The sequence below is a fragment of the Malania oleifera genome, chromosome 5 (assembly GCF_029873635.1).
Source record: "Malania oleifera isolate guangnan ecotype guangnan chromosome 5, ASM2987363v1, whole genome shotgun sequence".
Classification (NCBI taxonomy): Eukaryota; Viridiplantae; Streptophyta; class Magnoliopsida; order Santalales; family Ximeniaceae; genus Malania; species Malania oleifera.
In genome coordinates this window covers 38,760,501-38,832,589 of record NC_080421.1, presented here as the reverse complement: position 1 = coordinate 38,832,589, position 72,089 = coordinate 38,760,501, and the positions used below count along the sequence as shown (strand labels likewise).

At 36.8% G+C, this 72,089-nt stretch overlaps 2 protein-coding genes across 3 annotated transcripts; one reads left to right on the top strand and one right to left on the bottom strand.

Annotated features, from left to right (window-relative positions):
• The first annotated feature begins 13,625 nt into the window (after positions 1–13,625).
• Positions 13,626–25,837, top strand: LOC131156181 (uncharacterized). 2 transcript variants are annotated; one of them, XM_058109645.1, is made up of 3 exons: positions 13,626–14,060; positions 14,390–14,543; positions 22,997–23,313. In XM_058109645.1, exons 1-2 carry the CDS (start codon positions 13,899–13,901, stop codon positions 14,540–14,542), a joined length of 315 nt encoding a protein of 104 aa, XP_057965628.1. In that variant the 5' UTR covers positions 13,626–13,898; the 3' UTR covers position 14,543; positions 22,997–23,313. The 2 variants fall into 2 exon arrangements, with proteins under 2 accessions (XP_057965628.1, XP_057965629.1); XM_058109646.1 differs by lacking the exon at positions 22,997–23,313 and adding an exon at positions 25,516–25,837 and having other exon boundaries at positions 13,779–14,060.
• Positions 25,838–49,832: 23,995 nt separating this feature from the next.
• LOC131156180 (rho-N domain-containing protein 1, chloroplastic) lies at positions 49,833–68,185 on the bottom strand. Its single transcript, XM_058109644.1, has 2 exons — positions 67,948–68,185; positions 49,833–51,188 (listed from the first exon to the last, which is right to left on the bottom strand). The coding sequence occupies exons 1-2, from the start codon at positions 67,985–67,987 to the stop codon at positions 50,035–50,037; spliced, it is 1,194 nt and encodes a 397-aa protein (XP_057965627.1). The 5' UTR covers positions 67,988–68,185; the 3' UTR covers positions 49,833–50,034.
• Between the last annotated feature and the right edge of the window lie 3,904 nt (positions 68,186–72,089).

Sequence of the window (72,089 nt, the reverse complement as noted above, 5' to 3'; positions counted from 1 at the left end):
TAGGTAACATCAGCACCAAAAATAATAGTTGATCGATTAGTGACATGGTGAATTCTTCTTTAAACTGCATCAAACAACACTATGTTCTGCCCTCCAACCTAACCAAAGCATCATCCTCAACCATCAAATTCTAAATGAACGAAATAAATAAATAAATATTCAAATGAAATTTTTGTTGAATAGACCTTCACATTGATTTTCAGTGCCACATTTTCAAGATACTATGTACTAAGTTTCGTAGTTGTCTAGGTTGACAGCACTGAGAGACGATCCCCAACTTAGTTTCACATATTCGCTTAATTTTATCTGGTAACAATTTTAGCATCAAGGATTTCATCCAACAACAAAATCTAAAAAAAAAACTTGTTGACTTTAGTTCCCTGCTCAAATTGAATTCCAGTTCAACTAGAATTCTAGCTCTCGTTCCACTTGAACACATGTAGCAGAAGCACACAATTAATCACGAATGAACCAACAACCACTAATGCAAGCACTCGATAATGAAATATGCTTAAAAGCAATCAAATAATAATAAGAATAAGCAAAAACACAACTAGAACACACAAGATTTAAGTGGTTCGGCAATAACCTACGTCCACAGCAGCAACACTTGGGTTTTCACTATGATCAATGTCAAAGCTTACATCTTTGGGTTACAATAGTGTTTAAGTATGAACCCAATGCCTATAGAAGAGTTCTAGTAAACCTAAACTACATCTATAGTGATCCCTCGGAGGAAAATCCTCCAGATAGGCCCAATCTACAAGCCCACAAATTCAAAATACATTATCTGTGCCGATTGAAACAGTCGAATGTTTGGCGCTAAGAAAATAACCTCCTACGTACTGCCTAAAACCGTCAACGATTTGTCCCAATCAGTTGACGATTTTCCCTCAATGCTATAGACTCCTCTCATGCAATTGTCCTTTGCTTCTCCTAAATTTCTCCAGTACATGTGATCCACTCTGAATATGAGTCACATCCCCAACAATCTCCACCTTGGTGAATATTCACCACCTTAGAAATCTGAAAGCATAACCACTACTCCACTTGGGCCTATAGATTGGGACCCACCTCCCCTCTAACACCTAGAGACGTAAACCAAGTACAAACCATGCTTAAAATTGACTGTGGTAACATGAACTCCACCTATCTGAACACCCAACTCCTTAAACGATCTTCTAAACCACAATGCTGCCTTGGCAACCTTAGCCTCTACCAAGAACTCCGATCCAATTGTAACCAGCGCACCTTGAGACTCTACCTCAGACTTCCAGCAATTAGGCCTTCCCACAACATCCCCCGTTGCAAGCCTCCTGCCATCCAAGCCCCCTATGTAGTCTCCTTTTACAAACCTCACAACTGACAGAACCCTCTGGCCTGCCAAAGTACCCAACTACACTAGCGTAGGAAACCTTTGACACCATCCAAACATCATCGTTCGTCTTCGAGTACTAACCAGTAAGCTATTTGCTTAGATTCACTAATGGTGTCTTGGTGGTAGGTTTAACATCAACCATGTTAAACCACACCAACACTTAATCCCCAAAACCACCATAAGATAACCACAATCTCTATGTAGTTTTGTCCACATAGCCGCCTTGAGATAACATTAATCTCCTCTCAGCTAGAAAGTCACCCCGAGATAATCGCAATCTCGCTGTAACCTTACGAATCTCCAATTAAAAAACACTATTGGCAGCACTTAATGCCTTCATGTCAAGTTCCTTTATCAACAGAGTCCCCAATTGATTTACCTCAATTGAAACCTTTCCAACAATAGACATGTCACTCACATAAAACCATATAATACTAGCCAACTAGCAGCCTACCTCCCTTTCCCCCTCTAAGAGCACCACCAACCCTCACATCTGATTCTTATACAATACCTCCATCTCCTCCACCATAGCACCTGTCCACCTACCCTTTTCTTGGTCGTGCACTGCCTCCTAAAAGGTAGTAGGATCCTCCCTGGTAGTAATGGTTGCACAAGAAATTAGATCACACCTTGGTGGTGGCCTGATAGTGCCTCTCAACCCATTGTGATCCTGCTAGTCTCTCGAGCTCGAACTCCCTGCATCATTACTAACGTCATCTCTGCCTTAAGTTTGAAACTCCACCTGCATTACAATCTCCTTTCTGCTCCAGTTTATCCTGTGATACTACAAGTCTCCTGAGTTAGAAATCCTTACACTCTTGCCTTGAGTCTCCAACTCCACCTACACAACATGCTCATTACTACTACTACAGCTTTCTAGCACTTGTTTCTCTTCATCTACCCGAGTACGCTGTCCCATGACTTTAACACCTAAAGACATGTCTTCACCAATCGCCGCCCTATTTTTCTATTGGATTACCCAGCTTGAACCCATCTTTCTTATATACCAGAAAGATGCACCGTCTAGACATCACACCAAGGCTAGATCCCACCTCACTAGAAACATGCATTGTTGGACCTCTAAAGTCTACCACATAACTTGTCCAAGCCTCTCCTGCAACTCTCCCTTCTATTGATTCTTTTGGCGATTAATCAACTAAGAAACACGCCATACTCGTTGACTTCACCAAGAAGTCCCTTGCAAGCCCTGCATACACCATGCCTTGCTCACAAAACTCCGTGAACGCCAATATACTCAGCAACAATACCTGACCTGAGGAACTCCCTCTCAGTCTAGTACTCCACCTCTACCACAAGTTAGACCTAGCAAATGACTCCAATTTGTGCGGCATGAGATACCCCCAAACCTTACGTGATAACCTCATGAAATACTTATGTCCAATCTTTGATGCTACCCTAATTGGTCCCTAAACATCCACACCAATGTAGTTAAGAATACCCACCAATTTGTGTATAATTAGATTACACAAAACAATATTTCCTAACTCAAAACTCTCAACTGTAGCTCCACCTACAGCTATATTACCCTGCAATCCATAGAGATTCCCTGTTATCCTTTGTCCCTTCATCGCCATCAATACACCATCACACACCATCATTGTCTCGCCTTTGGACTTGTAACTATACCCATCACAATCCAAAGAACCTAATGATATCACATTCTTCTGTAGATCGGGAGCATGCCTTACCCCACATAACATCCTTACCACACCATCATACATCTTGATCCTGATATCCCCCATTCCGATAACTTTGCAAACCGCATCGTTTCCCATCAGAATGGAACTAGGACCCACCAATCTGTAAGTGGTGAACCAGGTTTTATGGGGCATCATGTGAAAAGAACATCCTGAGTCTAAGATCCAAGAACCCATTAGGTGTTTTGAACCTGATCAAACAATAAGCATCTTACCATCACTGCTCCCTAAGTCCCCTTCTTCAACTACATTCAAGGATTTTGATGAACCCTCTTGAACTTTTGCCTTTACCTTCTCCCACTTCGGACATACCTGTTGTGAAATCAAGTATAGGATGCACAGTGGAATAATTAAACTTGCAGCAAATGATAAAGCACCACAAAACACAATTCATAGACAACCAGAATTCTGAAAAAAAATAAAGAGATCAACATGACAATATATGTGACACCTCGATTTTTTCTTACCATTTTTTTTTCATATTAGCATACATAACATATCGACCACGTCACCACCCTGATACCATTTAAACATGACCCGACCCAAGGTGGGTACCGGATAAAATGGTCATACCAGTATCCCTATCAATGGAAGTCACAAAAAATATATATATACATACATCACATTGAATACACATACTAGAGTTTCAATCATCTAGAAGTTTATACATCAACATACATCCCAAAATAACCAAAACTATAGGGAATCATCCATCCCTAGTTTACACACTCACCCTGTATGTCAGGGTACCAACTCTACTTTATCTGGGAGCTCTATCAGTAGCTCGATCTCGGTTTCCTCAAATATTTAAATGTTTTGGGTGAAACACATCTCAGTAAGATGAAATAAATTATTTACAGTGTGTGGCAATATGAGATTCATTGTTTCATAACATATAATATATTATTGATAGTATGTTTTGAGAAAATATATCATTTCCATAATCATAATCAAATAAAAATACAACACAAGCTTTCATAAGCTTTTACTTCCATTTCTAAAATCATTCATTTGTAATTCAAGTTTACTCTCAAAGTTCTTGAGAATAGGGAAACTTACCCGCCCATACAAGCAGCTTCCCTCTGCCCTGAAATCGTTTGCAGCCTAACACAATTAACCCGAGTTCAGCTATAATTGATACTTATCAAAGCACTCACCTTACTTAGTAAGCCCTTAGGTGGTGTGTCTTACTTCACTTTAATTATTTATTTACTCACGCAATATCATTTCTCATTTTCATTTCATTTCCATATTCCCACTTCTTTTCCATTTTCCATTTCCATTTCCATATCTAGCACATGAGTATCCTCGATAACCCATACACCTATGTTTGTAACTTATGACTACCCTAAGGATTTTTCTCCACGCCATGCTTCCTCCCATGGTCAGGGTTGTATGGTCCGAAGGTTGGATCTAACCACGGTTGGCCGACTCAGTTTGATCAAATAATCCCATATGCCTGTCTATAGTAATGAATAGCCTGCCAAATACCTTGGTCCGGAATCTAAGGGCAATAAACAAACCTTCTCCGGTCCATTCGTACTGCCTTGCCACACGCTCCACGAGTCCGTATGATTGTACTTTTCATCCGCTAGCATTGGTACCGTGCTCAATATCATAACCCATCACTGGGGTTTACATATCCATTCCATCAAGGTTCTCTTTTCCACTATTTCACTTTTCTCATATCAGCATTTCCAAATTCAATATTCATTGCAGTTGTTAGTTGCAATGTTCACATTCCCCATATTCACAATCACCATTCACAATTCAGTATTTACCAATCAATATTCTCATTTCAATATTCCTAGTAAATTCATATTTGTCTACAGATAAATACTCAGTATTTCAATACTAGTTTCAATATATATATATATATATATATATATATATATATGAAAATATATAACATATCATATGTTCCATCATTTCCAATATGCACATTTCAATATTTCATATTTCCCTCATTTCATAAAACCCTTTCCATATTTCATATATTTCCACATTTCTCCATATACACAAATATCAGTATTTCATACTTTCATTGTTTTCATAAAAAAATCATTTCCATACATCCTTTTGTCCTATTTCATTATTATCTAGAAATCGCAATTAACATTTCATCACTTTCATATGATTATATGCCACACAAATTTTATTTATTAATCATATCATAATAATTTCAGGGAAAATACAATAATTCATTTCACATATAACTCACCCAGTATTTCATAAAAATACCTGCTATAATTTATTCCCCTCACCTGACTTACTGAGATGCTCACAATTTAATCTAACCCAATGCTTATGGTGTTCCCAGCTTAACACCCTGAAATTTTCATTTTCCCAATAAAATTGCAATATTATACCTTCTAATACTTTTCCCTCAATTCAGAAATAGCCAGTAACCAATAAAACTTAAAATAATCAACTTACCCAAATTTTGGGATGGTGCTCAAGTTGGCCTAACCAATAAACTACTCCAACAGACTTGAAAAGAATCTTCCCAGGAGTAGTGTGGCAGCTTCTGACCGAAGCTGAAAATCTAGAGAGAAGGTGAGGGAGTTGAAATTCTAGAGAGAGGGAATTTGCATGAAATATCTCGCTGAAAAACCTGAGCTCAACTTATTTATAAGGTGGGGATTCGTCGATGAGACACATCACCTCGTCGACGAATCCATGAAGGGAGTTCGTTGAAAAACTTGTAACCCTTGTCGACGAACTTCAAGCTCTGTTGAACCCCTCTTGGTAAGTTCTCATCAAGGAGACACGCGTCCACGTCAATGAGTCCAAGAGTCTGTTCGTCGATGAGCACTCTGCACTTGTCGACGAGACCCTATTGAATCCCCTTTCGAAAAATCTTTTTCTCTCCTTCCTTTTATTATTTATTTGCTATAATTCTCTAGGTCTCTACAATATACGTGGTTTGGAAAAGCCTACATCCACGGGAGCAATCGACACAAGAATTTCACTAAGAAATATGGAATTACACAATACACTTCACAAAATGATCTCTCTATATACAAAATATGCCCAAAAGGACTAATTAAACAACCCCTCCAAGGTTTCCCTCCAAATACCCAACCACCCCAATGTTCCAATTCAAAATTTAAATTCTTTCTTGCAGCCTAGTTACACTCGTTGACGAGAATAGGACACTCATCGACGATGCAAAGAAAGCCACTTGTCGACTAGTAGGATCACTCGTCGATGAGTCTAATTTCATGCTCTCAGTATCTCAAAGACTCTATAATTTCCAGCCTCTCAGTATCTACTCGTTGATGAGTCACTGCGAGCACTCGTCAATGAGAACATGACACTTGTCGACGAGTCACTGCCGCACTCTTCAAGAATTCAACCCATATGTTTTTCATATTCTGTTTATGAGCCCCAAGTATAAGAGCCACACATACAAATACAACAATCTCCACCTTGACAATTATACGCCCCTTAGGACAACCCGAAAAACATATATGACTGTTCCACCTTGAACTTAGACAACTCAATTGGGTTTGTCTCCCTACTATCACTTAAAGACATGAAGTAAGTTCAAGCAATGCTTAAACTTTTCACTAGTGATCCACTTTGTCAAAATAACTGCTGCGTTTTCAAACGTGTGAACCTTCTCCAATACAAGTTCACTTGAAGTAATCAAGTCTCGAACCCTGCGGAACCTCACATCATATGCTTGGTTCTAGCATGGTAAACTTGATTCTTTGCTAAGTAAATAGAACTTTGACTGTCACAACGCAGCACAACCCTGTCTTGCTATAAGCTCAGCTCTTTGACCAAACCGGTTAGCCATAAGGCTTCCTTTGCAGCTTCGACAACTGCCATATATTTAGCTTCAGTTGTGGATAATGCCACCAGAGATTGAACTATGGATCTCCAACATATAAGTCCTCCTACAAGGGTAAAAACATAACTCGTTGTAGACCTTTTGTCATCCATACCCCCTGCATAATCAACATCTACAAACCCTATAACTGAAGGATTGCCCCATTGCCTATCGAACATGACGTCATATCCCGATGTACCTCGTAAGTATCTAAAGATCCATTTAATGACTTCCAAATGTTGTCTTCCTGGACTAGAGAGAAACTTACTCACTATGCTTACAGCATGTGCCAAGTCTGGCCTCGTACACACCATGACATACATTAAACTCTCCACAGTGCTAACATAGGGGACTTTTGACATGTCCAGTGTATCCTCATCCGTACTTAGGCAATCTGCAATAGATAACTTAAAATGACTCGCTAGAGGTGTACATACCAGTTTTGCGTCAATCATTCTAAACCTCTTCAACACCTTCTGTACATAACCGCCCTGAGATAACCATAACCTTCCTGCAGTTCTGTCCTAGCGAATCTCCATCCCAAGTATCTTCTTGGCTGAACCAAGATCTTTCATGTCAAACCCTTTATGCAACAGCTCCTTTAACTGATTTACCTTAGTTAAATCTTTTGCGGCTTTCAACATGTCATCGACATACAATAACAAGAAAATAAGAGAATCATCATCAAGCTTGTTCACATACACACAACAGTTATACTCACATCTTTTGTAGTCAATCTTCATCATATGGGAACCAAATCTTTTATACCATTGCCTTGGAGATTGTTTCAACTCGTAAAGAGACTTCTTCAATTTGCAAAGTAAGTTTTTTTTCCCTAGTTCATTGAATCCATCTGGTTATACCATATAAATATGTTCCTTCAAGTTGCCGTGAAGAAACGTTGTCTTCACATCATTTTGTTCCAATTGAAGATCATAATGAACTACCAACCCCAATACTATCCTGATAGAAGTGTGTCGGACCACATGTGAAAAGATCTCATCATAATCTATTCCTTTCTTCTGTGAGTACCTTTTTGTCACTAACCGTGCCTTGAATTTTTCTTCTTCCTTTTCTGAAATTGCTTCATTCTTCCTATATATCCATTTGCAACCTATCAGTCTCTTCCCATCTAGAAGCTCCACCAAATTTGATTCTTATGTAGTGATTCAATCTATTCAATCATTGCACTCATCCACTTACCTTTCTCTTGATCATGCACTGCCTCTTGAAATGTAGTTGGATCATTGCAACTAGTAAGAAAAGCATAAGACACTAACTCTTCAAATCCATACTTTGGTGGAGGTCCAATAGTGCGTCTGGATCTCCGTATAGGAAGATTGTCGACTGATTGGTTTCCCGTGCTATAACTCCCTGCAACCAAAGGACCATGATCATTGTCGTTGCCCTAAGTTTCCAACTCCACATGCTCAACATGTTCATCACTACCGCAACTTTCTGGCTCCTATTTCTGTTCATCACAATCTTGAGCACTCTTCACCATAGCCTTCTCATAAAAAATAGCATCCCTACTAATCACCACCTTATTTGTCATTGGATCCCACAGCTTGTACCCCTTCACACCCTTTTGATATCCCAAAAAGATGTAATGTCGAGATTTTGGGTCAAAATTTGATCTCTCCTCACTAGACATGTGAACATAGGCTGGACACTCGAATACCTTCAATTCAGAGTAGTCTACTGCATTTCCCGTCCATACCTCTTCTGCCACATTACCCTCTAGTGATGCCCTTGGTGATAGATTTATCAGAACATAAGTCATACTAACTGCCTCGGCCTATAAGTTCTTCGATAGTCCTGCATTAAGTCTGAGACACCGAGCTCTTTCAGCCAGAGTTTGGTTCATTCTTTTAGCCACACCGTTTTGCTGAGGTGTCCGGCGAATGGTAAAGTGTCTCTTAATGCCCTGGTGCTCATAAAACTCCATAAACCAAGAATCAACGTACTCGGTCCCATTGTCTGACCTTAGATATTTGATTCTCCTCCCCGCCTGGTTTTCCACTTCAACCTTCCACATCTTGAACTTGGCAAACGTATCAGACTTATGCAACATGAAGTATACCCAAACTTTCCATGAGTAATCCTCAACAAAACTCACATAATACACATGTCCACCTTTTGATGCTACTTTATCCAGACCCCAAACATCGAAATGCATATAATCAAGAAAACTTTTCATCTTGTGAATAATTGACTTGAATTTTTCCCTGTTTTATTTTCCAAGAACACAAATATTGCAAAAGTCCAACTAACATGATTTCATACCTTTCAAGAGTTTCCTCTTATGTAGCTCCCTCATACCATGTATTCCTATATGTCCAAGACACATATGCCCAAGATGCATATGCCACAAGACAGTTTCATTAGATTCAACATCTACGGTTGCAACTCCACCTACAATAGTAGTTCCCTGTAATGTGTAGATATTCCCATCTAACTTTTGCCCTTTCATCACCGTCAGATTACCTTTCCATACTTTCATAACCTAACTTCGGACTTGTAATTGAAACCATTACAATCCAAGGTGCCAAGTGAAATCAAACTCTTCCTTAACTTCAGTATGTGTCTCACATTACTCAAGGTTCTCACAGCACCATCAAACATTTTTATCTTAATGTTTTCTATGCCATTGATCTTACAAGAAACATCATTACCCATAAGAACTGAACCTAAGTTTACCAACCTGTAGGTGCTGAACCACTCCTTGTTTGGAGTTATATGGTAAAAACATGTCCAGTCAAATATCCATGAGTTCGTAAGGTTATTCAACCTCGATGAAACTGAAAGAACATCACCATTACTGCAAAATAAATCTCTTTCTTGAACCACATTCGTGGATTTTGAAGTACCCTTATGCTTTTCAACATTTCCTTTCTTCCAATCTGGGCACTCTGGTTTAACATACCCCTTTTTACCACATTTATAACACCAATATTCTTTTTCTTCTTAGATTGAGTACAATATTTTTGACTCGATCCATATTTGGATATTTCTTTGCCACACTCATTATTACCTTCCACTACAAGTCCTTCTTCTTCATCACATATTTTTAGCTTTTGATGAAAATTCAGTAAGACATTTGTCACCTATTATAGATTAAGATACTTTTTTCCCCATGTAAGAGTGGTGACTAAATTCTAATAAGTATGAGTCACTGATAAGGATTTTAGTAACATCTGAGCCTTTTCATCTTCATCGAACTTAACATCAACACGCATCAAATCACTTATGATTTGATTAAATGCATTGATATGTTGATTTAAGTTCGAACCTTTAACCATCTTAAGCCAATAGACGCTGCTTAAGAAAAAGTTTATTAAAGAGTGATTTGGACATGTATTGACTTTCTAACTTTTGCCATACAGCCGTTGGAGAATCCTTCTCCATTATATGATAAAGAACTTCATCGGCCAAACACAAGCGTATTGTAGATACGACCTTTGCTTCCAATTCTCCCCAAGTTGCCTCATCCATATTATTCGGTTGAACACCATGTAGAGCCTTCACCATTCCTTGTTGTGCAAGTATATCCTTAACTCTCCTACCAAAATTTCCAGTTCCATCGAATTTTACGACATCAAATTTTGTAGAAGAAGTACCTGACGCCATGATAACAAATTCTTTGATACAAAATTTGCTGTGAAATTGAGTATAGGATGCATAACAGAATAATTAAACTTGTAAAAAATGATAAAGCACCACAAGACAATTTATACACAACTAGAATTTTGAAAGCAAATAAAGAGAACAACAAGACAATATATGTAGTTTGACAAAGCCTACATCCACGGGAGCAATCGACACAAGAATTTCACTAAGAAATATGGAAGTACACAATACACTTCACACAATGATCTCTCTATATACAAAATACCCCTAAAAGGACCTATTTAACAACCCCTATGAGGTTTCCCTCCAAATACCCAACCACCCCAACGTTCCAATTCAAAATTTAAATTCTTCCTTGCAGCCCAAATGTACTCGTCGACGAGAACAATACACTCGTCGATGAGACAAAGAAAGGCAATCGTCGACTAGTAAGATCACTCGTCGACGAGTCTGATTTCATGCTCTTGGTATCTCAGAGACTCTGCAATTTCCAGCCTCTCAGTATCTACTCATTGACGAGAACATGAAACTTGTCACTGCAAACACTCATCGACGAGGACAAGACACTTGTCGTCGAGTCACTACTGCATTCTTCAAGAATTCAACCTATATGCTTTTCATCTTCTGTTTATGAGCCCTAAGTATAAGAGCCACACATACAAATACAACAATTTCGATTTTACGTGCCTTAGTTTCCCGCACTTAAAACAGTGAACATCCTTCTTCCTCTTGGACTGAGTTTTATTACCACTCGATCCACTCCAGGATTTGCCTCTCCCACGTTCTTGATTACCCTTCACCACGAACCCTTCACCATGTGAACCCTCATCACTCGCCTTCTTCCTTTTATGGAACCCCAATAATGCACTTATGATGTCGTCTAACTCCTGGGTTTCTTTCCCCCAAGTCAGTGTCGTAACTAGATTCTTGTAAGTAGGCGACATAAGTAGGGAATCCAATAGCATCAATGCTTTTTTCTCCTTTTTGAACTTCACATCAACTCCCCCCTTATCACTAGTGATTTGATTAAATGTGTTGACATGCTGAGTCAAGTCTGAACTTTCTGCCATCTTAAGCCCATAAAGCTTTTGCTTAAGATACAACTTGTTTGAAATCGACTTGGACATGTATCGATGCTCTAGTTTCGGCCAAACTGCCTACTAGTGAGTCTTCATCTATGACATGATACAACATGTCATCGGCTACACATAACCTGATCGTAGAATGACCTTTGCTTCAAGCTCCTTCCAACTTGCATCATTCATGTCATTCGACTTCTTTTGGTATAAAGCCTTCACCATCCCTTGTTGCACTAGTAGATCTTTCATCCTTCATTGCCAAAGCCCAAAATTACAAGTTCCGTTGAACTTGTTCACATCGAACTTAATCAAAGAGACCCCACCCATCGTAGAACAAATAGCTCTGATACCACTTATTGATTCTAGTTCCCTGTTCAAGTTGAATTCTAGTACAAGTTCAACTAGAATTCTAGCTCTCGTTCTGCTTGAACATATACAGCAGAAGCACAAAATCAATCACGAACAAACCAGCAACCACTAATGCAAACACTCTATAATGAACTATGCTCAAGAAGCAATCAAAGAATAATAAGAAGAAGCAAAAACACAACTAGAACACACAAGATTTACGTGGTTCGGAAATAGCCTATGTCCATGGGAGCAGCACTTGGGTTTTCACTATGATCAATGTCAAAGCTTACATCTTTGGGCTATAATAGTGTTTAAGTATGAACCCAATGCTAGTAAACCTAAACTACATCTATAGTGATCTCCCGGAGGAAAAACCTCCAGATAAGCCCAATCTACAAGCTCCTGAATTCAAAATACGTGATCTACGCAGACTGAAACAATCGACTGTTTAGGTCAAACAGTCGACTATTTGGTGCTGAGAAAATAATCTCCTGCGTACTGCCTGAAACAATTTAGCCCAATCAGTTGACGATTTGCCCTCAGTGCTGCAGACTCCTCTCATGTAATTGTCCCTCGCTTCACCTAACTTTCTTCGGTGCATGTGATCCACTTTGAATATGAGCCACATCCCTAAAAAAACTTGTATCTACTACTCACCATATGACCTACTGACATCACATAAAATAATTATCAACAACTGAAGTTGTCTTTTGTTCTGCCCTATGCTTGCTAGTCTTGAAATAGATTGAGAGTGAAGATTTACATGTACTAGCCAGGGTTGAGGTATTTTGGCGAGGTGGCGATGATGGCGATGAGCGAGAACCAGAGAATGGCGTTGAGCTCTCTCTCGGCGTACTCCCTGAGAAGGCTCTTCTCTTGCGTTCCTCAGGTACCCCACGCCCTCAGGTATCCCGCGCCTACAACCTCTAAGAAGCATTCTTTGCCCCAAAGCTCGAGCTCCAGAGTGTAGTTGCTCACTGCCGTCGCTCATATCGACAGCAAGGAAGAGGAAAATTGGATTTTCCCCCCCGTTTCTCACGGTATTGAGAAGAATGGGAATGATCTAACTTCATAAAAATTCTGCACGGTTATAGATTAGTTTAGTTTATATTTTTATTATGCTTTAGAGCCCACGAGTATTCGACGACTAGAAACTTTGAGGGAGAACTGAAACAGTGCGATAGATTCATGTTTAGGAAGGCAATATTGTTCGGGTGGAGGGAGATGGGGCCGGTGTGCTTGTTGTTAGGGCCATGATCAATGGCAATGACGATGTCTCGGCCACGCCTTCTCTCGCCAGTCTCTCTCTCCAGATCCGGCTCCTTTTCGTCGGTATGAGCGACGACAATGAGTGATCGTGCTCTGGAGCTCGAATTCTGGGGCAAAGAATGCTTCTTGGAGACTGCATGCGCAAGGTACCTAAGGGACGTGGAGCAATCAAACATAGAGGAGGAAGGCTTCTTCTTCACCTTATTGGGAGAGAAGTAGGTGCAAACGGTTGCACGTGAAGAAAAAAAAGAAAAGGAGGAGAGAAGTTTAACATGCATAACTCGCTATTTGATGTAACATTTTTTTTCCTTTAAAAAATTTATTTAAAAATTGTTCTATGGTTCAATGATTTTTAATCGCCACATATCAAATGGTGTCTATTTTTCTAAACAAACCTCGCTGGACGATCGAATGAATTTTATTTAAATAATTGTTAGATTGAGTTTTAGGATGCATGGAAATGAAGTTTTCACCAAACTGTTATTTAATATTTTAATATAAAAAATCCAAAAAGGAAAGGAAATCATTGTTAGGGATACAAAATCAAGTTCGTTCACAACTGCTGTTCGTGGTAGGTTCATTAGGGTTTTGTTGTGTGAGAATTGAGATTAGGAGTGGCTGAGGGTAGGAGGAAGATGAAACCCGTGGTAGGAATGGTGGTGTCGAACAAGATGCAGAAATCGGTGGTTGTGGCAGTAGACCGTCTCTTCCACCACAAGCTCTACAATCGCTACGTCAAACGGACCTCCAAATTCATGGCCCACGACGAGCATAACCAGTGCAACATTGGCGACAGAGTGTGTTCTTCTTCTTCTTCTTCTTCTTCTTCTTCTAATTTCATCTCTGATATCACCAATACGAGAGTGAAATTCTATATTTTCCTTTCCCAATATGATCCTTTTTCTATTTGGGGACTGTTCACTTGAAAATGTTTGTAATTTAGTTTCAATATAATCGAGAACATTCCTTTTCCCATTTTATTTTTTGTGCCAGTGATTTTGCAGACAGATGAGAAGTTGAATATAAGATTAAGTAATGGAGCTGGTTTTTTGTTATATTTTATTTATTTGTTATTTATTGTTAATAAATATTAGAAATGAATATATTTACAAAACTATTATTGCAGGTTAGATTAGATCATTCTAGGCCATTGAGCAAGCGTAAGAATTGGGTTGTTGCTGAAATTCTCAAGAAAGCTAGAATCTATGTACCGCCGACAGCGGCTAGTCAAGCTGATACAGGCAGCAAGACTGAGTTGCCGACTTCTCTGTCATCTTAAGGTTGAAGTCCTTCTGTGTGCTTCCAGTTCTTGTTTAATTAACTAAATTGGTGCTACTTTTGATGCTGCTGGTTATTTCAGTGGTTTAGAGTCTAGTTTACAGTCGTTTAACATACAACATAGTGCTTATAAAATTGTCTGAAGAGTTTATTACTAATTACCTAACTGATAATTTAAACTTTTTTTTAATACCTTATCGGTACTTCCCATTTTCTTCAATTACAACCTTATCCCTGCCTTCACATATCACAATTCTTGGCCCCAGACTTGTTCACTAGTAAAATGCTTCCATTACTATTTCTCCTGAAACTTCTTAGTACACTGCTCTAGTTCAATGATTGAACAGTACTTGGGGATTTTCCATAGGCTTACTTACCACTCCTACAACAAATGTGTTAAGTCCACTTACAATTAAGTAGATGAACTTTCCAACCAACTACCGTTATCGACATTTGTCTTTGAAGTTTGGTCCAACGTCCCTAGACAAATTCATGTTGGGATTCATAAGAGTATCATCTTGATTAGTGCCTAAAATACAAGTCTCACTTAGCAAGTCCAAGTTATATTTTCGTTGAGATAGATTCAACCCTTTTATTACATCGTACAATCTCAATTCCGCTCGTTTCCTTTACCAAACACGAGCAGCACTAGATCAAACAAAATGTAGAAACCATTGTACCAATTTAGTCAAACCAAGTTTGAGGAGATTGCTTTAAGAATTGCCTTGTGCAACCTACTTACCTTACCATTCTCCCCTTGAGCAACATACCTTGGAAATCAAATCTCCTGTGATTCTCTCTTGTAGTTGTGTTGGTAAAGTAGAAAATGGGTAGTGATTCTCTAGTTTGCTTTTAGAAAGGCTTGTGCGGGAGTTGTCACCTTTTTTAAAAAATTGATTTCCATTTACTATTGTTTGTTTTACTAATTTGCTACAAAAGAGTATACTTTTTCTTGGAAATTTCATTTCAAATAGGAGTTCTAATAATGTGAAGGTGGGAGGTAGAGAATTCACTTTGCATCTTAACATATTGGATCCTTTTAGCTTTCTTCCAAGATGGACTATTGGTTATGGGTTTTGAGCAATTCCAATCTTCTTTCTTTAAATTTTATTAATTTATTTTTAATCTAGTTTAGTTTCCTATTCTTTCAAAAATAAAAAAATAAAAAATAAATAAATAAAATGAAAGGCTAAAGCCCTGTTCACCTATGGAAAATAGTTTTATTTTTTATTTCCACTCTAAATAATTACTAAATGCCACTTTGTTTTCTAACTTGCCTAATTTGTATATGAAAGTTGGAAAATACCTTTTTATTTTTATTTTTTTCTAGATTTTCTACATCTTGGAAGATTGGAAAATTAGGTGCCATTTTATAATTATTTGAAAATTTGAAAATTGAAATAAAAACTGTTATTCCACAATGAAACAGGTCCTTAAATTCCATTCAGCATCAAGGCTTTTTTTTGGTTATGGCAGTCCTTAACAATCTATTGCAGGTTAGAAGGCCTAATAAGGCTCTGTCTCTTGATGTTTGTGTTGTGTGCTGCTGTAGCGAGGAATCCCTCTGCTGTCTTTTCTTGCATTGCTTTGCTTGCTTGGTGCATGTGAAACATACTTTTTGGTCGGTTTAGTGAGAAGTATGTTTGTTTGAGTTTGTTGAATGCTTTTTGCATTCTTTTGTTATAGATGATGCTAAGGAAACTCAACTTCCAGTGTGATTTCAAAGCTTTTGTGGACTAAATTTTTAAGCTTGATTATTTGTTATTGTCATTTCTTCTTTTTGAAAGGATGTGTTATCCTCCCTTTTACATTTCATTTTTCCTTCTCTTTAACATATTTCTTCTTTTATAAAAAAATTCCAATGGAGTGAATCAGACAAGTATGGCATGTGGCTCGTCCATTTCGCTGGTCCTAATTATTTTTAGACTTTTCCTTCTTGTGTTCAAGTCAAATGTTAGCATAGAAAATAGAACTTAAATATCTTTGTGCATGCTAACCAATTTGATTGAGTGTGGTATTGCTCAAGAAGCGGAGGCTAGTGAGAGATAAGCAAATTGGGGACGAGATTGCTATTTTTTTTTCTTTTAATAAAGGATTGTGTTTTGAGGAGCGCAGGAATAGGTTAATGGTACATGGATTAGATTGGAGATCGATTAGGGTAGAGAGAGATAAGTGGTTAGAGAGGCCTTTTGGTATGGAGGAATTTAGAAGGGCAGCGTTTGATATGGTACAGATAGAGATAAAGTGCCATGCCTTGAGATTTTTAGGTCCTTAGCAGGTTGTGAATCCTTATGATGTAGGACGGTTTTAAGTAGCCCTAGTCCTACGGTTGACCCTCTTTGTAGCACACACACAATATTACAATCTATGAGAAGAATTGAATTAACCAAGCATGAACATCACAAGCATATTCTAATGATCACAAGTTGTTGAGATTTTGAAAACGTATATGATTTGGTTTAAAAGCCCTTAGCTGATCATTTCATTCAAGTTATCAAGTTCACTTTAAAAGATGTTATATTAGAAGTATTAGATCGCAAGTCCTAGTATACAAATCAAATATCCCTAAGCACGGTACTAGCAAGCATGTTCATGCTGAAAATATAAGAAGAGTCAAAGAGAATGAACAAGGTTTTTCAATCAAGGATTCGGGTAGAGTTTCAAGGCTTACAAAGTGATTTTAGGGGCTGTTTTAGATGGTCACAAACAAGGAATTGAAACGAGCTTACCAAAAGGTTCGGAATATCAAACACCAAGACACACGAGTACTCGATCGCACCAGAAACAAGCTTGTTGATCCTTAGGATTCTTGAGACAAGAATGAAGCTTGAGGAAGGTTGTGGCTGTGAGCTATGAAAGAGAAGTGGGCGTGCAGTGTTGATGATGACGTTGTTGTTGTCGTGGTCTCTCACCACCCGGCACCCAATCTCCGGGGAGACGGAACGTGGTTTCACACTACTCACTCACAAGGAGAGGAACAAGATTTGCAAGTTTAAGCAAAGACTTCCTTTTTAATTGATAATGCAAGGATACCTTTTAAAATACAAGTGATGATATATTTATAGCCTTACATGAGCATACACATGACTTGCACATGACTTCTTAAGATATTAAAGAAAATACAAAAGTAAAATAAAACATTTAAAACATAGGTAATGAGGTTCCTAGGAAATAGTTTGTCATAGGAAATAGGTGCCTAGGAATTAGAATAATTATGATAGTGGAGTCTAGGAACCAAAAATGAAATAAATGCGTCTTGAAAAACCAAGACTCTTTGACTTGCAAGTTGTCATGTGTTGACGTTTGTTCAACTTGAACACGCGCAACGAAAGCATACAATCAATCACGAAACAATCAACAACCACTAATGCAATCACTCAATGATGAAATATACTCAAGAAGCAATCAAACAATAATAAGAAAAATAAAAAACACAACTAGAACGCACAAGATTTACGTGGTTTGGCAATAGCCTTCGTCCACGGGAGTAGCATCCTTGGTTTCCCTATGATCAATGTCAAAGCTCACACTTTTGGGTTACAAATATTATTTATATAACAATCCTATGCATACAGAAGTGTTCTAGTAAACCTAAACTACGTCTGTATCAATCTCTCGGAGGAAAAACCTCTAGATAAGCCCAATATACAAGTTCCCGATTTGAAAATAGTCAATGGTTTCAATCAAACAATAATAAGAAGAATAAAAACACAGCTAGAATGCACAAGATTTAAGTGGTTTGGCAATAGTCTACGCCCACAGGAGTAGCAACCTTGGTTTCCCTATGATCAATGTCAAAGCTCACATTTTTGGGTTACAAATATTGTTTATATAACAATACTATGCGTACAGAAGAGTTCTAGTAAACTTAAACTACATCTGTATCAATCTCCCGGAAGAAAAACCTCCAGATAAGCCCAATCTACAAGCCTCCGATTTGAAAATAGTCGACGGTTTCAATCAAACAATAATAAGAAGAATAAAAAACACAACTAGAATGCATAAGATTTATGTGGTTTGGCAATAGCCTACGTCCACGGGAGTAGCAACCTCGGTTTCCCTATGATCAATGTCAAAGCTCACACTTTTGGGTTACAAATATTGTTTATATAACAATCCTATGCGTACAAAAGAGTTCTAGTAAACCTAAACTACATCTGTGTCAATCTCCCGAAGGAAAAACCTTCAGATAAGCCCAATCTACAAGCCCCCGATTTGAAAATACGTAATCTGCGTTGACGGAAACCATCGACGGTTTTGAGTAGAAAAAAACTCTTTGCAGCTACTGCCCATAGTAGTCAAAAGCGTGCCTGAGGCGCGCCTAGGCGTGAGGCGCATAGAGGCGACAAGACCAGCGCCCCATCATTACAGAGGCAAGGCGACCTGCAAGAGGCGCAGGTAGGCACATTGAAGCGCATTGATTCTTCAGGCACAGTGAGTCACGCCTTGAAATTTTTGAAGCTGTTGAGAAATAAAACGTAGCTAGAGCTAGCCCCAGCCCTAGCCCTTCATCTTCGACCCTTCGAAGCAGCACGAGACCAGCAGGAGAAGTTCGTCTTCGACCAATCAATTCTTCGAAGCAGTACAAAACCAGCAGGAGCCCTTCGTCTTTGATCCTTTGAAGTTCGAACCAGCATGAGGCTTTCGTCTTCGACCCTTCGAACCAGCAGGAGCCCTTCGTCAGTTCATCTTCGAGCCTTCAAACCAGCAGGAGCCCTTCGTCATCGAGGTTTGAGCCTTCGTGAATTATCAGGATGCTTCAATTTTCAAACTAGTAACTCATCTCGTCTTCTTCTTCTTCTTCTTCTTCTTCTTCTTCTTCTTCTTCTTCTTCAGTTCTCTAGTTCCTGCTGCCTCCTGCTGGCTGCTTCTTTTTATAATATTAACTTGCATTAAGCCTCTAAGTTAATATTATGTAATGTGTAATTAATTATGTAGTTTAATGCAAGTTTATACTTTATAATTAATTTATAACTTTTTTTGCTGAATTTTGCTGCTGTTTTGTAATTTGTTTGGAAATGCAGGGTACAAAGTATACATTTTTCTGAAATATATTAATATATAACATTTTTTAGCTGCTGTTTTATTGTACTCTTTTCTTTTGATATTTAAGATGCTTTTGGGCCTTCAGCTGGCAATTTTATTTCATTTCTAATTTGAAGCTTGAAATCTTGCATGCGTAATTACTTATGTTGAACTATGTTTGTTTCACTTGGAACTTGGTACTTGGTACTTGGTTGTCTATGTTTGTTTCACTTTGAACTTGGTACTTGGTTGTCATAATTACTATTGAATATTTTGGCATTTTAAATTCTAATATAACTATTGATGTGTTTTTATATCAATTACCCACCAAATAGGCATTGTACACAATTTTAATAAGGTGAGGCGCGCGCCTTCACCTCGGCTCCAAGTACCCTCTGCGCTTTGGTGCGCCTTGCACCTTTGACTACCATGCTATTGCTTGAAACCGTCGACGGTTACACACCAAACCGTCAATGGTTTGCCCTTTGAGGTTGCGTCTTGCCTCTGTCCCTTTGTCCTTCACGTCACGTAGCTTTCTCCGGTACATGTGATCCGCTTTGAATATGAGCCACATCCCCAACATTATGTTTCTTGAAAAACCAAGACTCTTTGACTTGCAAGTTGTCATCCTCTTTCCAAGCTAGCTTCCAAGAGAAGCTTCAATTGCTGCAAATAAAGTTCACATCCATTGGTGGACTTCGGGTGGTCGCTCACGTGTCACAAAATATCCGCGAAAGATACTCGAGATACATGTTGATCCCCATCACCTTAGCTTGGACTTTATCTTATCTTGGTCTTCCTTTAGGGGATTACCCTTTATTGAATGGTTGCTGGAACCTGCTGATCCAGAGGGTGGGGAATGGATTAGAGTGGAAGAGGGCTTTTCATTTGATAGGGGTTGGAATCACTCTCATTAGTGATTCATTTGCTAACATTCCCATTTATTTTTTACCCCTTTTCAAAATTTCCTCTATGGTGGCTGGGAATTTGGAGAAGATTGTGAGAGATTTCCTATGATCAGGTACTGGGGAGAAAGGAAAATTTAGTTTGTTGGAATGTTGTTAATAGGCCTAAGACAGAGGGGGTAGGGTTTGTGGCTTGGTAATGTGCTTTCTAAGAACATATCAAAAGGGAAAATTTTGTTAGTTGGGATGTTGTCAATAGGCCTAAGACGGGGTTTTGGGGTTTGGCAATGTGCTTTCTAAGAACATATCTTTAATAAGGAAATGTTTATGGCAGTTTCCTGTAGAATCTAATTCCCCTACAGCACCTGGTAATAAAGGGTAAATACAAAATACACAGGAATGGATGGGATTCTAAAGGGAGTGGTAGTGCCTCTCATGCGAGTCCTTGGAAGTTTGTTTTCCAGGTTGCTGGCCTTTACTTTGAAGTTTGTTTTCCAGGTTGCTGGCCTTTTCTTTCCTCACACATTTCAATGCGAGCAGTGAGGATAAAATACATTTAGGGGAGGATAATTGGGTTGGCGAGTCTTCGTTAGAATTGTTGGTCCCACTGTTGTTTAGATTTCCCGCTGTTCACAATGTACCAATTTCATCTTTTCAATCTTTTGAGGAGAGCCCCTTTTTCTTGGGATTTCCATTTTTTAGGAGTCTAAATGAAAGAGGTTGATGAGTTTACTCAATCACTGGGTGTGCTGAATACTTTATCGTCAAATTCGAGGGGGGATTCAAGGATTTGGATTGGGGACACTTCAGGATTTTTCTTTTCAGAGTCTTCCTTTTCCTATCTCTCAAAATCCAAAACTCCTAGCCCTTTATTCTTTACAAAACTGTTTGGAAAGCGAAGGTTCCTTTTAAAATCCAGGCTTTCATTTGGACTTTAATTCTCAACAAGATCAATATGGGTGATATGCTACGGACAAGGAGGCCTTAAAAAGCCCTTAATCCAGATATTTACATGCTGTGTTATGAGTCTAATGAGACTATTAACCTTATGTTCTTTGTAAGGTTGCGAGGTACATGTGAAACAACTTGTTTCCTGGTGGGGACTGGGCAGCTCCAGATGCTATCCAGGAATTTTTAAAGGTGAAGCTTTGGGGTTTTGGGAAGGAGGATATTTTGGGACTCTGCTGTTTTTACAATTCTTTTGGTTGCTTTAGTGCCAGAGGAATTCTAGAGCTTTTAAAGATTAGGAGAATTCTCCAAGGTTGCCTTGGGAGAAAGTTACTTTTCTTGCTTCTTTTTGGGCACAATTCTTTTGGGGTTTTTAGGGGAGGAAAAGAGGGGGGGGGGGGGGGGGGGGAGGAATTAAAAGGGTTTGGTAGGCAGCTTCGATGTAGTCTTTTAAAATATATATATATTTTTTGTTTTTTTCTTGGAAGATTTCTTATCCTCATTCTACTGTATTTATGTCTTCTCTTCAATAAATTTGTTTCATTATCTTAAAAAATATTGCTCAAGAAGGGAAAAATATACAAAAATTTTCAAGCCTTCCAAAACACAGTTACTATGGGAAAATTTTGATGTGGGCATTTTGGGTTGTCTTGTGAAAATTGAATTGCTGTATTTTCCATTACATTGCAGTAAGTACAAACCCATGATTTCGGAACAATGTTAAGAGACATCAGAGCTATCACAATTTCATGAATGCTGCAGTTCCAAATTTTTTCTCATTGTTGGTGAATTTTGTATGACTGCCTCACTCTGTTATCCCATTTAAATGATGATTTTTTGTTAAAACATGTTAGATACAAATTGCAGTAATACTAGTGGATACCAAAAAAACAAAAAAAAAAATAAAAAAAGGAAAAAACAAAAAAATAGATGCAAAAATCTGGAAGACGATTTGATCATGGACAGCCAACAAGCAACAGTTAATAGTTATATTTAACTTTACAAGGTTTTACAAGTTTTGAATGTTGAATGTTGAATTGTTGACCAAGTTGGCTGATGCTGCATTTGGTAAAAATTAATTCGTTGGTGAATGTGATTACTCAGTACAGGTATTGAATGCTGTGATCTTGCCTAGATTTTTTGTAGTATAGGTTGCTCATTAGAGAAGTTTTTTTTTATTATTTATTATTATTATTTTTATTGTTTTCATAATAATAATAATAATAATTAATAATAATAAAATGGAAGAGAAGATATTGTGGAGCCTAGTCTTGCTGTATAAGGTTTGTTTGATGTCTGGATTCAAAGTTCATGGATTTATCACGTTGATTTAGCTGCTTGATGCCTCTCATAGGGACATAATGTATGGTTTTATTAATAATTTTGTGATCTTGTAATTCCTTTTTATTTTTTCTTTAGAGTTACTTTGGCTGATTAACTGCTAAGATTTTGAGAATTGCAGTGGAAGATAGTTTCTGCCCCAAGCAGACTCTTCTTTTTCTGTTATATGAGTTGATTGTAAACATCCTACTGGTGCAGCTATGATATTGATTTTCATTTTTTTTTTCACGACTCAGGTGAAGTGGTACACTATGACATGCCAAAAAATTTAGGCGGTTTTGTGGCTCATTTAGCAACACCTCTACACCAAGAGCAGATGAGTAAAAAGATTTCAACATGTCCTGGTTTTAGTTGTTTGCATCTTTCTTCTGGGTGTTTTTCTTTCTTTGGGCAGGGGTGGTTTGCATCCAGGAATATGTAGTTTTTCCGTTTATAGTCTACTAGAGGGAGAGATTTATCCTATTGTTTTATTCTCTGTTCTTATGAATTTTGTCATACCCTCTATAAGCACATTGCCTTCTAATTAATTAATAGGATTTTATTGCTGACAAAATTTAGTGACTTTGCTCCAGTGTGTGTTTTTGGCTTAGCTTGGGAAGAAAGTTTCTATACATTTCTTTCTTAATGGGAGTATTAATTTTTCCCCCATTTCAGAATGAAAGAACGCGTGACAAGTGCATTAGTTAACTTCTTCTCAATTTTGCTACTGCACGATTGGAAACTCCTTGGTGGCAGGCCAACCAAGTGACAGTACTTCCACTGCCTCGTGCAACCTACAACGTTGCATGCCACCATCATGTCAGCTCCACTTGCACTTTTCCTTGTGTTATGAGCTCATATTGCTTTTCGCTTTCACACAAAGTATTAGTTCCTCCCCCATAAATAGTAGTCTGCTTGAGGCTTCATCATATGCCTTTGTTGGATTGATTTCCCAAGATTTCTTTTGGTCCCAAGCCAATGGATTCTGCACTAACTGCACCTCTGCGAAAAGTTCGTCAAAAGGGAAGTCCAGGACCCTACAAGGGTGTTTGAATGAGATCACTGGGCAGATGGGTCTCAGAAATACGAACTCCAAAAAACCAAAACAAGGGTATGGTTGGGTTTCTATGATGCACCAGAGAAGGCAGCTTGATCCTATGATGCTGCCTTATACCATGTTCGTGGTGTGTGAGGGCATTTTATTTTTCCAGCTGATAAAAAGCCGGAGCTTCCTTGCCCAAAAATGCTATCAAGGCAATTGCAGAAAGCTTTGCTTCCTTGAATGCATTGGTGCCACCCCCAATATCTACTTCAATGACAGCCTTGATGCCCTTGAATGTTTCTGTCTTGCCAGATTCCGCAGTTTTAAGTGCAATGGATGTTGCATGCAAGACGTGGGATGACTTGTTGGCCTCATCCGGTGCTCCAGCCATGGCTACAATTTGCCCGAGAGTTTGCAGCTGGATGATTTTATCTTGGATCTAGGCCTGATAAAGGAGTTTATCCAGTTATTAAGATATGTTATCAATAGATCTACTCTTATAATTATGACTGTTCTTATATGTTATAACGGTGTCCGGTGGAAACTCCTTCTGATATGGAACTTCTTTCCTAGGAAGATTGTTGCCATCCGAGATTTATTTTCTGTAGTCCAATACTCAATTTTCCTTGCATTTCATATGAGATTAAGAGATGCTCAAGAAACTAGTTTTCTTCTCTAGTGCTTTTCCTCATTTTCAGGTTCAGTTTCTTTCAGCCTTGGGGTTTCTCATTCTTTTTGTTGATTTATGTGAGTGACTTCATGAGGTGTTTGCTTCCCATCTACCAAAGCCTATCTTGCTTCATCTCTCTTTTAATTTCTTACTGCCACTTGAGCTTTTGCTCCCTATATGCATCAAAGCCTTTTGCTGCATGCTTTTCATTTCTTTCCTGCTATATCAGGGGCCAGTTTTGTTGTTTCTGCTTTTATTTTTGTCCTTTAGCAGCCATGGTTGTGGGGGCAATTCTTCCATCAAACATAAAATAAATTTGGTGTAAAAATTTGACACATCGCTGCAATAAATGAAATCCCCCGAGAAAAAAGCATTAATGTATGTGGTCCAGGCAAGTTCGTTATGGTTTTGGAAATGAGAAAGTGAGGAGCAAATTTCAAGGCACCTTAGAATTTGACAAAACGAACAGTTTGAAGTCATGCTCTCTGCGTCATTGTCTAGGTGCACAGTGAAGAATTTTGTAACCAGTCGACTTGCTGCGGTCAAGTGTGATACTATTAAGTGGTCCTGGACCTCGCGGTCAGCGGTCTGTGATCTTCGACTACTCATGATATGACACATGTCAAGTGGGCCATCTTCTGTTGCCCTTTGAAGGTATTCTGTAAGTCTGGGTTGAATGAAATTTAAGATAAAAATCTGAGTACATGCTTCGTCCCCAACTCTTTTCCTTTCCCTCTCCTTCTCTCTCTCTCTCTCTCTCTCTCTCTCTCTCTCTCTCTCTCTGAACACCTCCAAGGCACGACCCCACACCCACTCCCACTCTCTGGCTGCACAAGCACATGGCCATTCCCAACGGTGCTGCTAACCATGCAGTGCCGTTGCTGTTCCGTCATTCCAGCCCCAGCCATGACGGTACCGCTGCACCAGCTCCCCTGCCCCCTCACACAAATTTGGGAAGTCTGAGATCGTATTCGTGTTGATTCTAGTTTTATCGCACAAATTCTCATTTAATCAGGCTAGTATCGTGGAAATTCCCATTGAAATCTCCCCTCCACCTTTTTCAGCTCCCTCATCAAGCTTTGAGGTTCCTGGTGAGCGTGGCAAACCAGATCCCCCCCCTGAGCTGGTGGTGTTTCCCCTCTGCTTTGAAAAGCTACAATGGCAACCGCTGGCAATAGCCTTTACATCTAACGTGCCAGGACTAAGATTCATGGTGAATGAATTCGTTCTTTTATGTAATAAATTTTTCCATGGCAACTTTGCTGTGTTTTTGGCACTTGGGTTCAAGCCTCATTTGCCTATGTTAAAACTGCTTGATATTACATGGCAAATTCAATTGAATGATTGAAATTTATGGGATGCAAAACGTCAATATGCTATTTTTTTTTGGTTTTTTTCTTGCAACGTTTTGTTCTTCAATGCACGATCCTATTTACAATAGAGATAAGTTGCATGATCATCAGTTATAACAATCCTTTGATTAAAAACAGATGAGTAAATTCAATAGTTTAAAACAGTGTGAAGGAGCAGCATGAGCATAAATTGGCACGCATGCCAGCACACACAACGAGCAAAGTGCAAAGCAAACGCACAGTATTTTATCCACATTAGACACTGCACTGAAGCCAAAGGCCACAGGATTAATACATTTACAAGCATTGCGAAATGGTCCTACAAAATGTATAATGCTAATAATGAAGCCGAAAATTGATTGGGCACGCACCAGAGCGTGCACGTTGGAAACACCAAAGAACCTGCCTGCACTTTGAAAGCTCCCAACTCAAGGCACATTGAAGCTCCTTAACCAAAGAGAGCCTCCATCCCAGATCTATAGTGCAATGTGGAGAGTGCCATATTCTGACATAGGTGTGAGGTGTTGGACACAACCACTAGCAACAATTTACATAAGAGTGTGTTTGCCTGCGTTAGCTAAAAATATATTTCAATTCATGATTTCTAATGCATCGGAAAAGAAGCATAGAAAGTGGAGAAATTTTTAAGGTAAATTCTGCAATTGAAAAGAAATTAGCATACATATTCTTTTGAAATTTGCATTTTTTTTCAAAGCATAGTAAAAACGAAGACCTGATTCTTCTAATTAATTCTGTAAAACAATTATCCAACAGAACGGATCGGAACATTAACATTTCAAAATTTGAAGTTCAACCAAATCGTTCAACCACCAGCATGTCATATTTAAGAAGTCATAGTGCGTGTCTGAGCCATTGTGACATGATAGGTTGATATAGTTGGGAGTGTCACACGCATCAAGCACTGGAGGACCCGTCCTAGATGCATCAATTGAAAAGTAATATTGTGTTAGTGTATTTTTATATTATTAATAATTATAATAATATTATTATATTCATTATCTTGAAAAAGAATGTGTACTTTGGATTGAATTATGTATCTATATTTAATTAAGTCATTCATTCATGTATTTCATAAATGCATAACATAAATTATATGAATGTACTATGAATTTAGGTTTGTATCTATTTAATATATATATATATATATATATATATATATATATATATCTTATTTATTAAGTACATGGGGAATGAAGGGTCATTTTGTGCCTATAAATAGACCCTCGAGGCATTAGCACAATACACCAATCTCTTCTCTTCATTTTCATCATATTATCTTTCTTTTGAGTTTAGAGAGTTTAACAATCAAAGAAAGATATTTTTTGTGGAGCTTTGGATTCTTCCGTTTATGTAGAATTGGAGAGAGTCATATGATCCAAATCGGACTGTTGCATCCTAGGGGAGACAAGTCTTGAGGAGTTTTGTTACATCAGTACGTGGGTTAAGCCAAAAAATTGCAGAGGGCTTGAATCTTCTTAAAGAGAACGAGATATCTGTGCTTCAGCTTATTTGTGAATCGTGATTATATTTGTATTTTATTTGTATTTAAGTTCTATCATTTTATATTATTAGTTTTTTTAACAATTTTAAGGAGATTCAAAATATGGAGCTTATAGTTGAGAAATCGAGTGAAAATGTTGCAGATCTCAACAAGTCTTTCCGGTTTAAAGAAGCCCATTTCAAGAGGTAGAAAGGTAAGGTACTATTTTACCTTAGTCTTCTCAAAGTTGCTTATGTTCTCACTGAAGGATGAAAAAAAAAATCGATACCAAATAAAAGAATGAAGATGTGTTGGTTGATCACCATGAGAAATTAGAACAATACAAAAAAGATGAGTATAAATGTCGGTACTACATTTTAAATTGTTTAGCTGATCATTTTTATGATTTTTATGATACTACTTACTCCTTCGCAAAGAAAATTTGAAAATCTTTGCAGAATAAGTATGATATTGAGGAGGCAGGAGCGAAAAAATATGCAACTAACCTATTTTTCCGCTATCAAATGGTGGATGAAAAATCAGTTGTGGAGCAAGTAAAAGACTTCCAAATGATAATGGCAGAGGTACATTGGAAGGGATCAATATTGGAGACAATCTTGTTGTGGCTAGAATTATTGACAAATTATCCCCATCTTGGAGAGAATTTCGGAAGAGCATGCGCCACAAATAGAAAGATATGTCTCTTGATACTTTAATCACTTGAATTCGCAGAGGAGGCAAGAGGAGAAGATCCAATTATGCAAGAAAGTAGTAATACCAATAACGTTAATACCACAAAGGGGATGCAATCTTTCATGAATAGAAGTTTCCGTTTAAAACTAGAGATCGTGGGAGTAAAAATGTTGGTAATAATGTTGTTCTAGAATCTAGTTCATCTACTCCTAATTTAAAGAATTAAAAAAAAAATGAGATTAAGCCGAGAAGGAGTAAAAGAGCTAGAGTTGAGAAGGACTTTGGTCCTCATTATTATGTCAATATTTTAGAGGAAAGTAAAATTACCTTACAAGATGCATTAACGTCATCTGATGCAGTTTTTTGGAAAGAGACTGTGAATGAGGAGGTGGAATCTCTAATTTTCAATAAAACATGGAAATTAGTAGAATTACCATTGAGTTGTAAAACCATTGGGTGCAAATGGGTCCTTGAAAAGAAACTCAAATTGGATGGGTCAATAGAAAAGTATAAGGCTCATCTTGTAGCCAAAGGCTATAAACAAAAAGAAGGTTTTGATGTTTTTGATACTTTTTCTCCAGTTTCATTTTTTCCTAAAAAACATTTTTTAAATAAATACTTCAAAAGCATAGATCAAGCACTAGTTAACACAAATACTTAATTTAAATATTTTTCATAATAAGTACCAAATAGCGTTTAGCAACATCCGGTGTTCCAACATTAGAGTAGAGTCAGAGACCTAGCCACTCATTAATCACCATTATTGTAACGACCTCCTTAGATATTTATATAATAAAAGTAGAATAAATAAAATAGTCAACCCGAACTCATGGGTAGCGGGGACACCTGTCATACACAGCAGAACTTAGGCAGCAGTAAATGTAAATTACATTCATCAACCAATAATTACATAATACCAGAGTCTACTATATTCCCAAAGATACTCTATTTATATATACAATCCCTAAAATGATCAAGATAAACCTAGGATCTTATAACATAAATCTCCTGAACCTAAATCAGAACTTACCCTTCTAGCAGAGAAGTTCAACTCACTCAGCAACGGCCCTGACCCGCCGGTCCCTCCGGGTTTCCTGAAATAATTTAAACTTGGAGTGAGACACCTCTCAGTAAGGGTAGATAAATTAAAATCAGTTGTATTACAACATGAATATTTAATGTTGTAATACATATACCATACATTTCACATACCATAAAACATAAATCATAATATGATTAGATAAACATATAATTTCATATTTCCAAGTAATCATACAAATCATATATTATCTAATATAATCTATAATACTAAAAACTACTCAGGATGTATAGTTAGCTGATGTCATGTATTATCCCCCATGACGGGTTGTGCAGTCCGAAGGCAGGACCCGACAATGGTTGGCCGACCACTGCCGAGTTAAAAATGTCTGTAAGTACGATGGGCTCGCCACACCCAGGTCCAGACTGCTAGGTGGACGTCTACACTGTACACTGAAAGCCACATCGACTATCCATTTCCAACCCGTTCGCGGGGTGGTTAGCACCAATCTAATCATAGATATTTGATCTATAAGTTACGGTACTGTACTCCTGAAACTAAACTAAACTAACACCCAAGTTCTTATAACATATAGTACATAAACATATACAGTTTATCATAAATCAAATAATAACATATTCTAAATCTTATATTAACATAATAATTACGGCCTCGTGCCGAAAAACATGAATAAATGTGGCCTTGCGCCGAATAACATGAATAATTATGGCCTTGCACCGATGATCAATTACGGCCTTGCGCTGAACATATCATATATTCTGAAATCATAATTTACTGCGTTTATCATGTTATTCCTGAAAAGATTTGTAAACATGTTTTATTTTGCAAATCTAACTTAACATGATATCATATATATTTATAAAATAATATTCACGCCACATGAATTGAATGAAACCATATATTCCGTTCTGAAATCACATTTCCTATACAATTACAGTATTTTCCCAAACTTACATTTTCTCAATTATACTCATATATAATCACATGCTTTCTAAAAATTATTCTATTATTAAATAATAGTAATTTCAATGAAAAATTAACTGTTTTAATTTATCCCCTTACTTGGTAACTGAAAAGCCCCTCTATAATACTAGTCTTACACCTGTAGGAAACCCTAAGTAGTACCCTGAAAATGATAATTCTCAGAATTAAAATGTTGGCCTTACAAGGCTTAAAATCTTGTTATCTTGTTTTGATGCTAACAAACAAGTGGAATTTAACATATTTGTGTGAGTAATGTTGTTTCAAGGCTCATATATGAGAAAGTAAGGTAAAAGTGCCCACGAGGATCAAATATGATGAAAGTAAGGTTAGAGTGCTCACAAGGATCAAATGAAGTCTAAAAGAGTCAAAGCATGGATTTAAAGATAAAACTTGAAGAATATGAGGACATGAATGAGTTGTTGAAAGTCAAGGAATATTAAAGTCAAAAGAGTCAAAGAAAGGCAAAGTGAGAAAGCTCAAAGAATATGGAAGTTTGAAGAAAAGATGAACTCAATCCAAGGACAAAGCATGAAGACTCAAGAACCTAGAATGTTAATGTCTTAGAAGTCTCATGTAAGTGCTCTAATGTTTAAAATATTGTTTGAAATATTTTGAAACTCTTAGGTTAACTTCTTAAACCTAGATACCTTTTAAAATACTTGAAAAATATTTTTATAAGGTCAAAAATTATTTTAAAAGGGTTAGAATCATTTTTGGAATGAAAAGCACCAAAAAGAGTTCTTCCAAATGCTGTCAGTTTTTATACAGTTGCATTGAGGTGAATTTTTATCTATCAATATCTCATTATTTTAAAATGTGTTTAACATGAAAGTTGTAGGATTTTCTCTTAGATTTCGTTTGACACCAAGAACACCTAATTTGGAATTATACAGAAAACGTTATAGTCAAAACACTGAAGCGGGATCACTACTATCAAACATATGAACACTGTTCACAAGAGGGACTTCAGATGACTGAACAGCACACAGAACGACCTCAGACGTTTGAACTCGACACGTCAGACGTCTGAAGATTTTCTGGACAAAATTAAAAGAGGCAGTAGCTGTTCAGACGTCTGAACCTGGCACTTCAGACATCTGAACCCTATACCTCAAATGTCTGAACCCTCTCTTCAGACATCTGACCCTGTGCCCAGTACATTTTTAAAGGGGTTTCAGGAACTTCAGACATCTGAACTCGAATCCTCATACATCTGAATACTGTTCAACGGGAAATTTTTTAAATTCTAATATTTTAAAATATAGCCTTTTAAGCTCCAAACTTTCTAAAAATTAGGGAAACTCTCAAAGGAAACTTTTGCAACATGGAAACAAGTTTGAAAGCCTATAAATACATGGTTTTGCAAATCAAAATATATCCAAGAATTGAAAAATCTGTTTTGAGAAACTGAAAGCACTCTTGTTCTTCCAAAGTTCTCTTGCTCACTCATTACAAATCTCTTTTGCTGAGATATTCTGAAGTACTCATCCTTCTTCCTTTGAATTCCTACTGCTAATCCTCTTCTAATAAGGATATTGGTGAATTCTACACTTGAGTTTCATTCTATTTTTTTATTGATATTTTACATTGAAGTATATAATGCTGAAATTGTACTAACTTGCTCTTTGAGAGAGTATACTTGTACACAGATCTTATCTTGTTTTCTTGTAATTCTTTGACGTTCCAAGGATTGTTTGGATCGTTGGCTAAGCAAGTGAATATTGCTTAGAGAGGCAGACTCTAACCTAAAGGAGTGACCGAACGAGGGGACATCGTTTGGAGAAGGCGGGCTCTAACCTTAACAAAAGAGTGTTGTAAAGGTTTGTTCCACCCGTCAACAGAACAGGTTTAGTGAATCCTTTGGTGGTTTGCCAAAGGCGAGGACGTAGGCTGTGTTGAAGCCGAACTTATAAAAATCTCCGTCTCTCTCTCTTTCCCTATTTTTTATTTTCAGTGCATATTTAAATTGCTTGGATGGTTTAAATTTAAAAATCATATAAATTACGTATATTTGGAAATTAAACAAACTTAAGGTTTAATTTTGATTTGGGTTGCGAAAACCGAAAGGGAGTTCGTTGGTTACACCATATCTTGTGGAAACCATACGGGAGTATGTTACTTGGTTAACATCCCAAAGATAAATTTACCAAGAGTTTATTTGAGTTCTAAATATTTGAAAAAAATGATTTGATTCATTTATACAGGGCTTTACATCAGCAAGCATAAATTCTCATTCACTACAGGACTTGGTTCAAATTTGACAAATATCAACAAACAACTATTTTGAGTTTTTATATTACATAAGTGTTGTGTATTGGCTTGTTTGTTTACTTTCTAATTATAGTTGATTGGTTTGGTGGAATGATTGGATGTTTGTGTAGTTAAGGATTAAATAAAGAAACTAAGTTCTTAAGTGCTTAACAAATTAAACAAATAAGTTATGAATTGGTTAAAAGAAATAAAATAAGTTTAAGAATTCTAAAAAGGAATTAAAAGAAAATTTTAAAAGCCAATTCACCCTCCTCTTGGGAAGCTATTCCTAATTTCAATTGGGATTAGAGCGGGATTATAGCAACTCTTAAACTAGAAGCTATAAAAAGATCTAAATGGCTAACTTAGGCGTAGCTCCCTTTGGAGAGGGACAATCTTCAATTAGGTCACTAATCTTTTGTGGACAAAACTATACATTTTGAAAAAAGAGAATGCAAATATACATTCAAGCCATGGATTGGAAAGCTTGGGAGGTTGTCACAAACGGTAATCTAATTCCTACCACATTAGTAGATGGAAAACAAATACCAAAGGAAAAGAAAGACATGAATGAAAGAGATTATAAAATATTGCAAATAAACTCTAGTGCCATGAATGCTTTATATTGTGCCTTGGATGCTAACGAATTTAATTGAGTAATGATTTGTAAATCAGCCAAGGAGATATAGGATAAGCTAGAAGTTACTTATTAAGGAACAACGGATGTTAGGGATAATAGGGTTGATATGCTCACAAGCGAGTATGAAGCCTTTAAGATGAACCCGGACGAATCAATTACAAATATATTTACTAGGTTCACTCACATAATCAATTCCCTAATGCACTAGGAAAAACCTACACTACTTATGAAATGATAAGGAAAATTCTTAGAGGGCTACCAACCGTATGGGAATCAAAAGTCACTACCATATCCGAAGGAAGAAATTTGAAAAACACTTCCTTAGATGAACTTATAGGTTCTCTCCTTACATATGAAATGACAATGAATGAAAAGAGTGGGAAAACCAAAGCCCAAGAAAAAATAGCCTTTAAAGTCTTAAAAGAAAACTCAAGTAGTGAAATGGATGAAAATGAAGAAGCCTTCATATCTAAAAAGTTAGCAAGGATACTAAGAAGGAGAAACAAATTCAAGAGAAGAAATCAAAAATCTAAATCAGATTGAATCAAAAGAAGAAATCAACAAAAATAATTCTAAAAATAAAACCCCTACATGCTATAATTGCAATAAAATTGGACATATAAAACCGAAATGTCCACTATTAAAGAAAGAGTCTAAAAAGAAAAAAAAGAAGGCCATGAAAACCACTACTTGGAATAGTACAAGTAGTTTGGAGAATGAAATAAGTGACCAAGAGGTTGCTTACACGTGCTTTATGGCATGGGATAACGAAGAAATTTCCTCAACTAAATCTTCAAATAATTCTTGTAGTGATAAATCAAGTGATGAGGGTATGTTATCTTATGATGAACTTCAAAATGATTTATTCAAAATACATAAGATGCTGATGAAAGCAAATAAACAAAACACCTCATTGAAGAATAAGAATGAAAGTTTAATGAAAGAATTAGAATTCCTAAAGAATGCTAAAAGAGATAAAGACTCAAAACTCAAGTAATTAGAACATAAGTATGAATCAGTAATGAAAGAAATAGAATCCAAAAATCTTACTGAAAAAGAAAACAACTTGAAAATTGAGAAACTAGGAAGCAAGAATGACCAAATGATGGAAGACCTTTGATCCTTATCCTCTACTGTATATGAGAAAGATATGTATATTTTTGAATTAGAGAATAGAATAAGAAAATTATCTCTAGAGTTAGAGAAATCTCAGAAGAAGGTTGAGTACAAGAAAAACATAGAATTAAATGATCTCAAGAATCAAATCAAAGATAAGGATAAAATTATTTACAACTTCACAAAAGGAAAGGAAAACTTTGATAAGATGATTGACTTACAAAGAATGTCTTTAAATAAAGAAGGAATTGGTTTCAATGGAATTGAAAATAAAAAGAAAAAGAATTCTTTCATGAGATATTTCTCAAAAGAATCCAAAGATTATACTTGCACATCTTCTAATGCCTACACAAACACCATATGCTATCAATGCAAGAAAAATGAGCATATAAAATTTGAATGCCCGTTTAAGAGGAAAGATGTTAAGACCAAACAAGTATGGAAAATAAAAGAAACCTCCCTTGAAAAATCCTTCGGACCCAAGAAAATATGGGTACCAAAAATAAAATAATGACTTCACACATATATAAAATAGAAAATGGCATTGTTGGCCAAAATCATAGGATAACTTTTTACAAGGCTTAACTTAAGTAAATATAAAGAAAATATTAATCTGAGCTTATTATATAAGTGCCTTGATGTTAGGGGTGAGCATAATTTGGGGAAAACCGAATTAATCGACCGAAATTGATCGGTTCGGTTCGGTTAAAAAAACTAGTTCGGTCGGTTCAGTTATACATTCCAATATTTCGGGGAATCGGGTTTCGGTTCGGTGAATAGAAAACATTAATTCGGTTAACCGATTAACCGAATTAATAATTAATTAAATTTTAAATTTAAATTATAAAAAATCCTGTTATCTTCTATATTTCCATTCCCTCTTAGCTCTCACTCTCCGTCTCACTCTAAGTGCTCTCAGAAACTCAGAAGTCAGAAGGCCGCCTCTCTCTCGCTCACTCGAGCTCAATCCACCACAGTTCGCACCACCATCTTCACACAATGCTATCGCCTGCAACCATCGCCATCGTCGTCGCTGGCCATCGTCACCAGCACACAGGCTCCCTCTCATTCTCATTTTTATTCTCTCACAGTCTCGCGCACAGAGCAATTCACAGAGAACCACCCCGGCTCGGCGGCTCCTCCTCACTGGCATCAAGCTCGCCCGAGCCCAATCGTCTCCCTAACCAACCACCTTTCCTCCACATCAATCTCCACTTCTCAGTTCTTTGGTTCTCCCTCTTCGCGAATCACCTCTTCCTGGCTTCGCGGCTTCGCCTGAGCCCCTCTTCCAGTCTTCCCAGTTCATGACCCGTCCTAATCCTGAATCCCTCTTCGATCGGCTCTTCCCTCGCGTGGGCATGGCTATGGATCTGCACTCAGTGACTCAGGACTTCAAGGCTTCAACCTTCCCCCACCTTTCCTTGTTTCAGACGGATACACATACACCAGTTTAGTACACCTTTCCCCCTTCCGTTCCTCATTTCAAGGTTAAAATCGGTTAACCGAATTACCCGAAAATAAATTCAGTTGGCTTCGGTTCAGTGAGACCAAACGGTTCGGTCAGTTCGGTTAACAAGATTCTTTAATCGAAATTTTTGGTTAATTCGGTTAATTAAACGAATTTGACCGAACCGACCATTTGCTCACCCCTACTTAATGTTACATGCTACATGCTTACTTGCTTACATGTGATGTGTTGATATGCTACATGTGTATTAATTAACTTGACTTGATTTATATTGATAGTATGGTTCACTATATTGAAAATTAAGAATAAGATTATTGAGCTTAAGCATAAATTTTTGATACAAGGATAATTCTTGAACATACATGATTTTAAATGAATCATATGGATAAACATATTGTTTTTTATCTATGAGTTATGAAAGATATAGTAGTTATATTGGTATCCATGAACTATACATTATGTGATATTAAGCTTTGGTATTTACAAAGTATTTTTGGTTTCACATGTTAAAAATTTCAATAGATATCAAATCTAAAAGCTCACTTGGTATCATAAAGTCAAATTATTTATGAGCATGATTATGTCTATGAGCATGATGTGACATTGATGATCTTAGCATGATATTGATATTTGATACATGATATGATTCAATATTTTACGTGGGATGATAAAAGCAAAATTAATAACAAAACTGAATGTATTAAATTCAGGAGGAGTGTCATGAATCATTAATCAATTGATATCATGAATTAAATTTTAAATTTTAAATTGGTATCATAAAAACCATCAAATTAATATCAGCTATATTGAAAAACAATAACTTGAGTGTGTACATATGTTTGGAATACATGGTTATTGATATGTTTAAAATGATTTGTATTTGAATTTAAATCATTTCTTTTTTCTTTTTGATTGATGTCGAAAGGGGGAGAAGTTGTGAAACAAAAATTGAGCATGAACATTATATCTATTCAAAAGAAGTATTTAAGTATTAATGAGCATGATTGATGAAATTAATATTGATTTTATTAAGATGAAGTATATTGAAAGGGGGAGCCTTTTTAAGACTTACTCAATTTTTTGCTCCTTATTTGTCATTATAAAAAAGGGGGAGATTGTTGGTCTTACAAGGCTTAAAATCTTGTTATCTTGTTTTGATGCTAACAAATAAGTGGAATTTAACATATTTGTGTGAGTAATATTGTTTCAGGGCTCATTTATGAGAAAGCAAGGTCAAAGTGCCCACAAGGATCAAATATGATGAAAGCAAGGTCAAAGTGCTCACAAGGATCAAATGAAGTTTAAAAGAGTCAAAACATAGATTTAAAGATGATATATTAAAACTTGAAGAATATGAGGACATAAATGAGTTGTTGAAAGTCAAGGAATATTAAAGTAAAAAGAGCCAAAGAAAGACAAAGTGAGAAAGCTCAAAGAATATGGAAGCTTGAAGAAAAGATGAACTCAATCCAAGGACAAAGCATAAGACTCAAGAACCTAGAATGTTAATGTCTTAGAAGTCTCATGTAAGTGCTTTAATATTTAAAATATCGTTTGAAATATTTTGAAACTCTTAGGTTAACTTCTTAAACCTAGATACCTTTTAAAATACTTGAAAAATATTTTTATAAGATAAAAAATTATTTTAAAAGGGTTAGAATCATTTTTGGAATGAAAAGCACCAAAAAAAGTTCTTCCAAATGTTGTCAGTTTTTATATAGTCGCATTGAGGTGAATTTTTCTCTATCAAGAGCTTATTATTTTAAAATGTGTTCAACATGAACGTTGTAAGATTTTCTCTTAGCTTTCTTTTGATGCCAAGAACACCTAATTTGGAGTTATATAGAAAATGTTATGGCCAAAACACTGAAACGGGATCACTACTATCAGACATCTGATTACTGTTCACGGGAGGGACTTTAGATGACTGAACAGCACATAAAATGACCTCAAACGTCTGAACTCGACACTTGAGACGTCTAAAGATTTTCTGGATAGAATTAAAAAAGGCAGTAGCTGTTCAGACATCTGAACCCGGCACTTTATACATCTGAACCCTACACCTCAGACGTCTAAACCCTCTCTTCAGACATCTGACTCTGTGTATAGTACATTTTTAAAGGGATTTCAGGAACTTCAGACATCTAAACTAGAATCCTCAGATATCTGAACACTATTCAACGGAGAAATTTTTTAAATTATAATATTTTAAAATATAGCCGTTTGAGCTCCAAACTTTCTAAAATTTTGGGAAACTCTGAAAGGAAACTTTTGCAATAGGGAAACAAGTTTGAAAGCCTATAAATACATGCTTTTATAAATCAAAATATATCTAAGAATTGAAAAATCTGTTTTGAGAAGTTAAAAGCACTCTTGTTCTTCCAAAATTCTCTTACTCACTCATTGCAAATCTCTTTTGTTGAGATATTCTGAAGTACTAATCCTTCTTCCTTTGAATTCCAACTGCTAATCCTCTTCTAAGAAGGATATTGGTGAATTTTACACTTGAGCTTCATTCTATTTCTTATTGATATTTTACATTGAAGTATATAGTACTGAAATTGTACTAACTTGCTTTTTGAGAGTTTGAGAGAGTATACTTGTACGCAGATCTTATCTTGTTTTCTTGTTGTTCTTTGATGTTCCAAGGATTATTTGGATCATTGGCTAAGCAAGGGGATATTTCTTAGAGAAGCGGGCTCTAGCCTAAAGGAGTGATCGAATTAGGGGACATCATTTGGAGAAGGCGGGCTCTAACCTTAACAAAGTAATGTTGTAAAGGTTTGTTCCACCCGTCAACGGAACAGGTTTAGTGAATCCTTTGGTGGTTTGCCAAAGACGAGGACGTAGGCTGTGTTGAAACCGAACCTCGTAAAATTCTCCGTCTCACTCTCCCTTTCCCTATTCTTTATTTTCAATGCATATTTAAATTGCGTTGATGATTTAAATTTAAAAATCATATAAACTACGTATATTTGGAAATCAAACAAACTTAAGGTTTAAATTTGATTTGGGTTGCGGAAACTAAAAGGGAGTACGTTGGTTACACTATATCTTGCAGAAACCATACGGGAGTACGTTACTTGGTTAACATCCCAAAGATAAATTTACCAAGAGTTTATTTGAGTTCTAAATATTTGGAAAGAGTGATTTGATTCATTTATAAAGGGTTTTACATCAGCAAGTATATATTCTCATTCACTACAGGGCTTGGTTCAAATTTTGCAAATATCAACAAACAACCATTTTGAGTTTTTATATTACATAAGTGTTGTGTATTGGCTTGTTTGTTTGCTTTCTAATTATAGTTGATTGGTTTGGTGGAATGATTGGATGTTTGTATAGTTAAGGATTAAATAAAGAAACTAAGTTCTTAAGTGCTTAACAAATTAAACAAAATAAGTCACAAATTGGTTAAAAGAAATAAAATAAGTTTAAGAATTCTAAAAAGGAATTAAAAGAAAATTTTAAAAGCCAATTCATCCCCCCTCTTGGGAAGCTATTCCTAATTTTATAAACTTTAGTATTTATTCGAGTACATCAATTCCTTCAACTGTGGAAAGACCAAATTTCGAATAAAAAGTCTTACCTCAACTTAGGGATGAATTTTGACTAACTTCCACCAGCGATTTGTTCCAACAGATTTGGAGAAAACTTCCCCAGGAGCATCGTGGTGGCCTCAAATCGTTGACCCAGTGACTAACGGGGCCAAAATCAAAGAGAGAGGAGGGGGAGACCGAAGGGAGGAGAGAGAGAGAGTTATGTGCCGAAAATTATGCTTAAAAATGAAGTTCGGGCTATTTATACACTGGCCTTCGTCGACAAGGTCAAGAAGGCTCCTCTTCAACGAACTCTCCCCTTCGTTGGCGAAATTCATAGTTGCCCCAAAACCCCTCTCGGTATCTTCTCGTAGAAGAAACTCACCCTCGTTAACAAGACCCTATGTTATCCTTGTCGACAAATCCCCTATGTTCGTCGACGAGTCCTTGATCTAAATTTCTCGGTTATTACTCCTAAAGTGCTCGCATTTGTCGACGAAGTCTGCTGCCTCCTTCTATTTCTGTTTCTGTTTCCATTTCCCTTCTTCTTTATTATTTAAATACCATTATTATTCAGGTAATTACATTCTCCCCTCCTCATAAAATTTCGTCCTTAAAATTTACTATTCATATAATTCATCATCCCTTATTAAGCAAAATGGTCTACTTATTTTATTATTTACCCTCACTTATGGCGGAGGAATATCGTGGTTACATTTCAAGTCCTGGGAGATTACATATACCAAAAAAAAATTTCCCCTAAAACTAAAATACCACTTACTAACTAAAATATTACATGTACCTGCAAAAGAAATACTACATATTTACTTATATTTCCTAATTACATCTGGACTTCCTGGAGCAGTTGCGGCTATTTTTGTCTGATCTGCTCCTTGAGCTCCCAAGAAGCCACTTCTATTGCGTGATACCTCTATAGAACCTTTACTAGAGGAATCTTCTTATTACGTAGTTCCTATTCTTTTCTATCTAAAATCTGCACTGGTACCTCCTCATAAACTAGCGAATCACTGAGCTTTAACTCACCATAGCTGATAATATGAAAAGGATCTGGGACGTATTTCCTCAACATAGATACGTAAATACGTCATGCATCCTGGATAGTGTAGGTGGCAAAGCTAGCCTATAGGCCACCGGCCCCACTTTCTCTAAAATCTCAAATGGACCAATAAACCTAGGGCTAAGTTTACCCGTCCTACCAAACCTCATAACCCCTTTTAACGGAGCTATCTTCAAAAATACATGATCACTCGCATCGAACTCCAAATTCCTGCGACGATGGTCGACATAACTCTTTTGTTGACTCTGAACTGCATTGATTCTATCCCTAATGAGCCAAACTTTATCGTACGCCTGCTGTATCAGCTCTGGCCCCATAACTCACCGCTCACCCACTCATCCCTATACAAAGGAGATCGACATCTCCTACCGTACAGTGCCTCAAACGGTGTCATACCAATGCTGGCCTGAAAACTATTATTATACGCGAATTCCACCAGCGGCATGAAATGAGTTCAACTACCCCCAAAATCTAATATACATACTCGGAGCATATCTTCTAGTATCTGTATCGTCCTCTCATTCTGTCCGTCTGACTGAGGATGGAATGTCGTGCTAAATGATACCTGAGACCCTAAAGCTTCCTGCAAGCTTCTCTAGAACCGTGACGTAAAATGCGAATCTCGATCTGACACAATAGATACAGGCACTCCATGAGAACGAACTATCTCCTGAATGTAAATCTCCGCTAAACAGTTGAGGGAATAACTGATCTTGATAGGGAGGAAATGGGTGGTCTTAGTCAACCGTTCTACTATCATCCAAATCGCATTCTGGCCATGCGATGTCGACAGCAGCTCTGAAACGAAGTCCATAGATATATGATCCCACTTCCACTCTAGGATAAATAACAGCTGCAACTGACCCGCTAGCCTCTGGTGCTCAGCTTTTACCTGCTGGCACGTCAAGCACTGGGCTACATACTTGGCAATCTCTCTGTTCATACCACTCCACCAATAAAACTCTCGCAGATTCCTGTACATTTTCATACTATTAGGATGAACTGTATACAAAGATTTGTAAGCCTCCTCTAAAATAGTATTCCTAATGTTAGTATCGCCAGGAACACATAATCTGGAATGGAACCGCAATACTTCATCGTCTACAACACTGAATTCCTCCCCCTGACCACTCTACACTCTGTACATCACGTCTACTAATTCTGGGTCTTCTTTCTGGGCGGCTTTAATTCTTTTCTATAGAGTAAGCTGTACCACTAGGTTGGCGATACATACTGGAGGATTATTCTCTATCAATTCAATGTCGAGTCTCTCTAGATCCATCATGATCGGACGCTAGATCTCTATAATTGCCAACGCTGATTCCCTATACTTTCTGCTCAGTGCATCAGCTATCACGTTTGCTTTCCCTAGGTGGTAACTGATAGTACAATTAAAATCTTTAATTAACTCTAACCATCTTCTTTGCCTCATATTCAATTCCTTTTGGATGAAGAAATACTTTAAGCTCTTGTGGTCGGAGAAAATCTCACATTGCTCGCCGTATAGGTAATGCCTCCAAATCTTCAATGTGTGTACCACTGCAGCCAATTCAAGATCATGGGTAGGTTAGTTCTTTTCGTATTCTTTCAACTGTTTTGATGCATACACCATTACCTTGCCATGCTGCATCAATACATAGTCAAGTCCCTTCAAGGACGCATAATTATGGATAGTATATCCCTCACCCCCAGATGGGATAATCAGTACTGGAGTTATGACTAGCCTTTGCTTCAATTCCTGAAAACTCTGCTCATAGCTATCGTCCCATTCAAATATGGCATTCTTCCTAGTCAATCGTGTTAGAGGTCCTGATAAAGCTGAGAATCCCTCAACGAAACGACGGTATTAACTGGCTAACTCCAAGAAACTCCTAATCTCCTGGACATTCCTTGGTCTAGCCCAATTCACTACAGCATCAATCTTACTAAGATCCATGGAAATTCCGTCTCCTGAGATTACATGCCCAAAAAACACAGCTTTCTCGAGCCAGAAGTCACATTTATTGAACTTTGCATACAACTTCTTCTCCTTGAGCATCTGCAAAACCTACCTCAAATGTATCTCGTGCTCCTCATAGCTCCTCGAATAGACCAGTACATCATTAATAAAAACAACCACAAATTGATCTAAATATGGATGAAAAATCCTATTCATCAAATCCATAAATATTATAGGAGCATTCGTCAGACCAAATGGCATAACAAGAAACTCGTAATGCCCATACCTGGTCTTGAAAGCCGTTTTTGATACATCCTCTGCCCTTACCTTGACCTGATGATAGCCTGACCTGAAGTCAATCTTAGAATACACCCGTGTACCCTAGAGCTAGTCAAACAAATAATCTATATGGGGCAGAGGATACTTGTTCTTAATTGTCACTTTATTAATCTCCATATAATCTATGCACATCCTCGTAGACCCATTTTCTTCTTCACGAACAGTATTGGAGCTCCCCACGGAGATACACTAGGTCGTATGAAACCCTTATCAAACAAATCCTGCAACTGATCTTTCAGTCAAGCCAACTCTGCTGGGGCCATTCAGTATGGTGCTTTAGATATCGGCGCTGTACTTGGAAGTAGATCAATAGAAAAATCTACCTCACAATCAGGTGGCAAACCCGGCAATTCATCTAGAAACACATTAGTAAACTCCTTTACTACTGGCGTACTGGTGAGCTTCACTTCATTCCTTATTGTTTCCTTCACGAAGACCACGAATCCCTTGTAGCCACTCAAGAGCAGTCTCCTTGCCTGAATAGCTGAAACCATTTGAGGTAGAGATTGCACTTGTGACCCTGTAAATTTGAATTCTGGTCTTCCTAGCTGTCTAAAAATTACTTCTCTCGCATGATAGTCTATACTGGAAAAATTAGTTGCTAACCAATTCATGCCAAAAATAATATCAAACCCATGCATATCCAGTACTACCAAATCAGCAGATAGAATCCTCCCCTGAACATCAACTGAACAACCACAGAGTACCCTACTACATCTCACCGCTGACCCGGTCGGTGTAGCTACTAATAATTCAACATTTAATGTCTATGTTTCATCCCCACATAATTTAACACATCCCACAGATACAAACGAGTGTGTGGCCTCTAATTCAAATAGTGTAATAATTTTAAATGAAAACATATTAATTGTACTTGTTACCATGTCGCTGGTTGTCTCAGCATCACCCGGCGTCAAAGAAAAAACCCTGGCTGGGGCCATATTCCACTGCTGGCCTCCACGTGGCGCCTGGTAGCCTCCTCGAGCAAGTCTGGGAGCAGGAGTAGCACCAATCTAAGCCTGAAAATCCCTTATCATATGTCTTGGCTCCCCACACCGATAGCAAACACCTCGCCCGAAACGACACTCCCCCAGGTGTCTCTTCCCGCAAGACGGGCAAGCTGGAGATGGCTGCACACCCTGAAAACCGTGATTCCTGGTCTCCTTCCTCCGATCTCTGTAGTAGCCACCTCTCTTCCACGAACCACGACCGACTCCCTACTAGGAACCAAAAGGTGCGGATCTCTTCTTTTGCCTTTGCTCCTCAGCCTCTAACCACTCTCCAATCTCCGTTATAGTGACCCTATCCACCAATTCAGTAAAATCCTATAACTTCAATATCGACACCTGCTTATGTATTTCTCTCCTCAGACATCTCTCAAACTGCCGTTGTAACGACCTCAAAATTCTTACCATTTTTTTTTTTAAATATATATATATATATATATATATATATATATATATATATATCCATATCCATACCTAAGTAGCGAAAACAAATATCATGCAACCATTTATATATTTACTAGGTAATACCAGAATTCTATATATATGCAGACCATAATCACACAAAAATACCCCTCCAACATCATCTACTCAAAAATACTTAGCTCTGACAAAAACTCACCCTATAACCAGGGTGATCAAACAACTTTCTAACTGCGAGCCTGATCTGCTCGCCTAGTTGGCTCACCTGAAAAAGGGTAAAGTAATGGGATGAGTCGACCCTCATTAAGTGGAAATATGCTATTACTAGTGTGTGACAACTAATTAAGAATACTTAAAATTAGTACTGAACTGTAATGCAATAAAACATCTATAAAACATTTTTTTTTTCAATTTAAAATGTTCTGTATCGTCTGTATTTTCTACTTTTCGTACTGATAATATCATACTATACTCATCATATACTGTAAAACTGTATACATATATATAAATGTACTTATTCCCTAGGACTCTGTACGTCATGATTTGACCCCTCATGACAGGGTTGTGCAGCCTGTAGGCGGGACTCTATCTGGTCGACCCTCCAAATAAGTCAATACACTCTACTCTATCTCAGCCCGGCCAAACTGCATCCTCTCCTAGGTGCGGGACTGGTTGCTACCTCGTCTAACTGGCCCCCTCTACCCAACGTACTGGGAAGCTGCATCCTCTCTGAGCACAGTTAGACGGTACCTACACACTATCTGAGATATGTGGTTACACTCTATCTGTATATAGCAACGGTACCGTGCTCTTTATTCTATATTTGTACTGTATATGTCTGTAATCTTTCCACAGGGATCTGATATTTTATATATATATATATATATATATATATATATATATATATAGACATATATACTCATTTTCTGTTTTCATCATGTTTCCAAAATTACCATAACTCTATCTTTCTGTACTGTATATTCTGTAATTTCTGTATACTGTATCCGTAGCATCTTGATGCTACCTCTATATATATATATTTGTCTGTATTTCTGTCTATATACTCTGTTTGTATATTTTGTATGTTATGGTAATAGGAAACATGACATGCTATAACTTTATATTACTGTTCTGTGTAAAGCTGTAATATAAATACTGATCTGAGTAACTGTATACATGTGTATGTATATATGTACATATCTATTTCATAAAACTATTTATATAAAACCTGTATATGCATGTACATTCTCTGTATAATTTTTGTGAATAGATATATATATCTATATCTGTGTATTTTGTATAATCTCATATACTGGAAAAACTATATAAACTACATATACTGTTAACAACTGTGTATTTAGTATAGTATGATACATTATAAAAGCTATGCAAATTCCTTCATCTCATGAAAATCACTTAGACCACATAATCATTTAAACTCGTATTTGATAAAACTGTATAATAAACTGGCATAAACATACATCTATAAAATCGTTGAAAATACAATCTCCCATAACAAATCATCAGTATTTATTAGCTTACATCATTTCCTATAACTGTCAGGTAGTCAAAAACTGAATAAAAGATCTTACCCTCGATTTGGGATGAAATCCAAATTAGTTTTCTTGACAATCCGCTCCAGAAAACTTGTAGAGAATTCTGCCAGGAGTGTCGTGGTGGGGCCGGAATTGAGAAGAGAAGGGAGAGGGAGACGTAAAGAGAGAGAGAGAAGAGAGAGTGAGGTGTTGGTAAATGGATAAAAATCCTGATTTTTAGATATTTATACTGCCAGATTCGTCGACGAGACACATCACCTCGTCGACGAGTCTTTCAATAAATTCGTCGACGAGTCCCTGTATTCGTCAACGAAATTCAGGTTGCTCCATAACCCCTCTCGGTATTTTCTCATTGACGATGCCCTGTATTCGTCGACGAGTTTCCTTATGCACTCGTCGACGAAGCCCTGTATTCGTCGACGAGTTCTGACAAATCCTTGATATTATTATTATCTCCAAAATGCGATGTCGCCGACGAAGTCTACTTCCTCTTTCTGTTCATGTTTCTATTTTCCTCTCTCTTTAATACTTAAACATGAATATTTTCTGGGTCGTTATAGTCGTACCTTCTTTGCTTCATTTGGTATAATGTACGGGCAAAATGAGATAATTCAATGAACCTCGCCGCGTACTGCTGTACGGTCTGCTATCCTTGCTTCAAATTCGAGAACTCCTTAATCTTCACTTCCCTGGACGAGGCTGGAAAATACCTGTCGAAGAATGTCTCCTTAAATCGCTCCCATGTCATCTCCACAGGTACTGTCCTCTGATGCTCTAAAAGTTTCACCGCCGTCCACCACCTCTCAGCCTCTCCAGTCAGTCTATAGGTAGTAAACAACACCCTCTGCTCCTTATAATGCTGCAGCACTGCAAATATTTTCTCTATCTCCTACATTCAATTTTTAGCGACTATAGGTCAGTTCATCCTGAGAAATTCGGAGGATTCATCTTAATGAATTTCTCGATCATGCTACCGTTGGCCTGCCGACAGACCACCCTGTTCCCTTGAGCTCCTGGCAATTTCGGTCATGACTTGTTATGCTATGCTGCGCAAAATTGCATCTGAATCATTGCCTGCAACGCCTGAGGGTCCAGCACCCTCATTCCCATTAGAGTGGGCACTACTGCCACCAGGGTCTATCTTGAAAAACAAACAACTTAACTTAGAACCCCTTCACTATACCTATCATCCAACTCCTATAATATATTCTCCTAATTAATTCATCTCTTCTAATCTTAATTCAAGGTTCAATCCTGCAACCTAGATACCCAACTCGATGATAGTTTACAATGACTTTCTTGAAATCGTCACACCAAGAAAATCACACAAACCACCACGGAAGTCCTGCATCTAGACTATAAAACCAGATCTTAAATCCACTTACCCTATACTCTAGTATTATTATTGCTGCACTCTAGAGTCTACAGAACCTAGTATCCTAGGCTCTGATACCAAACTGTAACGACCTACTTAGATATTCATATAATAAAAGAAGAATAAATAAAATAGTCAACTCGAACCCGTGGGTCGCAGGGACACCTGTCATACATAGCGGAACCTAGACAACAGTAATGTAAATTACATTCATCAACCAATAATTACATAATACCAGAGTCTACTATATTCCCAAAGATACTGTATTTATATATACAATCCCCAAAATGATCAAGATAAACCTAGGATCTTATAACAGAAATTTCCTAATCCTAGATCAGAACTTACCCTTCTAGCAAGGAAGTTCAACTCACTCAGCGGCGGCCCTGACCCATCGGTCTCTCCGAGTTTCCTGAAATAATTTAAAGTTGGGGTGAGACACCTCTCAGTAAGGGTAGATAAATTAAAATCAGCTGTGTGGCAACATGAGTATTTAATGTTGTAATACATATACCATACATTTCACATACCATAAAACACAAATTAGAATATGATTAGATAAACATATAATTTTATACTTCCAAGTAATCATACAAATAATGTATTATCTGATATAATCTATAATACTAAAAACTACCAAGGATGTATAGCTAGTTGATTTCATGTATTACCCCTCATGACAGGTTGTGCAGCTCGAAGGCGGGACCCGACAATGGCTGGCCGACCACTGCCAAGTAAAAAATGTTTGTAAGTACGATGGGCCCGCCACACCCAGGTCCAGACTGTTAGGCGGACATCTACACTCTACACTGAAAGCCACATCGACTATCCATCTCCCACCCCTTCGGGGGGTGGTTAGCACCAATCTGATCATAGATATTTGATCTATAAGCTACGGTACCGTGCTCCTGAAACTAAACTAAACTAACACCCGGGTTCTGATAACATATAGTACATAAACATATACTGTTTATCATAAATCAAATAATAACATGTTTTGAATCTTATATTAACATAATAATTACGACCTCATGCCGAAAAACATTAATAAATGCAGCCTTACGCCGAATAACATGAATAATTACGACCTTGCGCCGATCATCAATTACGGCCTTGCGCCAAACATATCATATATTCTGAAATCATAATTTACTGCGTTTATCATGTTATTCCTGAAAAGATTTGTAAACATGCTTTATTTTGCAAATCTAACTTAACATGGTATAATATATATTTATAAAATAATATTCACGCCACACCAATTGAATGAAACCATATATTCCGTTCTGAAATCACATTCCTATACAATTACAGTATTTTCCCAAACTTACATTTTCTCAATTATACTCATATATAATCACATGCTTTCTGAAAATTATTCTACTATTAAATAATAATAATTTCAATGAAAAATTAACTGTTTTAATTTATCCCCTTACCTAGCAACTGAAAAGCTCCTCTATAATACTGGTCTTACACCCGTAGGAAACCCTAAGCAGTACCTTGAAAATGATAATTTCTAAAACTAAACTTCAGTATTTATTCGAGTACATCAATTCCTTTAACTGTGGAAAGACCAAATTTCGAATAAAAAACTTTACCTCAACTCAGGAATGAATTTCAATTAGCTTCCACCAATGATCCGCTCCGACAGATTTGAAGAGAACTTACCCAAGAGCATCGTGGTGACCTCAGATCATCGATCCGGCGACTAACGGGACCGAAATCAAAGAGAGAGGAGGGGGAGACCGAAGGGAGGAGAGAGAGAGAGAGAGAGAGTTCTGCGCCGAAAATTATGCTTAAAAATGAAGTTCGGGCTATTTATACACTGGCCTTTGTCAACGAGCCACGTCACCTCATCGATGAGGTCAAGAAGGCTCTTCATCGACGAACTCGTCAACGAACTCTCCCCTTCGTCGACAAAATTCAGAGTTGCCCCAAAACCCCTCTCGGTATCTTCTCGTCGACAAAACTTACCCTTGTCGACGAGACCCTATATTATCCTCGTCGACGAATCCCCTGTGTTCGTCGACGAGTCCTTGATCTAAATTCCTCGATTATTACTCCCAAAGTGCAATGTTGTCGACGAAATCAGTTGCCTCCTTCTGTTTCTATTTCCATTTCCCTCCCTCTTTATTATTTAAATACCATTATTATTCGGGTCATTACAATTATGGATCTTCCTTTTCGGAATTGATAGCCTAGATCAATCTTCAAACTCAAAAAAGCATGAGAGAGAGAGAGAGTAATTGCAAATAAGAATCGTCAAATGTTTGTGACCTAAGGACTAACGCCACTTGAACAGCCAAGAAAAGGAATTGGGTGTGGGCATGGTTTTAAAACTCAGACTGGTGATCGACTTGTTGAAGCCACTAGGTTGGTCAAACTGGTTGGATCGGTGGGTCAAACCAGTGATGTTAACATTGTATAATAATAAAATAATAATAATAATAATAATAATATAAGTTTTTTTTTTTTAAGTCTCTTATGTTGTAACTACCAACTTGATAATGTTAATAAAAATATTACAATAATCAAAGATAATATTACAGATATTTGATTATACTTAGAATTTATTATTCACAAATTATAATAAAAAATAATTTAGATTGTATTTATAATTTTATTTTATAAAATATTCTTGAGATTTATTAAATAATAAGACCTTATTAAGAGTCACAAAATATTCAAACAAAGTTTAATTTCAGGAAACATTTTATTTAAGTTGTGTTTGGGGTAGTTAATGTGAAAGCATGGATAAGGAAGATATATTATATAGGTATAAAATAAAATAAATACATATATATACATAAGAAATGAATTGGCTATATGTATAATTTGTGAAACAATGAAATCATGCAGTATGTTAGTTTCGTGGCAGTGCTAATATCCCACAAGCATGAGGTCCCTAGGGACTCTTGTCTGCATGCAACCTGGGCAAAGAGATTCAACGCAAGCAGCCCTGATCCATTTTGGATCCATATCACAGGAGAACTGGGGGGCTGGGAGAAAATGCAGGAACACACTAAACATTTAAAACTTTCATCCAGAAACCATCTGCCAATTAGAACAAAAAGCGAAATGGAAACGCCAGCTTGATTTTCTCCCTACCAAAAATCCTCCACAACCATCTCGAGAAAATTAGGAATGGTTAAAGGTTACACAAGCTAAAGAAAAAGAACTGATATGACAACAAAAAGAAACATTCCAAGACTTTCTCAAGTAGCGGAAAAAGTTGTGAACTAACTGAGTTCTTTCTCCATGCATCACGTATCAAACTCTGCACTGCTTAGCAACTCCACAAGCTCACTTTTCTTCATCTTTGAGTACCTTTTCACACCATAAGACTTGGCAAGTGATCTCAATTCTGAAAGCTTCAATGCAGTCAAATCCCTACTTTCACTTGGTTCCCATTCTTCCCTATCCTCATTATTATAGGCTTGATCCGGATCAAAAAGGGTAATATCTTCATCTGAAAAGGCAGCCTCAGCGTCAGGCTCAGCCTCAGGATCAGAAATGGCTTCAGGCTCAGGCTCAGGCTCAGGCTCAGGCTGGTACTCAGGTTCATGCTTCAGACTCGTATCAACCAGGCTAGTCCTTTTATTTTCACCTGAATTCAAGTTGGCGAAAGAATTGACAGCGTCTTTATTGGAATACATGGCCACGTCGGCCACGTCTTTCGCTCGAGGAATGGGAGATTTACGTTGGAACTTCGATACAGGCCTGGTAAAAGAGGCATTAGGCTCTTGGGCATCATCATTGGAAATGTCATTTGACTCAAAGAAGGTCGTGCTTTTTTCTTCACGAAATAAGCCATTTTGTTTAGGTTGCTCTAAAATAAAATCTCTGCTGCTGCCTCTGCCTCTGCCATGACTACTGCTGCTTCCCTTCCCATGCTCAACTGAGTGCTTCCTTAGAATCTTAAGAAGGGAATCAACAGTTTCACTTTCTTTACTTTGTCCTTGCAAGGCTTCAATCTTCTTTTCCTCTTTGATTGCTGCTCTTTCTCGGAGCTGAACCTGGACCTTCCTAAATAGTTCAACGATCTCCTTTTCCCTTGGTCCCGGAGTAGCAGTGGCTTGGAATTTTGGGCTACTGGAGATGGAGAGCAGAGGACCATTTTTTGAAGATAGAAGCTCAGATTCTTCAAAGACTTCAGGGCCTTCTCTCCCTCCACTTTGCCTGTTCTTGCTTCGGGAATACCCGTGCCTGCTGGACCTTGAGAAATCTGGGTTTCTTCTCTGACCACTGGAACCACCAACCTTGCATACAAAAGATGCCCCCACAATTGCACATTTCAATGATACAGCCTTTGCCTGTGAAGAAGTTCTGTAGACATTATAAGGGCAACTTGAAATTGTGACAGCCCTTCCAGAAATTCCAGAGCACGGAAGACATCTACTGTCTGATAATCCAAAGCCTGCAAGAATGCCAAAACTATCAAATTCATAATCAGTCTCCCAAATAAGAAAATACTTCATCAAGGAAACAAATACATTTGCCTACTCTATCCTAGAGTAACTTGCAGAAACTAAGGAGTTCTTTGGTATCACTGTCAAAAATTACAAAAACAAAAACTAAAAACTAGAATAAAAAAAACTAAAAGCTAAAAACCAGCAACCTATTCAGTTAATATTTTTAAAATTAAAATAAATTAAAAATGCTCATAAATCAAATAATATCATAAAAATATGATTAAAAATTTTATAATTATTATAATTATTTTACTTAGTTGTTAACTTGTTATATTTTCAAATTTTACTTTACAATAAAAATTTTATTGGACATGACAATTGAAAAAATAGTAAAAATATTTTGTAATTGACTTTATTATTATTTTCTGAAATTTATTTATATTTATATTTTAATTATACTTAAATTCATATGATCATTTTAGTTTAATTTTAATTTAAAAGTGTATATGGTGAATGATTTAGTCTAAAAGAACTATTTCTAGATATTAAAATTTCCAGCAACGGTTGCCAAAACAACTAAAAACCATAAAATCTGGTTTTTAGTTTTTTCACAAACAGCAAAAAATTGACAACAAAAATATAAAACTGACAACATAAACAAATGCGTTTTTATAATCTATTTCTTCACTGTACAGAAATAGAGATAGGAAACAGAAAACAACAATGATATCAACAGGCCCTAAGAAAGCCGCTTCTTAATTGTCCACTATTAAATTCATCATCCAATATTTATTTTTCTTTTAATCGTTAAGCCAACCACTCTTTGCTCTCATTCTCACCTGATTTCACCACTAATTTCTTCAGAGTTTCAACGACACAAAAACTACCATCAGTGGTCCTAGTTAAAGTTTAATCAACTTCCCCTCAGTTTACCTTCAAATACCATTACAAATAATTTTCTGTTAACTCCTTCCATCCCCTCTGCCCTGCCCTCCAGATCAGGCTTTTCCCAACCAACGAGCTTAATCCCACCATTATAACCGACAGTCTCTTAAATACCCATCCTTTTTCAAGACAGTTCTGATCATCCAGACCATTACCAAAGCTCCCCCACTGCTGGTTCCCATATTATTATCCCCTTTATTCAATGTAGGACAATTCTTGGACAGCTCTAGAACACAAGCACTACAATCAATTCTAATTCAGATTCAGTATCAAGATTATTATTGGTGCCCGATGTCAGCCTTGACAAATTCTTTGCCATCCATTCCAAATGTTCCATCCGTCTGAACTTGAAAAAGAACTTCTGGGAAAAGACCTGCTGCATTTGAAGAAGCAGCAGCTGAATCATCATCTTTCCTACTCTCCAATTAGGCAGTATCCATATTGTCAAAGCACACGGCCACTTCATCCTGCAACTCTTGTTTTAGACTATGGCCTTTAAGAGAGCCCTCTTTGGCCATAACTGGGACACTCCACATTTCTCTGCTACATTTTTGTAATTTAGCCCTGATCCTTCTTCTCGCTTTACCTGTAAATCTGTAATTTGCATCAACAAATGACCCACAACAATTCATCAACAGGCCAAAATCAACTGTAACTTTTAGAACAAGCCCCTACCTCTCCCAGCAGGCCTATGAAGCATTTTCATTAATCATAGGCCAACTTATCGGCAATCCACCATTCATAGGCCGACTAGCCTTTTTAGATCCATTACCCATTACCCCTTAGTGTAAGCAGACCTGAAGGCTCACTACTCTAACCCAACCATCACAATTTCTTCTTTGATGGTTCCATGCAGAAAACCCTAGATCTGTACCTTTTCAATTTGACTGCACCAGGACACCGCTGCCCAACTGCTTCCTGACAGGAACCTTCATCATTCGTGCATCTCACACCAACCATGAACATGCGACTCCAAGGCATATCCACTCTCTATGATCTCATCCCACTGACGATTAGTGTAAACAGACTTGAAGTTCACTACTCTAACCCAACCATCACTATTTCTTCTTTGATGGTTCGCATGCAGGAAACCCTAGATCTACACCTTTTCTCTTTGACTGCACCAGGACACTGCTGCTAAACTGCCTTCCCCTGACAGGAACCTTCATCTTTCATCCATCTCACACCAGCCATGAACATGCAACTCCAAGGCATATCCACTCTCTATGATCTCATTCCATTGACGCTTACCCCTTCCATCTCTTTGTTTGTAATCCACCCCATTAAGATTGAAGATATCTGATTGTTTCCCTCCACCAACTCATATATATATATATACACACAACAACAACAACAAGCCTCAAATCCCATTAGGTGGGATCAACTATACAAACCCTTTTTCACCAATTCACCCGATTGAGAGCATTTTCTCTAATAGATTAAGAGCTATTATTTTAGATCTATTACTATCCCTTTTTATGCCTGAAAACGATAACTAACTCCTCCTTATAGGTGCACTACTAGGCCTGCATTTCAAATGCCCAAACCATCTAAGCCGCCCCTTCCTTGCCTTGTCTTCAACCAGTGCTACGCCTTATGGCATATATGTTCATTTCTTAATTTATCTTTTAATGTCACACAACTCATCCACCTTAACATTTGCATTTTTGCAACTTTTACTTTCTGTACATATTATTTCTTAGTTACCCAACATTTTGAACCACAAAGCATAGCTACATTATAGTTGTCTTATAGAACTTTACTTTTAATTTTAAAGGTATTTTATGATCAAACAACACACCTAACACACTCCTCCATTTACCCACCTACCTCCCTTCAACCCTTCGAGAACAAAATTGCAAAATATTTCCAGTAAGATCAGACTCCTAACTCAAGAGATCCACCTGTCCGAGTAAGCTTTATCGCTGCAACACAATCAAATCGAAACAAACCTGCTCAATTGAGACCACACCAAGGTCAAACTCTGCAAGATCAATGGTACTACCAACACAAGTGCACTCACCCATCAGTTTCTTGCCACATTCTTCTCAATCAAAATCACAAAACCTCCTATCCACATTCTCTCTACTCAGATTGAATGATGTCCTTTGATCTATACAAATTGCTATGACTATTATCCATCATGGCCGTCATTCACTATCATGGTATATGAAGAAAGAAGATAGCATCATAAAATTCGAAGCTAACTTGGAAGACGATAGTAAGAAAGGTTTTGATGACATCCAAGCTCTCTAATGACGACTCTCTATGTTGAGCAAAATGGAAAAAGTAAATTCATATACATGACACACCTAGTGGGGTGTTGGACACTTGGACTCTAATGCATGTTTGTTGATATTGTCGTGTTATTGGTGTAGCATAATCTAAACCTCTACAAGTATTGCACTTTTACCACTCTTTATGATCTCAAGTAAGTGTGACCAATACTAGACATTATTATTTCATATTTGCTTCCTTTTTTTTCTTCTTTTAAAATTCATGTGTAAGGAGGAGACCAATAGATGTCATTTGAAGAACAAAAGGCAAAACCAGTCAAAAGAAAAAACCATAAATAAAAAAACACAAGCCAAAGAGGGGTCTAGGGAAGAGCTTCCAGAGCTCACAAAAACATTTAACAAAACCAAAACAAAAAAAAAAAAAAAAAACCAAAAAAGTAAATAAAAAAAGTATACAACTATACTTTTTATTTTCTATACAAACAGTTTTTTTTCCCTCCAAGGCTCTCATATTCCTTTACCTCCAAATGCACCATAATGCACAGTGTGGTGTAACCATCCAAAATTACCAACCCACCAAAATAAAAATAAAAAAATAAAAAAAAAAATAAAAATAAAAAACAAGAAAAACCAAAAACAAAATCACCACCACCACCAAAAAACCCATCAAAAAGGGGAACATAGTGTCAACAGAACAGCAAACAGCAAAGAAAAATATTTCTTTCCTTGCTTCAGCCCACATTTATTTCCTTATATTTCAATTCATTATTTTGTACAGTTGGCATATATTTAGTTTACATGTATAGGGCTTGACAGATTATAGTTTACTTGTATAGGGCTAGACTCATGCTAGACCTTATTTACTTTCCAGGTATAGCATTCTTGTAAAGTCTATATATAATATACAGAACTCAAGGCCAATTCATTTGGCCATTCACAAAATATTTGACATGGTATCAGAGCCAGCCAACTGCTAGGTTTTTTTTTCCCTTCGATTTTTTGTCTTCTCGGTTTCATGGCTGTTGTGGTTTTGTTTTCTCTTCTGGAATTTTTCTCTGTTGTTTTGGTACTTCTGTGGCTGCGTGGCTGTTGCACAGCAAGTTTATGGGTTGCCATTTATTCCTCCAGTTTATGTCCTTGTGATTCTCGGCAAGCAGGCAACAGTTTTCTGTTGCTGTTTGACTTTTGGCAAGCAGGCATAGTAGGTTTCTGATTTGCCACTTATTTCTCTAAATTCTGTTGTTGTTTGTGACTCTCGGCAAGCAGGCTTGTGACTTCTGGAAAGCAGGCACAGCAGGTTTCTGGTTTGCCACTTATTTCTCCAGTTTCTGCTGCTGTTTGCGACTCTCGGCAAGCAGGCAACAGCTTTCTGTTGCTGTTTATGGCACTTATCTTCTCGGCACAGCAGGTTTTTGGTTCAAGATTTAATTTTTTGTGCAGTTTTTTGGTTCAAGATTTAATTTTTTAGTGCAGGGAGGTTGTCTTTGGTTTTTCTTTGTACCTGCATTGTTTATTTTGAGCTTCTAGATTTTCTGGTGATCTGTTCTTTTGGCACAACCTGTTTTTTTTTTTGTTTTTTTTTTTTTGGGCTTCTCAATTTTCTCCATTATTTAGCATAGACTCCACACCTATGTGCCAAGTTTACGGGCAACAATTATTCTACGTGGGTTTTTCAGTTTGAACTTTTCCTGAAGGGAAAAGATCTTTGGGGTCATATTGATGGCACGGATTGTGCACCCAATCCTGATAAATCTAAGGAGTCTGCAACTTGTCATTCATGGGCTGTGCTTGATGCTCAGATTATGTCTTGGCTTGGCTCGGTTAAGCCACATATTGTCCCCAACTTCAGACCTTTTCGCACCACTCAATCCATGTGGACTTATTTAAAAACAGTATATCATTAAGATAATGGTGCCCATCATTTTCAGTTAGAGCATGCGATTGTCATATTTCAACATGACAATCATTCCATCCAAGACTATTATTCGGGATTTCTGACTCCTTGGAATGAATATTTTGATCTGGTTACTGTGGATGTTCCTGTAGCTTCTCTTTCCATTATTAAACGTCTTCACAAGACTAGCTGTCATGATCAATTTCTTATGAAACTCCACCCCGAGTATGAATCTGTTCGCTCATCTCTGCTAAATCGCTCTCCTGTTCCTTCTCTAGATGTTTGTTTTGGTGAGTTACTTCGTCAAGAACAACGCTTAGTACTTAAGTTACTCTAGCACAATCTCATGGTAGTTCCGGGTTTGTCCCTGTGGCTTATGCTGCTCAACGGTGAGGACCGCATGCGCATTCTAGCACATTGCAGTGTTTTAGCTGCAAAGAATTTGGACATATCGCTGCTAATTGTTCCAAGAAATTCTGCTCTTAGTGCAAGAAGAAGCGTCACATTATCAAGGAATGTCGTATTCGCCCGCAGAATCATCAAGCCCAGGCATTTCAGACTTCTGCAATGTACCCCTCACACTGACTTTTGCAGCCCTTGGCTCTTCTTCAGGTGACTTTTCTGTTCTTGCACCTTCTCTAGCGAATTACTGCACACCCGAAATGGTGCAACAGATGCTAATTTCAGCATTAACAGCAATGCGGCTCCAAGGTAACAATTCTACTAAGCTCTAATACGTGGACTCGGGGGCCTCTAATCACATGACAAATAATCCCACTACCTTGGGTCATGTTCGGCCCTACGCTGGTCAATCTACAATTCAGATTGCCAATGGCATCCAATAGCTGTTGTCGGCGATGCCTCTTCTAAGTTCACTAATGTGTTTCTTGGTCCTCAGCTTTCCACAAATCTTATTTCTGTTGGTCAACTAGTTGATAACAATTGTGCTGTTAATTTTTCTGGTAATGGTTGTGTTGTGCAGGACCAGGTAACAAGGGAGCCAATCGCGAAGGGACCTAAAGTGGGATGCTTGTTTCCACTACTTTTGCCAGTTCCAACACGTTCTCCAATTTATTTTATTAAGTCTTTTGCTTGTAATAATGTTTCAGATCTTAGTATGGTGTGGCATCGTCGTTTAGGTCATCCCAATACTCAGATCTTATCTCATGTATTGAACTCTGGTTTACTTGGTAATAAAGAACATTCTTCTTTATCTCTTGAGTGTGCCTCTTCCAAACTTGGTAAAAGCAAAACTCATCCCTTCCTTTTGCATGCTAGTAAAGCTTCTTAGTGTTTTGAGCTTATCCATCCATAGTGATGTTTGGGGACCTTCCTCGGTTAATTCACACGAAAAATTTAAATACCATGTGACTTTCATTGATGATCACATTAGATTTACTTGGGTCTACTTTATTTGCTCTAAATCTGAGGATTTCCGAACTTTCACTGAGTTTTTAGCGTATGTTGACATTCAATTTTCTGCTTTTATTAAGACATTACGCACAGATTCTAGTGGTGAATATGTGTCTACTGAGTTTCAAGCATTTTTGGCTTCTAAAGGCCTTATTCATCAACATTCATGTCTTGCTACTCCCCAACAGAATGGAGTAGCTGAATGAAAAATCGTCATCTCCTAGATGTGGTTCGTACTCTCTTGCTGGAATCTTCTGTTCCATCCTTGTTTTGGGTTGAGACTCTGAAAACTGCTACTTACTTGATTAATCGTTTACTTTCTCAAGTCCTACTTATGGATTCTCCCTTTTTCCGTTTATTTTCTAAGCAACCTAGTTACGATAACCTTCATACCTTTAGTTGTGTATGTTTTGTTCATCTACCTCCTCATGAGCGACATAAATTATCTGCTCAATCTGTTCGATGTGTATTCTTGTGATACAATGTGTCAAAAGGGATTTGTTTGCTATGATCCTACATTACACCGTACACACATTTCTAGGAATGTTATTTTCTTTGAAAATCAACATTTCTTTCCCATGTCCTCTGTACCCTCCTCTCCTAGTGTGATTCTCCCCTCTGAGCAGCAGTTCTCGGATCCTCATCCAGTCAGTCCTCGTTTTAAACTCGGTAATGTGTATATGCAGCCCCGCCCACAGTCTCTACTAATAGCTCATTTGAAATCTAATCCTACCACGCTCTAAATTCAGTCAGTTGCAACACCTCTAGAGCCTTTGGTACATCGCTCTTCTCGAGTGTCTGTACCCCCGGACAAGTATGGGTTTCCCTCTTCAAGTTCTGGTAACTCTGTTTCAGCTCTTATTGCTACATTGTCCAATTTAGATATTCCCACTTCCTACTCCCACGCTGCCAAGCATGATTGTTGGCAACAAGCTATGCAGGAAGAAATTAACGCTCTAGAGGCCAATCACACCTAGGACATTGAGCCTTGTCCTCCCACCATTGTTCCTTTGGGTTGTAAATGGGTTTACTCAATCAAGGTTTGATCTGATGAAAGTCTGGATCAAGCTCGCCTTATTGCACTTGGGAATAATCAGGAATATGGTGTCAATTATGAAGAGACCTTTGCTCCTATGGCTAAGATGACTACTGTTCATACGATTCTGGCTATTGTTGCTTCCAGTGAGTGGCAACTACATCAAATGGATATCAAGAATGCTTTTCTTCACGAGGATCTTAAAGAGTGTATTTATATGAAGCCACCCCTAGGCTTGTTTCCCTCTTCAACTTCACATGTGTGTTAACTTCGTCATTCTCTTTATGGTCTCAAACAAGCTCCAAGGGCCTGGTTTGATAAATTCTACAACACTTTATTACAATTTTCATTCAAGCGGAGCAAGTATGACACTTCATTGTTTCTTCGGAAACCAGAAATGGGTATTGTTGTTCTTTTGGTTTATGTTGATGATATTGTGATTACTGGTTCCGATTTTGCTTTACTTGCTCAGCTCAAGATTCACCTCTCAGAGTCCTTTCATATGAAAGATCTTGGGTCTCTCACATATTTTCTTGGTCTTGAGGTGAATCGTAGTCCCTTAGGAATTTCACTCAATCAACATAAGTATGCTTGTGACTCGGTGGCCACAACTAGCCTTCAGAAGGGTACTTTTGTTGATACTTCCATGGAATTAAATGTCAAGCTTCGCAAAGAGGAGGGTGACTTACTTGCTGATCCCAGTTTATACCGGAAGTTGGTGGGTAATCTTGTCTATCTCACCATTACTAGACCAGACATTTCTTTTGCATTTAGGGCACTTATGCCCGTGGTTTATTTTTCCCTGCAGGCAATTCTACTTGCTTTGCTGCATATAGCGACGTTGATTGGGCTGGTTGTGCGGATACACGTCACTCCATCACTGGTTGGTGCGTGTTCTTAGGTGATGCATTGATCTCTTGGAAGAGTAAGAAGCAAAACAAAGTTTCTAAGTCATTGATGGAATTTGAATACCAGGCGATGTCTCTTGTTTGTTCTGAAATTATTTGGCTTCAAGGTTTGCTTGTTGAGCGAGATTTTTCTAAGACCGGTCCTACACCTCTACATGCTAATAATACAAGTGCTATCCAGATCACGGCCAATCATGTCTATCATGAGCACACGAAGCATATTGAAGTCGATTGTCACTCTATCCGTGAAGCATTTGAAGCTCGTGTTATCACTCTTCCACACATTTCCACTAAATTACAAATTGCAGATATCTTCACCAAGGCTCTCACTCGTCATCGACATTGCTTCCTAAGTAGCAAATTGATGCTTGTTGATCAACCCACATCAATTTGAGGGGGGCTGTCAATGAAATAGCAAGCAGCAAAGCAAAAGATTTCTTTCCATGCTTCAGCCCACATTTATTTCCTTATATTTCAATTCATTATTTTATACAGTTAGCATATATTTAGTTTACATGTATAGGGCTTGACAGATTATAGTTTACTTGTATAGGGCTAGAATCATGCTAGACCTTATTTACTTTCCATGTATAGCATTCTTGTAAAGTCTATATATAATATACAGAACTCAAGGCCAATTCATTCGGCCATTCACAAAATATTTGACACATAGATGGTTATCAAATTGGTAACTACAAATCATCCAACATGATGATTTGGTACAAATGTTTTGCTAAGGTTTCCTTAAAAAAACATTTTATGCATGCTCTGATTAAAATAGAATTCTCATGTCTTGCATGATTCACCACCTGACAAATATTACACTCTTAAGCTTGCATTCATAATTTTGAACTGTCCTAGAGTAAGAAAAATCAGCATAAGATCCATTCTTTCACGGGAAATGGGGTTCCAAGAATAATTTCTGCATTTTCCCATGTTCAGATCACCTAAAGATTGCTTTCCTACCAACCAAAAAAAGATTCTCATAAAGCCAAAAACAACTTCCACTCATTCTCAAACTCGATAAAAATATATTCCACCATCAAATGTTAAAACAATGGAAAATAATTTCTAGCTTCCATCCAAACAATATCATTTACTTGAAAATGTATTGTGGAAAATATTTTCCAACAAGTTTTTTTCCAAGAAAGCAAAGGAGCCTTACCTGCTAAGAATGCTATCTTATGAAAGTCAAAGACCATATTATCCAACCACTTATTCAATTTTATATGAATGGGGCAAAGACCTGGCAAAGCGGATCGAGTTAAATAATTCGTGGCGGATAAGGCTGATTATCGGGTGAAGAAATCATAATCCATATTCGACTTGTTTAAGTGGCGGATTAAGTAGTTTCGAGTCGGATAATTTAGGGCGGATAGGCGGATAATCCACCATTCTCAAATATAATTTTATTCATAATTTATTTTGTGTCATAATAATTTAAGTTATATACGACAACTTGCGATTAGTTTGTGTATTAACTTTTCTAGTAACTATATTAATCATTCAATCGTTTATACTAATTAACAACTCTTGATTCATGTAAGTAAAACTGTAAGTATTAAAAACTAATCATTCATCAAACCGTCGACAGTTACATTTGTCCGCTGCAGATTCAAATGACGAAGATCCGAGACAAATCATCACAATAAAAACTAAGGAGCATCAAAGATCCAAAGTCAATTGTCCGAGGATCATATATGCTAACAAATCAGAGCCTATTGATTCAAAAGGAGCTTATATGTCAACAAAGCAGATTTTATCTCAAATCATGGGACTTATGATATCTTATTTATTATTACCTATATCGTGTAATCGTGTTTAAATACCCTTGCTTGTATCCTCTCTAAAGCACATAGTGTTCACGGCTCAGTTATTTGAATAAAAATATCATTGTTCTTGAAAAAAATAATAAATAAATAAATAAAGCAGGTTTGCGGATATCCACCGGATAAACCCAACTCGACCCGCCGAGGAGGCGGATATGAAAATGGAAAATCATATTCGACTCATTTAGCAAGCGGTTGATTATAAGTCAATTAAAATGGGTCGAATTAACGGATTTTTATCCATTTTGCCAAGTCTAGGACAAATGGAGGTTATGTTCATGAGCTCAACCACCCAACCTTAGATCTTCCCCATCCCACTTAAATATTACCAGAGAGAGAGAGAGAGAGAGAGAGAGAGAGAGGGCAATGAGCAATCACAAATACGGGCTTTCTATGAGAAGTCCATGGAAATAAATATGCTCCAAATTCCAGTATTTTAGAAAGCAAACCTTTTTTACTATTCATTTCCATGTAGAACCATATCTTCCATTTAGTCCTTGGAAATAATTGCTTTTTCAAGAAAGCCAGATCCTTGGATGTAACTTCTTTTTGTCCTTCTTTGAGAGGTAGGGACTAGGGAGGTTCTTAATTCATACTTCATTTTTCATGATAAAGAATATTCATGTGTTTGATATTTCAAAATTTGACATACTCCTAATTATCCACGACATCAAGGGACAATTGAAGCACGAATTACTACACAGTTATAGCAATCTATCTTTTGCATCTTCATATAATCTAAAACTTTTCAATTTGGTAAAAAAAAAAACACAGCAAAGAGTGCACTTCCCAGAAAATCAGTCAGGAGGTGCACAGTAACATAAACATTCAAAATTCTGTTCTTACAAGAAACATGGCCTACTACAGAAGAAAAAAGAATGTTAAAAACAGCAAATCTTGGTACCATTAATGGCTGCTTCTTTACCATCATGTCAATGGCTTAAAGGAAATCTAAAATTACAAATTCTCCTCTCTATAACAACTTGATTTTATTAGTTTCGCAGCACTGTAGTTGTAAGGAAATCTAAAATTACAAGTTCTCCTCTCTATAACTATTTGTATCCAGTCAACATCACAACTCAAACATTCAAGTTTATTTTTCATCACAAAAAAAATAAGTAAATAAAGTCACAAAACATTCCTGAAAATCCCATATAGTCATAGGGCAAGGAAGAGATATAATATTAAAATCAGAATCTATTAGGAAAATTACAATTTTCATATTAGACTCGGACACCTCATATTTGTATCAAGCATCAATACATACTTCTAGTCATGACTCGTGATTTTATATCAGACTCACTCAAATGCCCTGCAAATATTGAGGACAAATACCCTGTGCCTATATCTTTATTTAAGTAGCATCAGGCATGCTACTTCAGTCTTCAGCACAAAAGTGCCCCTGAATCATCCTAAATGCTCATAAACAATTTAATTCGCAATTTGTAGCGAGTGATATATTGAAATAAACAAAGATAATCAATTAGTGATTGTGATAGGCCTTAAGGCTTGTCTTTGGGAGTGCAAGAAAACTCAACATAACAACAACAAACCTTAAAACCCACTAAGTGGGGTTGGCCACTGAATCCTTTTCTGCCAATTCACCCAATTGAAGGCATTGTCCTCCGCTAGATTACAAGCTAATAAGTCCTTACAACTTCATTCTAGATTATTTGAGGCCTATCCCTACCCCTTTTACTATCAGAAACAATAACTAACTCACTCCTCCTCACAGGCATGCTACTGGCCTGCATTTCAAATCCTCAAACCATATAAGCAGCCCCTCCCTTATCTTGTCTTCAACCGCTGCTGTGCCTAGTTTATTGTGTGTATGTTCCTTTCTTAATTCTTCTTTTAATGTTATACCACTCATTCACCTTAACATTCACATTTCGACAGCTTTTACTTTTTGTACATGTTGTTACTTAGTTGGCCAACATTCTAATTTATAAAGCATGGCTGCCCTTATAGCCATTTTATAGAACTTCCTTTTTAATTTATGGGTAATTAACCCTCTCAAAAACAACCAAAAATTGCTTCTTTCCTCCAGCCCCTATATTCTATATTGAGTCAAGAAAACAAGGATGTCTCCCAAATATACTGCTCAAAAGTAGAAATATTCCAAGTGTATCATGAACTCTAATTTGTTTGGGAACCAATAATATGTGTTGCAAAACATGTTTCATATGGTCAATGTCTTAAAGAGTGGAAATGAAAGCGGAAACAACACAAACTAATGCATTCCCAAATGCATCCTAAAATTATAAAGCCACACCAATCATGCATAAATGGAAGCCTGCAAAAGAGAGAGTCGGCATCAAACCACAAGTCATCAAAAACTAGAAAGAGTAAACCTACTAAACTTGTCTAATGGTTTTTGTCTTGTCAAGCACCATCATTACCCCTCCCATTCTTGTCACTAGTGCAAAATAACAACTTTAGTCAGATGTTGGTCGACAGCTAATCTATGATTTCATATTCTCCTCAATAAAACATTTAAAAAGAAAAAAAGAAAAAAGATAATCAAATCAAGTTCACTAAAAAAATGTAAGAGCTCTTTATCTCCGACAAATACAAAAAACCAAGTCTCAAGTCCCACTAGGTAGGGTCGACTACATAAATCATTTTCCACCAATTTATACAATCATGGGCAATTTCCTAAGATAATTTGAGGGCTATTCAATACTTACTATCTGATTCTAAGTTATTTATGTCAACCTCCATCGCTTCTACTATCACTAATAGTAACTAACTCCCTCCTCCTCACTGCTACACTATTTGGCCTCGTTGTAGATGATCAAACCAATCTAAACCAACCCTCCCTTCTCTTATATACTCCAGGTGCTATGACTAACTTATCATGAATATGTTCATTTCTTAATTTATCTTTTAATTTTATGCCACTTATCCACCTTAGCATTCTCATTTCGTCAATTTTTACTTTATGGATAAGTTGTTACTTAGTTGCTTAACATTTTGACCATATAGTATAATTGGTCTTATAGGTGTGCCATAAAACTTTCCTTTTTAATTTTAAGAGTATTCTATGATCACACAACATGCCTACACTTCTCCATTTTACCCAACCTACTTTAACTCTCTATGTTACATATTTACATCTTCAATTTCTCCTTCAACTTGCATACTAGATCCAAGGTGTCAAAATCTACTGATGCCATTAATTTCTTGACCAGTTTAATTTTTTCTCTAATATTTCACTTACCACGATTAAATTACATTTTGTAAATACTATCTTGTTTTTTCTTTTCCCTTCTTTTGTATTTAATCTAGCATATAACTCATTATATGCTCTACGTTTAGCTTCACTTTTCCTTGCCTTTTATACTTTTCAAAGTTCTCCATATTTCTATATTTTATCCATGTTTTATACCAAACTTTTTTTTTCTTTACGGCTTTTTGAGACATCTTGATCCCACCAATAACTTTGTTTACTAAATGATAACCTTCCATTTATCTAAAATCTCTTTTGCTGTCTTTTTAATAGAGCTAGCTATCCTACTCCAAAGAATGTTTGCGTTTGCACTATCCCCTGACCCCTATTCTTGAATCACCATCTTTCATCATTTGTCATTAGATTTTATTATATTTTCTCCATTTAAGCTCCACCACCTAGTTCTCTTGCACTTATTTATGTTTCCCTTTCTCTTCCATTTTTTAATACACATATCTAACATTAAGATTCATGTTTTTGAATTTAAACTTTTTGAAATAACTTTACAATCCTTACATGAAATATGATCTACCCTTTGCATTAGGGAAAAATCTATTTGATTTTTTATTTTGTCCTCTCTTGAAGGTCCATGTGTTTTCTCTCTTCTTAAAGCATGTATTAATTGTAATAAGACCGTGACATGACAAAGCCTAAGATCATTATCACTAAACTCATTTTCATCTCCATATCCACGTCTATATCCTTTTATAAACTTTATTGTCCTTTCCAATGTGTCCATTCAAATAAGCTCCTTCCTTATATCCTTTTATATTACTATCCATATCCTCCCAAAATTGTCTTTTAATTCTACTAAGACTATTTTAGTAGTCTTAATTACTAATGACATTTATTATATCTTGGCCTAAAACCATCTTGATCTTTATGATTATATCTCTTACTCTTTTAACATCTATAATACTATCTTTTAGGTCTTTGTCTACAATGATTCCTACCCCATTCTTTTTTTTTTTTTTTCTTGTGTGCCAAAGTTCAAATTCTCTAGCTTTCTCCTTGACCCACTTAGTGTCTTGAAAGCAGATTATTTTAATTTTTTTCTAATAATTGTGCCAACTATCTCCATGCTTTTACCTATATGTGTCCCTATATTCCAAGTTGTAAATATAACTGTAGTCTCCAAAACAAACTTATTTACTTGCCTACATCTGAAATGATGCAAGGATCTTGGCATATTTGACACCATATCTAGGCACCGCCATGGTGTGCCACTTCAAGACAACGACCTAGCCCACCCTTGCCCATTTATTGCTACACCAAGGTAGTATAAGTGCAACATGTCGCTCATAGGGTATGACCCAACGAATAATCAACAATATCATAGCGATCAAACAAGTTTACTTTGACTTTCAGCTACCTAATGCAATCCTCCTACTTTACGTCTGGGCTTGGAACCAACAGTATGTGAAAAGATTTGTGACATTGAGTGCATTGCAAGTGGGGTGTGAAATCTTGGGACAGCATAATAACCATGGTCATATCACATGATCAACAATGTATAATTCATATGGACCCAACAAAATCTACAGGTATCCTAATTCCTAATCAATGTTTTTAAAGGCAAAGGCATAAGGTGAGACGTTTTAACCCTTAAGAGATGATGAATAAACCTTATGCCATTAAAGCCTTTTAAGAATTTTATTTTTAGATCAAATATGTAAAATAAATTACATATATTTTTAAGAATAAAGAAAATTACAAATAAAATGTTTTTAAAAATAAAAATATAATTTGTATATTACTCATTGGCTATTCAAAAATTAATACCTTGAATTCATTAAATCATGCCAAAAGAAAGCTATAACATTATGAAGTTCAAATTATTTTCAAGATGTAAGACAACTCTCAATCATTCCCATACTCAAAATGCGTAAGCCTCAACTAAAAAGGTGTTGTTTTTGTACAAATATGTAGCCTTCAATGTGCAATGTGTTGGCTTTTTGGATTTGGTATTTTAGATTGACCTTTCAACACATTGATCATAATTTTACCAAGGTTCACACCAGATGCATTAGGATGCGCACACACGCTTCACAAACAATCTTGGTTCTTGGAGTTTCACGCTAAGTACAGGTCAAGTAAAGAGACAAAGCACTGCTTCCTTGGTTACTTGATTGATGAAATCTTTTGACAAATATACTCCATCAATGAGAATTGGTCTAGAAGATTTACACTGTTGAAAGAAAAGCAGCAGAAACACCTTAAATTTCTGATGTATCTTGACCTCACACTAATTGGCATGATTCTCTAGTTAAAACTCATAAAGGACATATTTTTTTGACCTCTAGATTGCTGACAAAGCATAAGAAGGGGACCTCACAGGCTCATACTAGTAGACATAATACTTTATAGCCAGAACTCGTAAGGGACATATTCTTTGACCTCTAGACTGCTGAGAAGGCTTTAGAAGGGGATAGCAAATTCCAATTATTACTGTATATAAAGATGCACTAAAGTTCTTTTGAAAAATAGAAAACACTACACAAGCATAACATGTAGCTCCTATAAAGTCAACAAAACAACAAAATCATACAGAGGCGAAAAAAAACTCATTAAAATTCCTTGTGCTATTGTTAGAACAAATGAATGAGCCTTGCTTAGGCTTTTTTTTTTTTTTTTTCTATTTGAATGATTATTTTTTTGAAAAAAAAAAAAAAGCTTCAAATTGCATAAAAAAGATTATGCAGAGGCAAATATCCTATATAGAAGACCTCATATTTTTACATATTCCTACTAGTGCTGTAATTATTATTCAAAACCCACTGTCAAATTGTCTCTTGTTTGTCACTTACTCGTAGATTAACACCAGAAAAACCAAGGAAACAATCCCAACCAGCACCAGAAGAGAAAATCTCGTCCCCAGTCCACCACATATCCATGACAGCTCAGAGCGAGATGGTGTTTGAAAAGGAGACGAGCGCCTCTTTTCAGAAGAAAAGAGAAAGGATTGGAGTTAAATGTCACACACAGAAAAAAAAAATTAGACGCGCGAGCAAGCCAGTAAATTCCATCCCACATTGACAAACATTCATTGAAGAAATAACAATCAACGACACTTGAACATACATAGGTACATGCCAATCAGATGACAAACAGAGAGAACGACCAAGGATTGTTAAAAATAATAATAATAATAATAATAATAAAAAACTCTATTCAGCTTACAGTCAACAACGAAACCCTAAACGACTTGGTACAGAGCAAGCTAACGACGACAACCTCAACACCACAAGCACGAGAAGAAAATTGATATACCTGCAACGCTTTTAGAGAAGAGATGAATAGCTTGCGACATTACTCGGCACGTCAATGAGTCAACTCAGACTACTCAGTTGCAGTCTCGTAGCATTTTACAGTATCCTCTATTTCTCTTCGATACTCGCTCCCGGCGAAGCCAGTCCGCAGCGTTATAGTTATACTACCCCATTGATAAGGGAACTCCTCGGTATATTGCGATTTGTTTGGGGGAAATGTGAAAATATGCATGCACCCCTCTCAGCCCCTTGAGTTTTCCATATTTATACTTGTTTCCCCTTACGGTTTTAAGCATACAAGTACCACCTTATAGTTTTCCCCTTGAGTATTTTATTAATAAGAGAAGGTGTGCCATCTTGATTTAGATATAAATTATAATAAAATTATTATTTATATGATATTGAGTTTCATTACATGAGTATATAAATATGTATATAATTAATTCAATACAATTTTATTTTATGCTTGACTAAAATTTACACAAATCCGAATTGACAGTCCAAACCTCATACTCTCAAACACATGATAGGAATGATTAAGTTATTAATGATCAAATGAAAACAAATAATAACCCCTCCAAGTTATAAAATTCTCCTTTAAAAATTAGATAATTCCACCATATAAGTTAAATCTTCTAATCGTGAAGCAAAAAAAAAAAAAAAAACTTAATTAATTAGTTTGGTTTAGTTTACATAGCTTTGCTCATACAATACACATACATGTTGACCTTAGTTTTTCTTAATTATTCCATATTTTTTTAAAGATAATAATAGTCTACACTTTAACTTGATAATCGCTTGAATATGAATAAAAAATTTGAAATTATATGATTTTATCTTTTACTTCCAAACATCCATGAATATTCTCTCTTTTATTTTATTTTTTTCTCCTGGAACAATAATAATCCCATTTAAAGATGCACTTTATTTTAAATAAGAAAATAAAGGTAAATTGGTTGAGATATTTTTAGAAATGTTTTGAATTTAATTGATTAAAGCATATTAAAATAGTTGTATTGAGTACTGCATTTGCTTGCTCCAAGATTTGCATTAATTTAATTTTGATAACAATAAACTCTTTAATATGATTGGCTTTGTCTTAAGTTGCCCTTCAGCTAGACTTTAAGACATAAAAGTTGGAAGATTGTGAACGTTTGAGGAACTTATTTTTCCATTTGTATTTGTATCTCTCTCTTAATTATAATTTTGTATGATTGAACTCCATGCTTTATTATCACATATGGGACAGAGGAACTTTAATTTTAAACCTCAAATTTTATTAAAAAAGTATTTACATTTAAAAAGAATTCAAAATGAGGTAAGAATTGTTCCATGTATAGTGTTGATGGATAGGTCGACTAGTCCAAGCAAATTGGTTTATCAGATAGCTAAACCAATTAGGTCAACCGGCTTGGGTAGCTTGTGTCAACAACTATGCAATGGCTGGTGATAGGCTGATTATTCAGATTGTTTGACACATTTTAACAAGTATAAATGGTTAGTTGATCCTGTGTGCATGTGTGTGTGTGTATCTTTTGAATCCAAAACAACACATTAAGAGACTATTATTGTCATATTGGCTAATCTTATTACTTTCAATTTCTCTCTAATCTCTTGATTTGCTCATCTTCCTTCAAAGAGAGAAAATATTAAAACTCTTATGTTCTAAATTAGCTCTCTTGATTTTGTTATGTGCTTTCCTTTTGAAGATTCAATTTTCTCCTAATGGTCCTCTTTGTTTTACCATAACTATGGTTTATGTAGGGTCTGTTGGGCCACAAGGACCTCCTACACTGCAATTGGTAAAAAGATAATGAAATTATAAGAAATTTATGTGATTTGGTACTATGCCTACATCTACGGGCAACCCAACAAGTTTAATATCAAGATATAGAGAAAAATGCAACAAGAGAGTGTCACTTATTTCCTCAAATTGTGAAAAACCTACAATCTTGTCATATCTCAAGAAAAGAAATTTGTGTAGGAGGAAGAACCCAAGATGAACCACCCCTTTTATAATTCACTCTCTTTTGAACTTACACACACGCACTAATCTTCCTACCCGCATGACAACGAGACCTCACTCCTTATGTAGAACCTACATGAATATAATGTCTAACTACCCAAAAAGTAATTGTCCCCAATTCATGACATGTTTTTGAAACTTGCATACTTCGGAAGTTAAGTCTTACACATCAAACAATGAGCCTTCAAGGAACAAAACACCAAGCTACTGGCAAAGTTAACCATGTATGCCTTCGAAAAATATGCCTCCACTTACCAAGACCAACAAATTAGCCTTGAAAACAAGCTTGACATGACAACCAAGTATTTCTGCCTCATGCAATGATCAACTTCCAAATATCCTACTTCCTCTTATTTTTATTTTTATCTATTTATATTTCATGATTTGAATAAGTTGGGATCCACCATATAAGTAGGACCAACCCAAAAAATCTCCACCTCACTTATATATGGTGCCATCACTAAGTTCATATCCTCCACCTAGATAAAATCTTCACTTTTTTTGTTTTTTTAGTAAAAGTGGGCGGCACCTCCATTTATTGATAAAATATTCACTTGTCAGCTATAGACCCACCAAAGTTACCTTAGCTTGGAACACAATGAAGACCCATGAGGCTTACCTTTTTCTATTGGAAATACTATCATCTTTCCTCCAAAATGAAATTTTGGTTTGTTGGCCCCACCACCCTTCGCCATTTTAGACCCTGTTAGCCTTTGTGGCTATATGATCTTAATGGTCATGTTTTGATGATAACAACCATTAGTGGTTCTAGGTAAACTAATATTTGCATATCAAGCTATGATAATTTCAAACTCAAATGCAAAATTAAATAAAATCTTAATAGGCTAGACATCATCAAAAAGGGATAAATTGTTAGCCTTAGTGGCTACATAATCATATTTAATGTGTTTTGATGATATTAACATATTTGTTGTTCCAAATGTATCATATCCTTACAAATCACATTAAGTATAAGTACAAGTGACAAATACATGAAGGTACTGGATCAAAGGCAAAGATTAGACCGAGTAGACGTTCGAGTAGGAAAGATCAAAAGGACACTCACTCGGAAGAACCAAGCACATCCAAGGAAGTTAATGTAGAATCATATGTAATGGGGAGTGTTTGAGGTAGTATTTTTTGTAATTCTTGTAGTTCTGTTTCACACATGTTGATTGAGTAAGAATTGAGCAAATTGCATATGCATACTAGGACATAAGAGTATATAGGATATCACCAAATTATAAGTTTAGTACTAATGAGTTTTCAAAGTCAAAACAAGAGTTTTATAAAAATATCCTTTACTCAAATGTATTTTTATATGAGACAAGTTTTTTATCATATTAGTGTTATAATCTTTTAAAAAAACTTGGTCTTGGTTGGGTTTAAAACCTCATTTATGCATCTCTTAAATTTCCTAAACACCCTTCAGTATTTGGAGCATAACTTTTATTAGAAGACTCCAAAAAGGGTGATCTTAGCATCTACAGAAAGCTAAGGAAAAATCTCACAAATTTTATGTTGAATACTTTCAGGGAAAAACAGTGGTTTTAGAAAACCGTCAACGATTTGAGACAGAAACAGAACACCTAACGAGCGAAAAATAGCTAGTTTTCAAAATGGTTTTTTATATTAAACCCCCAACGGCCATAAAACGGCTAGCTCTCCCCTTTGCCTAAAAATACAAGTCCAAAGACTTGTTTAAACATAATTCTTAGTGATTAACATTTAGTAATTATCATTCCCAAGAACACTACATTTTAGTTCATCTTTTTTGTGCTCAATCTCTCTCTTGCTCTCTAATCTTGTGTTGATTCATTACTTGAGAGATTTGTGTGAAATTTGTGTTGTATCAAATATCCACTCATTTAAGTAGATTTGTTTGTAATTCATATTCTTATTGCAAAGGGTTCTTGGTGAACCGAGTTGTGAAGAGTTCTTGGTGAACCGTGGTTGAAGGTTCTTGGTGAACCGAATTGCAAGGATTCTTGGTGAACCTTGCAACTCTTGGTGAGCAAAAGGGATTGGTTCCCGTGTGAAGGTTCTTGGTGAGCAATAGGGATTTGTTCTCGTTTCTAAAGGCTTCTCCGTCGATGAAGGAGGCTTATAGTGGATTG

Coding starts and splice junctions, on each gene's coding strand:
- LOC131156181 (XM_058109646.1), top strand. CDS start 13,899: ATGAAACCCGTGGTAGGAATGGTGGTGTCGAACAAGATGCAGAAATCG. Junction 14,061..14,389: donor AGTGCAACATTGGCGACAGA/GTGTGTTCTTCT, acceptor CTATTATTGCAG/GTTAGATTAGATCATTCTAG.
- LOC131156180 (XM_058109644.1), bottom strand. CDS start 67,987: ATGTCGCAAGCTATTCATCTCTTCTCTAAAAGCGTTGCAG. Junction 51,189..67,947: donor CTTCTCTAAAAGCGTTGCAG/GTATATCAATTT, acceptor GCATTCTTGCAG/GCTTTGGATTATCAGACAGT.